A 72,089-nucleotide genomic window follows, 5' to 3' on the forward strand; every position below is an offset into this window, starting at 1 on the left:
TTGAAATAGTTTTTGGTGCTAATTCAAGAATTAGGTTTTAGTTTTTTTTTTATTTTCATTTTCTTTTTCTATTTTATTCTCTTTATTAGTTAACTTCTTTTCAAGATTTGTTTTGTAGTACCTAAAAAGTTGGAGAAGATACTGTAGATATTGAACTCTAAATGGTGTGAATATGGAGTACACCCAGCCCAAGAAAACGATTGATGAGTTAGCAGCTAAATATTATCAGCGGTCTGCTATGTGTTTTAAATGCGGTGGAAATCATCTATGGGTTGACTGTCAAACAGGTATGTATTCTTTCTATGGTTCATATTTTGAACAGTCTCACTCTGCTTCTAGTTCGTACAGGTATGAGAATTCATATGGGCACAATCTTGACTTTGGTTGGGATTAATACCCTTATTATAATAAAAGTAAAGTGAGATAACCACCTCAAGGGGAGAATGATAGTTTGGAAGAGAATGTATATAGTTCATAAATAAGCCGGTAGATAGGTTTTCACAAGATGATGAAGCCATTAACAACCTAACAACGCAAGTGAGTCAAATAATAAGTACACTTTCAGAAAAATTATTGCGTTGTAATGGGGAATATATAGAGGAGATACCCTGCGAGAATGAGCCTACTCAAGAGGATGAGCGTCTACAGAGGGAGATTTCCATGGTACAAGAAGACTTTGATTCAACTGAGATGATCGAGAATAAGGCTATGGTTGAGTGTGAAGCAACGGAATAAGAGTTCAAACCTCCATCCAATTTTTCACATTTGCAACCTTTAATAGAAGAGAATGAGAAACGAATGGTCTTGGACATACCAGAAGAATATTCACTTGAATTTTCTTCTTTGTTTTCTTATTCTAACCTTGATCATGTGGATTTTATTTTTGGAGATTTACAAGAATATGTATGGATTGATCCTGTGAAAGAATGCAGAAAAAAGTTAAGGATGATCCTGAACGAGCAATTCACCACTCAAGATGAGGACAAGAAAGAAATAAAAGAGTGGGTCTTGCAGGTATCCTTAGAAGAATTGGGTTTAATGAGCTCCATGAAGAATCCCAAGGCGCGAAAATGAGAAATGAACTCAGAATTAGGGGTGGAGTTCATAAGTTCTCGGAAAAGAAGAAAGTTCAGGAAAGTTTTCTTTACCTTATGCTTTTTAATTTTGTATCATTGGGACATGCCACAACTTAAAGTGTGGGGTGGGGGATATTTGTATGGTGTATGTATATGTGCTAGTTTTAGTTTTATGCTTTTAAGTAGTTAGAGTGAGAAAAAGTAAAAAAATAAAATAAAAATAAAAATTTTAAACTTTTTTATTTTTTCCGACGATGGATATCATTCGACGGGTTTCTTGAGGGAATTAAGTCGAAAGAAAAATGCAAAAAAGATTTTCTTTTGTAGTTAGTGTATTAATTACCCGTTGGTTTTTCTTTATGTCGCGGTTCTTTTCCAAAGGTTTTGTTTGAACCGTGTGTAGTTAGATTTTTATTTTTAGAAGTAGGAAAACCTTGTGCTATGATTTGAAATGGAAGCAATATCTCTTGACTTGATCATGCCTTGAGAATAGTAAGTGCTTTAATTGTGATGCTTAGACTCAGTTTTTGACTCTTGTACAAGTACCTTAAATTGTATGATCTTAACTTTGCTTAACTGCTTTGACTAGAGTGTCTTGATGAGTCCAACCTTGAGTGAATTATGTGCCATGTGTGTGAGAGGTTTATATGATTCTGTGCATTTGATTTGTTGTCTAGAACTTGCCCCGTGTGTTTGCAAAGCGAAATAGTAGTTTTATTCAGTCTTGGAAGTGATATAGGCATTTCTTTGTTGCGCCATTTATATTTTTTACCCACCTAATTGTTATATATCTTAGTTAACCCCTTTGAGCCTATAATCTTATTTCTTTGGTAACCACATTACAAGCCTTACCCTTTTGTTTGAATTGACCATCTATTTGAGCCATTTACCTCCCATGAGCACTTAAAATTGTTATGAACTTTGTAAAAGTTGAAGTGTGGGGTGGTTGGTTTGGATTTTGAGTGAAACTAATGAAATAAGGAGAAAGGTGCACTTTTTTGAAAACGTAAGAGCCACTTGAATTGAACAAGAAAAGAAAACAAATAGTCGTATTGTTGTGAACGAGATTTATTCATAAGTGGTAACTCTTGATACAATTGTGCTTAAAGAATAGGGAGTTAATGCATGTTGATGTTAAGGTGGAGTATGGTTTGACATAAGTATGGGGTTTGAACAATGAAATGTATGTATTAAAGTGCATAGAGAGGTGTAGTCACTCTTATATCTAAATGTATCCTACTCGTCCCGCAGCCTACATTACAACCATTTAAAGTCATATTTGATCCTTGACTAAATGAACTCAATTAGTTGAGGAGTACACTACGGGCAAGCCTATGGTTCATCTTTTGTGGCATATGAATGTTGTTTCTGAGAGTGAGTGAATTCTTTCTATCTTGAGTTCCTGATTGTTCTTAATTTTGATTGTGTATGGAACAACTCTCGTTTGTTGTGTGAGGGCACATGATTCATGAAGGAAAGGTAATATCATTGATCTGTATGTTAAAGTAAGTGAGTGAGTTGTGAATAATGCGTGGTACTTGTGAGTCAAATCTTGAGGTGAAGATGTTACATTATTGTGCTTAGTCTATTTTAAATATTCTTGGTGTGATAAGTTATGAGGGTTGCTTAGTAAGGTTGTGTCTATATAAAGTGTGGTTTGATTGCTCGAGGATGAGCAATGGTTTAAGTGTGGGGTGTCGATAGGAGGCTATAATCTCATATTTTAGTCGATTATTACATTCTAATTTACTGCAGTTTAGTTAAGTTTGAGCTTTAATCGCTAGTGTTTTGCACTAATTGTGTGTTCTATGCCTTGTAGGAGTGATTCCGAGCTATGTAGATGTTACGGAATGAATTCAAGTGATTTAAAGCTTTGAAGTCTGAGTAAAAGCCCAAGGAATTATGCCGGGATCGTATTCGGGGATCAACTGATGATAGTTAAACGAAACGAAGAATCGAGCAGGCATATTGCGCAGTGTCCAGTAAAATGCATATAAATTTTCGCTCGGAACTCCGTTTGGGCTCCACAATATATTGTTGGAAAACTAATTCAAAGGAATACAACTTTCATGTTTTATGTGTTTTCAATTACCAACAGAACAAGGTGAAAGGTGTGCGGCAAGTGTGCGGCCACGCACTGACCGCGTATATGGGGCAGAACAGTGTGAAAAGTTCGCGGGCACACTTCCAGGTGCGCGGCCGCGCACGTCCAACTCCGGAAAAGTGTCCTTTTTTGCGTAGGAGAAGGTGTATTTGTTTGGGATCGACCCTACTTGGTATATATAAATAGAAAAATGGTATTTTGAGGACTTTTGACATAATTTAGACCAAGAAAGCTAAGGAGGAGTGGGAGAAGTAAGAGCACAAGGATTTCACCATTCATCCTCACTCAAGACAAGGGTTTGGATGTTTTATGTTTTCCTTTGACTTAAACTTAATTGTGATAAATTTCTCCATATCTATGGAGTAATTCTTCCTTAGAGATTGATGGATTTGGTGTTTTGAGAACTGTTTGTGGATATTAACTCTAGTTTTATGTATTGAATCGTTTTGGATATTTTTATTCTTGCATATATATTCACTTGTTTATGTAATCGAAAAAGGCATAATTTGTGATGTTTTGAATTATCTTATTGGTTGAATTCATTGATTATTGTTAGTAATCGAAAGAGGCTAGTTGAATTAATGTTTAGACCTAGTTAGGAGGATGATCGAAATAGGTTCTCCTAAGGATCAATCCACTACGAATTCTTGCATATCTTCACCAAGCTTAACTTAGTTCATATCGTAAGGTTGAGACTTAATCGAGAGAGGAGTTTCTACTGATTGTTTGAACATAATACAGTGAATTCGAGAGACTTACTTGAAGCATATAAGTGAAGTAACTAGAGTTAATTCCCAAACAAGTATCTTACACATATCCAGTCAACCCCTATTTTCTCCCCTTGATATCTTCTTGCTTACTCTTGTTGCAATTTGCATTAGCCACTAGTTAGACTTTTAGCTAATGTTAGTTTTAATTCACACAAATCTAAATTATTGATCATCTTGAATAGCAATAAAACTGTAATCTACGAAAACACTGTTTAACTCCAATCCCTGTGGATACGATATTTTCTATATTATATTCGACTAGCAAGCATAATTTTATGTTGTGTTTTTAGCTCGTCAAGCATCAGAGGCCGGGTGGTCTGCTTCACAGGCTTGAGATTCTTGAGTAGAAATGGGAGCGTATCACCATGGACTTCGTAGTTGGGCTCCCACAGACTTTGAAGAGATTTGATGCTATTTGGGTGATTGTGGACCGGTTGACTAAGTCCGTGCATTTTATTCTAGTTGGACTACCTATTCTTCGGAGCGGTTGGGTGAGATCTATATCCACGAGATTGTTTGCCTTCAACCTATGCCGGTGTCCATTATTTCTAATCGGGGCACGCAGTTCACATTGCAGTTTTGGTGAGCAGTGCAGCGATAGTTAGGCACACGGGTTGGGTTGAGTATAGCATTCAACTCTCGGACAAATGGACAGTCCGAGCGCACATTCACATATTGGAGGATATGGTAAGCGCTTGTGTTATTAATTAAAGGGGTTCTTGGGATCAGTTTCTACCGTTGGCAAAGTTTGCCTATAATAACAGCTACCAATCGAGTATTAATATGACTTTGTATGAGGCCTTATATGGGAGGGGTGTCGATTTCCAGTTGGGTGATTTGAGTCGGGGGAGGCTAGACTGTTGGGTACTGATTTGTTCAGGATGCTTTGAAAAAAGTCAAGTTGATTCATGAGCGGCTTCGCACGACATTGTCTAGACAGAGGAGTTACGCCAATTGGAAGGTTTGTGATGTTGCCTACATGGTGAGGAAGAAGGTATTGCTCAGAGTTTCACCCATGAAGGGTGTTATGAGGTTCGTAAATAAGGGCAAGCCCTCGGTATATTGGCCCTTTTAAGGTGCTTGAGAGGATTGGGGAGGTGGCCTACAAGATTGCATTGCCACCTAGGCTATTGAGTGTTCCCCCAGTATTTCATGTTTCCATGCTCCATAAGTATTAAGGTGATCCGTCCCATGTTTTGGATTTCAACACGGTTCAGTTAGATGAAGATTTGACTTATGACGTGGAGCCGATGGCCATTTTAGATCAGCACGTTCGAAAGATGAGATAAAACAATATAGCTTTAGTGAAAGTACAATGGAGAGGTCATACACTCGAGGAGGCTACTTGGGAGACCGAGCGGAAGATGCGGAGCAGCTATCCACACCTATTTGAGACTCCAGGTATGATTCTAGACCCATTCGAGGATGAACGTTTGTTTAGTATTGTAGACATGTTTCCCTATTTATTGCTTATTCTATGTTTGTTTGTTGTTATGTTACTTATCGGGGTGGTAGGTTTGGTTCCAGGAATATTTCGGACTGAATTGGGTTACTTAGTCCCAGGGTTGGAAGCCAAAGTTGAAAGAGTTGACCAGATATTGACTTATGTGTAAATGACTCCGGAATGGAGTTTTGATGGTTCCGATAGCTCCGTATGGTAATTTTAGACTTAGGAGCGTGTTCGGATATTGATTTGGAGGTTCGTAGGTGATTTTGGCTTGAATTGGTGAAAGTTGGAAAATTGAAGGTTTAGAGAATTGAGAAGTTTGACCGAGAGTTGACTTTGTTGATACCGGACTCGAATTTTGGTCTCGGAAGTTGGAAAAGGTCCATTGTATCATTTATGACTTATATGCAAAATATGAGGTCAATCAGAGTTGGTTTGGTAGGTTTCGGCAACGATTGTAGAGGTTGAAATCCAGTAGTTTTAATAGGCTTGAATTGGGGTGCGATTCGTGTTTTTGATGCAATTTAAAGCCTCGACTAAGTTGGTATGATGTTTTAGGATGGGTTGGTGTGTTTGGATGGTGTCCCGGGGGCCTTGGGTGTGATTCGGATTGAAATCGGATTGAATTTTAGGCATGTAAAATTGCTGGTGTGATCAGTTTTGGGGCCACCGCGCTTGCGTGAATTTGGCAGCAGGTGCGGAGCCGCAGAAGTGGCCAAAGGATCGCATAAGCGGCTCTGAGAGAAGTTGGGGAGGTGCATAGGTTCGAGGAAGTCTCCTCACTAGCGGGCTCACAGATGCGGAACTATGGTCGTAGATGTTGCTAGGCGAAGAGCAGGAGCTTTCCGCAAAAGCAGAGTGTTGTGCGCAGGTCCGCTTCCGCAGGAGTGGGGTCTGGTCCGCAGAAGTGAAGTGGGGGACTTAAGGGAAACCGCAGAACATGAAATTGTGGCCGCACCTGCATGACCGCAGAAGTAGTTAAGTGAACCGCAGGTCCAAGATGCCTGCAAAAAGAGATAACTAAGGGTTTTGAGTCTCTTCTTCATTTTTGGACTTTCGAAGCTCGGATTGAGGGTTGATTTGTGGTTGGAGTTGGATGGTTTTGGTATGATAGGACTCGTTATTGAATGTGTGTTCGGATTTTGTGAATTTTGCGGGTTCCGAAGCATGACCCCAGGGTTGACTTTTTGAGTTTCGTTAAAAAATTTAGCATTATCGTATGGGATCGATTCCTATAGCTTGTATTGATTATATTAAGTTGTTTGTGGCTAGATTCGAGTCGTTCATAGGCCGATTCACGAGGCAAGGGTTTGTTGTTGCATTGATTTGCGTACTTTGAGGTAAGTAACACTTCTAAACTTTGTACTGAGAGTATGAATCTCTGGATTAGGTGTTATATGGTTGGTATTGAGGTGGCATAGATGCTAGGTGACGGGCGTGTGGGCGTGCACCGTGGAGTTTGTGACTCGGTTGATTCTGTGGTACTGTGTAGTTACCTAATCTTGTTTTTATTCATGTAACTTCTACGTGTAGAGTAATTGAGTTGTGATTCACGTTAAAAATTATGTGTAGGCTACGTGCTAATTCGGATGGGACCCATCGAGGTCATTTCTGCAGTTGAGTTGCTTGTTTAAATTGCAATTATGTACTTAGTCATATTCATTCATTTGCATGTCATATTCATTCATTTGCATATCATATTGTAGTCTCTGTTTCATTTAGTATTACATCATGTTATCATTGTTTGAGCTGAGTAGCCATAAAACTAGAATCCACTCGAATCCCAGATTTTCATATGCTATAGCCCACAACAACGGCGTGCGATCGGGCACCCGGATCCGGATCACCTAAAATTTTGCCGGCCCATCAAAAATAACCTAAGGAATATTAGTCATCGCCTAGCCATGACCGTTCCTCCTTTGTTTTTGCGTTTTAGGGCCATAAACCTGGAATTCCGCCCGATTCCCAGATTTTCGTATGCTAAAGCCCATGCCACTAGCGTGGGCTTGGTCGTTTAGATCAGAATCCCCTAAAATTTTGTCGGCCCATCAAAAATGAGTTAAGAAACATTAGTCATCGCCTTGCCATGATCGTTCAACCTTTTTGGTGTTTTAGGTCCATAAAACTAGAATTCCACCCGATTTCCAGATTTTTGTGTGCTATAGCCCACGCCACCGGAGTGGGCATGAGCACCCAAACCTGGATCGCATAAAAGTTTGCCGACCCATAAAAAATAACCAAAGGAACATTAGTCATCGCTTCGCCATGACCATTCCTCTTTTTTGTGTTTTTTGGGCCACAAAATTAGAATTCTTCCTGATTCTCAGATTTTCGAGTGTTATAGCCCACGCCACCGGCATGGGCCTGGGCGCCCGGCCCTGGATCGCCTAAAATTTCACCGACCCATCAAAAATTGACCTCAGGAACACTAGTCATCGCCTCGCATGATCATTCTTCCTTTTTTGGTATTTTAGGGCCATAAAACTAGAATTTTTTCCAATTCCTAGATTTTTATGTTTTATATAGCCCATGCCACCGGTGTGAAACCGGGTGCCCGAATTGCCTAGAATTTTGTCGGCGAATAGAAAATTACCTCAGGAACATTAGTCACCACATCGCCATGACCGTTCCTCCTTTTTTGGCATTTCAGGACTATAAAACTGTAATTTCGCTCGATTCCCTCATTTCCTTGTCCTATAAACCACGCCACTAGTGTGGGCTTACGCGTATGGACCTGGATCTTCTATAATTTTGTCGGGCCATTAAAAAAGACTTAAGGAACATTAGTCATCACCTCGCCATGACCTTTCCTACCTTTTTGAGGTATTTGGGCCATAAAATTAGAATTTTGTTCGATTCCCATATTCTAGTATGCTATAGCCCCCGCAACCGACGTGAACTCGGGCGGCCGGACCCATATCGCCTAATAATATTTTGGCCCATCAAAAATTATCTAAGGAACATTAATCGTCGCCTCGCCATCATTGTTCCTTATTTTTTGGCGTTTTAGGATCATAAAACTGGAATTCCGCCTGATTCCCAGATTTCGCCACTGGTGTGGACCCAAGCGCCGGACCTGGATCGCCTAAAATTTTGCACGCCCTTCAAAAATGACCTAAGGAACATTAGTCTTTGCCGCGCCACAACTATTCCTCCTTTTTGAAGTTTTAGGGCCACAAACTGGAATTCCGCCAAAATCCCAAATTTTCGTATGCTATAGAGCCCACGCCACCGGCGTGAGTCCGGGCGTCCGGACCAGGATCACCTAATATTTTGTCGTCCCATCAAAAATGACCTAAGGAACGTTAGTCATAAGCCTCGCCATGACTGTTCCTCCTTTTTGGAGATTTTGGGCCGTAAAACATGAATCTGCAGGATTCCCACCTACGTGGGCCCGGGTGCCCGTACTCGGATTGCCTAAATTTTGTTGGCACATCAAAAGCGACCTGAGGAATATTAGTCATCTCCTCGCCATGACCGTTCTCCCCCTCCCCTTTTTTGGCATTTTAGGGCCATAAAACTAAAATTGTGCATGATTCCCAAATTTTTCTGTGCTAGAGCCCACGCCACTGGAGTGGGACCAAGCGCCCGGACCCGGATCGCATAAAATTTTGCCGGCCCATCAAAAATTACCTAAGGAACATTAGTCATTGAATCGCCATGACCATTCCTCCTTTTTTGAGTTTTTTGGCTATAAAACTAGAATTACGCCCGATTCTCAGATTTTCGTGCTCTATAGCCCATGCCATTGGCCTGGGCTTTGGCGCCCAAACCCAGGTTGCCTAAAATTTTTCCTGTAATGACCGAAGGAACAGTAGTCATCGCCTCTCAATGACCGTTCCTCCTTTTTGGCGTTTTAGGGTCATAAAACTAGAGTTCCACCCGATTTCCAGATTTTCATGTGCTATAGCCCACGACAGTAGTGTTGGCTCGGACGCCCAAATTCGGATCGCCTAAAATATTTTCGGACCATAAAATACGACCTGAGGAAAATTAATAATCGCCTCGCCATAACCATTCCTCCTTTTTTGGAGTATTAGAGCCATAAAACTGGAATTCGGCCCGATTCCAAGATTTTCGTATGCTATAGTGCCCACACCGGACCTGGATCTCCTAAAATTTTTCGGCCCATCAAAAATTACCTAAGGAACATTAGTCATCGATACACCATGACCGTTCCTCCTTTTTTTGAGTTTTTGGGCCATAAAACTGGAATCCGCATGATTCCTAGATTTTCGTGTGCTATAGCTCACGCCACTGTCGTGAGCCTGGACGCTTGGACTCGGATCGCCTAAAATTTTGTTGGCCCATCAAATACGACATAAGGAACATTAGTCATCGCCTCGCGATAACCATTCCTCCTTTTTTGGTATTTCAGGGCCATAAAACTGGAATTTCACCTGATTTTCAGATTGTTTGTGCTAAAGCACACGCTACGGGGGTGGGCCCGAGCACCCTGACCCGGATCACCTAAAACATTTTCGGCCCATCAAAAATGACCTAAGGAACATTAGTCATCGCCTTGCCATGATTGTTCCTCCTGTTTTGGAGTTTTAGGACTGAAATGTTATCCGATCCTCAGATTTTCGTGTGTTATAGCCCATGCCACCAGCGTGGACTCGGTCTCCCAGACCTGGATCGCCTAAAACTATTTCGACTTATTAAAATGACCTAAGGAACATTAGTCATCCCCTTGCCATGACCGTTCCTCCGTTTCTGTGTTTTTGTGCCATAAAACTAGAATTCTACCTCATACCCAGATTTTCATATGTTGTAGCCCACGCCACCGGCGTGGGCCCGGGCGCCCAAACCAGGATAGCCTAAAATTTTGCATGTCCCTCAAAAATGAACTAAGGAACATTATTAATTGGCAGGCCATCACCGTTCCTCTATTTTTGGCATTTTAGGGCATAAAACTAGAATTTCGTCTGATTTCTAGATTTTTGTGTGCTATAGCCCACACCACCAGTGTGGGCCCGGGTGCCCGGACACGGATCACATAAAATTTTGCAAGCCCATCAAAAATGACCTAAGAAACAATAGTCATCGCCTCACCTTGACCATTCCTCCTTTTTGAATTTTAGAGCCATAAAACTGGAATTCCGCTCGATTCCTAAATTTTTGTGTGCTACATGCCACCAGCGTAAGCCCGGGCGCCCGGACCCGGATCGCCTAAAATTTGTTGGCCCATCAAAAATGACCTAAGAAATTTTTGGCATCGCCTCGCCAAGAACGTTCCTCCTTTTTGGCATTTTAGGCCTATAAAACTGAATGTCGCCAGATCGGTGGCGTGGGCTCGAGCTCCCGGACCCGGCTCGCCAAAACTTTTTTTGGCCTATAAAGTCGACCAAAGAAACATTAGTCATCGCCTCGCCATGACCGATCCTCCTATTTTGGCGATTTAGGGGAATAGAACTGGAACTCCGCCCGATTCCTAAATTTTCATTTCTTATAGCCCACGACACTAGCGTGGGTCGGGGTGCCCGGATAGCCTAGAATTTTGTCAGCCAATCAAAAATTACCTAGGGAACATTAGTCATTGCCTCACCATGAACATTCCTCCTTTTTTGGCATTTCAGGGGCCATAAAACTGGAATTCTGCCCGATTACCCGATTTTCATGTGCTACAGCCCACGCCGCCGGCATGGGCCTAGGCGTCCGGACCTGATTTGTCATCGCCTTGCCACGACCTATCGGCCCATCAAAAATGACCTATGGAATATTATTCATCACCTCACCATGACCGTTCCTCTCTTTTGGAGTATTTAGGACATAAAATTGGAATTTCACTTGATTCCTAGATTTTCGTATGCTATAGCCCTCGCCACTGGCGTGGGGCCAGGCGGCCGGACCTGGATAACCTAAAATTTTGCCGGCCTATCAAAAATGACCTAAGGAACATTAGTTGTCACCTCGTCATCATTCTTCCTCCTTTTTTGGCGTTTTAGGACTATAAAACTGGAATTTCGCCCGATTCCCATATTTTTTTGCGCTATAGCCCATGCATCCGGTGTGGCCCCAGGTGCCCAAATCACTTAAAATTTTTCGGCCCATCCAAAATGACCTAAGGAACATTAGTCATTGCCTCGCCAAGACCGTTTCTCTTATTTTAGCATTCTAGGGCTATAAAACTGGAATTCCGCCTGATCCCCAGATTTTTGTGTGCCACAGCCCACTCCACTAACATTAGTCATCACCTCGCCACAAGCGTGGGGCCGTGAACCCAGGCACCCGGACCCGGATCGCCTAAAAATATTTTGGCCCGTCAAAAATAACCTAAGGAATATTAGTCGTCGCCTCGCCATGATCGTTCCTCTTTTTTGGTATTTTAGGGCCATAAAACTTGAATTTCACCAGATTTCCAGATTTTATTGTGCTATAGCCCACGCCACTGGCATGGGTCCGGGCGTCCGGACCCAGATCGCCTAAGTCGGCCCATCAAAAATGATCTAAGAAACTTTAGTCATCGCATCGCAATGACCGTTCCTGCTTTTTTGGTGTTTTATGTCCACAAAACTGAACGTCTGGCCTATTCCCATATTTTGGTGTGCTATAGCCCACGCTACCGGCGTGGACCCGCGCGCCTGGACACGAATTGCCTAAAAAACATTTGGCCTATCAAAAACGACCTAAGTAACATTAGTCATCACCTCGTCATGACCGTTCCTTTTTTTTGGCATTTTAAGGCCACAATACTTGAATTCCGCCCGATTCCTAGATTTTGTTTATGCATGTGGCAGGGCGCTTGGACCCGGATACCTTAAAATTTTGTCGATCCATAAACAATGACCTAGGGAACATTAGTCGTTGCCTCGCCATGACCATTCCTCCTTTTTTGGTATTTTAGGGCCATAAAATTATTTTCTGCCCGATTCCTAGATTTTTGTTTGCTATTGCCCACGCCACCAGCCTAGGCCTAGGGGCCTAGACCCGGATCACCTAAATATTTCTCATCCCATCAAAAATTACCTAAGGAACTTTGGTCATCGCCTCACCATGATCGTTCCTCCTTTTTAGGCGTTTAAGGGCCATAAAACTAGAATTCCGCCTGATTCTCAAATTTTCGTGTGCCATAGACCACATATCGGACGCCCTGACCCGGATCACCTAAACTTATGTCCGCCAATCAAAATTGTCCTAAGAAACATTAGTCATCGTCTCACCATGACAGTTCCTCCTTTTTTAATGTTTTAGGGCCATAAAATTGAAATTCCACCCGATTCCTAGATTTTTGTGTGATATAGCCCACACCATCGGTGGTAGGACCCGGATCGCCTAAAATTTTACTGTCCCATCAAAAACGACCAAAGGAACATTAGTCATTCATGATTGTTCCTCTTTCTTTGGTGTTTTAGGGCCACAAAACTATAATTTGACTCGATTCTCATATTTTCGTATGACATAGCCCACGCCACCGGCCTAGGCCAGAGGCGCTCCAACCCGGATCGCCTAAAAATTATTTGGCCCATTAAAAATGATTTAAGTAACATTATTCATCGCCTGACCACCATCGTTCTTCCGTGTTTTGCATTTTAGGTCTATAAAACTTGAATTATCGCCCGATTCCCAAGTTTTCGTGTGCTATGCCCACACCACCGGACACCCGGACCTAGATCGCTTAAAATTATTCCGGTCCATAAAAAATGACCTAAGGAACATTAGTCATCACTTCTCCATGACCGATCCTCCTTTTTAGGCATTTTAGGGCTATAAAACTAGAATTTCGCCCTATTCCAAGATTTTCGTGTGCTATAACCCACGCGGCCAGCGTAGGACTAGGCGCCTGTATCGCCTATAATTTTGCCGGACCATCATAAATGACCTAAGGAACATTAGTCACCACCTTCCCATGATCGTTCCTCCTGTTTTGGATTTTTAGGGCCATAAAACTAGAATTTCGCCTGGTTCTCAGATTTTCGTGTGCTATAGCTCACGCCATAGGCGTGGGACATGGCGTCCGGACCCGAATCACTTAAAATTTAGCCGGCCCATCAATAACGACCTAATGAACATTAGTCATCAACTTTCCTTGATCGTTCCTCCTTTTTTGGCGTTTTAGGGCGATAAACTAGAATTCCACCCGATATTTAGATTTTCATGTGCTATAGCTCACGCCACTGGCGTGGACTCGGGCGTCCGGACCCTGATCGCCTAAAGTTTTGCCGGCACATAAAAAATAGCCTAAGGAACATTAATCGTCGACTCGCCATGATCGTTCCTCCTTTTTGGCATTTTAGGGCCATAAAACTTGAATTCCGCCCGATTTCTTGATTTTCATGTGTTATTGCCCACGCCACTGGTATAGGCCTTGGGACCAGGACCCGAAATACCTAAAACTTTTTCTGTCCTATCAAAAAAAGCCAAAGGAACATTACTTGTCGCATCGCCATGACCGTTTCTCCTTTTTCGAAATTTTAGGGACATAAAACTAGAATTCTGCCTCATTCTTAGACTTTCGTGTGCTATAGCCCATGCCAGGGCCTGGGCGTCCGGGCTCGGATCGCCTAATATTTTTTCGGCCCATTAAAAATGACCTTTGGAACATTAGTCATTGTCGCGCAATGATCGTTCCTTCTTTTTTAGTGTACCAGTGCCATAAAACTGGACGTCATTCCCATATTCTTATGTGTCAGAGTCGATGCCACGGGCATGGGCCCGAGCGCCGGCACCCGGATCGCCTTAAATTTTGCCGGCCATAGAAAACGGCCTAAGGAACATTAGTTTACGCCTCGCCATGATTGTTCCTTCTTTTTTGGCATTTTAGGGCCATAAAATTAGAATTTCGTCCGATTCTCAGATTTTCGTGTGTTAAAGCCCACGCCACAGCCGTGGGCCGAGGCGGCTGAACCCGGATCGCCTAAAAAGTTTTTGGCCCATCAAAAACGATCTAAGGAACATTAGTCATCGCTTCGCTATGACTGTTCCTCCTTTTTGGCATTTTAGGTCCATAAAACTAGAGTTCTGACCGATTCCTAGATTTTCGTGTGTCATAGCCCACGCCACCGGCAAGGGACCGGGCGTCGAAACCCGAATCGCCTAAAATTTTATTGGCCCATCAAAAACAACCCAATGAACATTAGTGATCGTCTCGCCATGACCGTTCTTCCGTTTTTTATGTTTAGGGCCATAAAACTGGAATTCCGTCTGATTCCCAGATTTTCGTGTGTGATAGCCCACGCCACTGGCATTAGCCCGGGCACACAGATTCGGATCGCCTAATATATTTTTGGCCCATAAATAATGACCTAAGGAACATTAGTTATCGCCTCGTCATGATTTTTCCTCTTTCTTTGGCGTTTTAGGGCCATAAAATAAGAATTTCGCCTAATTCCCCGATTTTCGTGTGCTTCAGGCGCCCGGACCTGGGTTGCCTTAAATTTTGTCGGCCCATAAAAAACAACCTAAGTAACATAATCCATCGCCTCGCCATGACCGTTCCACCGTTCTTTGCATTTTAGAGCCATAAAATTAGAATTTCGCCCGATTCCCAATTTTCGTGTGCTATATCCTACGCCACCGACCGCGATCGTCTAAAATTTTTCCGGCCCAGGAAAAAAGGGCTAAGTAACAGTAATTATTGCCTCGCTATGACCATTCCTCCTTTTTGGCATTTTAGGGCCATAAAACTGAAATTCTGCCCGATTCTCATATTTTCGTGTGCCATAACCTACGCCATCAGCGTCGGCCCGAACGCTCGAACCTAGATCGCCTAAAATTTTCGACCCATCAAAAATGACCTAAGGAACAGTATCATTGCCTCGTCATGACAGTTCCTCCTCTTTTGGCATTTTAGGGCCATAAAAATAGAATTCCGCCTGATTTCTATTTTACCGTGTGCCATAGCCCATGCCACCGGTGTGAGACCGGACTCCGATCTTCTAAAATCGGGCAGAATTTCAGTTTTCTAGCCCACGCCGTGGGGGTGGGCCTGGGCATCCGGATCGCCTAAAACTTTGTCGGCCCATCAAAACGACCTAAGGAACATTAGTCATTGTCTCGCCATGACCGTTCCTCATTTTAGGGCTTGAAAACTATAATTCCGCCCGATTTCCTAATTTTCTTGTGTTATAGCCCACGTCAACAGTGTGGGCCCAGGTTCCAGGACCCGGATAGCCTAAAATTTTGTCGGCGCATCAAAACTGACCTAAGAAACATTAGTCATCGCCATGACCGTTTTCTTCTTTTTTGGCTTTTTAGGGCCATAAAATTAAAATTCCACCCGATTTTCAAATTTGGTCGACGCATCTAAAATGACCTAAGGAACATTATTCGTCGCCTTGTCATGATCATTCCTCTTTTTTGACGTTTTAGGGCCATAAAACTTGAATTTTACCCGATTCTCAAATTTTTGTGTGGCGTGGGCCCTAAAGCTCAAACCCGGATCACCTATAATTTTACCGACCCGTCAAAAATAACATAAGGAACATTATTCATCGCATCATGATCGTTCCTTATTTTTTTGAATTTTAGGGCTATAAAATTAGAATTCCGCCCCATTCCCATGGCCCGGGTGCCCGGACCTCGATCGCCCAAAATTTTTTCGTCCCATCAAAAATGACCTAAGGAACATTATTCATCACCACTCCAAGATTGTTCCTCCTTATTTAGCGTTTTAGGGCCATAAAATAGGAAATTTACCCAATTCCTAAGTTTTCGTGTGTTATAGCCCATGCCACCGACGTGGGCCCGGGCACCGGACCTGCATCGCCTAAAATTTTATCAGCCCACCAAAAATTACCTAAGGAAGATTAGTCATCGCCTCGCCATGACCTTTCCTTCTTTCTTGGCGTTTTAGGGCCATAAAACTGGAATTCCGCCCGATTCTCAGATTTTCATGTGTTATAACCCACGCCATCGGCATTGGCTCAAGCACCCGAATCCGGATCGCCTAATATATTTCCGACCCATAAAAAAGACCTAAGGAACATTAGTCATCGCCTCTCCATGACCGTTCCTCCTTTTTGGCGTTTTAGGGTCATAAAACTTGAATTTCACTCGATTTCCAGATTTTCGAGTGTTGTAGCTTGGCCCGGGCGCCCAGATCTGGATCGCCTAATTTTTTTAGCCCATAAAAAATGACCTAAGGAACAGTAGACATCGCCTCTCCATGACCGTTTCTCCTTTTTTGAAGTTTTAGAGCCATAAAATTGGAATTCCACCTGATTCCCATATTTTTGTGTACTATAGCCCAACCCACCGACGTTGGCCCGGGCGCCCGGATCTGAATTGCCTAAATTTTTTCGGCCCATAAAAATGACCTAAGGAACATTAGTCATCGCCCTGCCATGACATTTCCTCTTTTTTGGCGTTTTATGGCAATAAAACTTGAATTCTGTCCGATTTCTATATTTTTGTGGCTACCATGCCACCGGCGTGGGTCAAGGCGCTTGGACCCGGATTACCTAAAATTTTATCGACCCATCAAAAACGACCTAAGGAACATTATTCATCGCCTCGCCTTGACAGTTTCTCCTTTTTGGCGTTTTAGGGGCATAAAACTTAAATTCCGTCCAATTTCCAGATTTTCATGTGCTATAGCCTACGCCATCGGCGTGGCCCGGGCATCCGAACTCGGATTGCCTAAAAAAATTTCAGCCCATCAAAAACGACCTAAGGAACAATAGTCGTCGCTTCGCCATGACCGTTCCTCTCTTTTTGGTGTGTTAGGGCCATAAATCTGGGATTTCGCCCGATTCTCACATATTCGCCTGGACCCGGATCGGCTAAAATTTTGTCGACGCATCAAAAAAGACCTAAGGAACGTTATTCATCGTCTCTCCATGCTCGTTCCTCCTTTTTTGGCGTTTTAGGGCCATAAAATTAAAATTACGCCAGATTTTGAGATTTTCTTGTGTTATAGCCCACGCCGGTGGCATGTGCCTTAAAACAGAAATTTAGGATGATTTCCAATTTTTCGTGTGCTAATGTCCACGCCATCGTCATTAATTCAGGCGACGAACTCCGAATCGCTTAAAATTTTATGGGTCCATCATAAACGACCTAATGAACAATAGTCATGGTTTCGCCGTGGCTGTTCCTCATATTTTATCGTTTATGGCCATAAAACAGGAACTCTGGACGATTTTTAGTTTTTTGTGTGCTAATGTCAACATCATCTCCATGAATTCGAACGACGGGCTCCAAGTGGCCTACAATTTTCTGGGCCCATCAGAAACGACCTAATGAACAATTGACATTGTTTCGCGATGATTGTTCCTCGTTTTTTAAAGTTTTAGGGCCAAAAAATAAAATTTTAGGAAGATATGCAATTTTTTGAGTGAAATTCAAAAATAGCCAGATTTACAAGTGGTAATTATAAAATAGCAATAGTTTCAAAAGTAATCAAAATTTAGCAACTTTTCATGTAAAGATAAATCTGAACAAAAATATTATTCAAAATCCGGAAAATATTCCAGCATAATATACTGGAGTTCCAGCATAATATACTGGAATTCCAGCATAATATACTGGTCCAGCATAATATGTTGGAATCTAATACACAGGTGCTCCAATCTCCAGCATAATATGCTGGAAATTCATACACAGGTGTGCCAATCTTCAGTATATTATGATGGAACTTTTCGTATTGCAGCAAAATAGTGGCTATTTTTCAATGACTTTGCAAACGCTGACTATTTTTCAATTACCAGCCCGAAAACTGGCTACCCCGTGTTATTTTCACCAGTTTTTTGCCTCTGCCTCTCATTGGAGCCACAATAGCCAACCTAAAATTATGTAAGGCCAAGTTCATATTCTAGAAATGTCAAAAAAAAAAACGATTTCTTTGTGGATGCATTGGCAATATTAACCTCCATGACAAACATTCATGAGGGAAAATACACCCAATCAGGATAGAATAAGGATTTGTTTAAAACGCGCATAAACCGACTCAAATACCACAATTGAAAAAAGAAAAAGAAAAATATCGCATTTTAGAGTTTCAAAAGAATATAATTATTAGGAAACCAAAAGAATATTGTTGCAGAGCCCTAATGGATTTGCCTTTGTCCTCATTGATCAAAACTAGTTTGTACTTATTCTGTTTTATTGCCAAATTTGAAAATGGACCAAACAAGACTGCAAAATTGAAAAAGGAAACAAGCTTAATGAGATGGACAAATAGTTTATCTGACATATTTTGTAGGTTACCATTTTTCATGTTTTTTTTAATTATTTATATTAATTCCAAACATGTTGCTATTATATATCACTTATATCCAATTAGTTATCGTTTAGGTCTCTTGAGACAATTTTCCTGTACACAATTTTAGGCTTTATAGTAATTATAATGTTGCTCCTATGTTCAAATCTGTGTGATTATGCTTTTCTTGAGCCCCTTGAGCCGATAGTCTATCAGAAAGAGCTTATTTACCTTCACTGTTAAGGTTTACGTACATTTTATCTTCCCCAAATTCCACTTATAAACTTACACTGAGTATGTTCTTGTTGAATAATGTTGCACCTACAAACATGAGCATTTGGAGATCTAAGTGAGATATAGCTAAATCATCATCAAAGGTGTCTCATCTTTATTTTGCATGACTAATATAAGTGCACCTTTTTATCTTGGTCTATAATCCAAGGCAACGGGGAGATTGACGAGAATGTTACTCGCCACATTGGAGTGGGTGGATAAGATGGAGGCCAGCTTCAGGGGTTTTATGCGATAAAAATGTGCCGCCTAGACTTAAGGGCAAATTCTACAGGGTGGTGGTTGACCAGCTATGTTGTATGGAGCTGAGTGTTGGCCCGTCAAGAAGTCCCATGTCCAAAAAATGAAAGTAGCTGAAATGAGGATATTGAGATTGATATGTGGACATACCATGAAAGACAAGATTAGGCATGAAGTTATTAGGGACAAGGTGGGAATGACATCCGTGGAAGACAAGTTGTGGGAATCGAGGTTGTGATAGTTTGGGCATGTGAAGAGGAGATACATAGATGCCCTAGTCATGAGACGTGAGAGGTTGACCGTGGCGGGCTTGAGGAATAGCAGGGGTAGGCCAAAGAAGTATTAGGGAGATGTGATTAGACAGGACATGTCGGTAATTCACCTAACTGAGGACATAACTAGCGATAGGAAGGTGTGGAGGTCAAGAATTAAGGTGGTGGGTTGACAAGTAGTTGTGAGTTTCTCTTAGGTTTACCAGTAGTACTAGTAATATTCTTGTATTCTTAGTTCTTTATTACTCGTTATGCCACTCGCTTTCATTACCTTATTATATTATTGTTGTTGTTGCTTGTTGCTTTATTTTTACCGTTCCTTAAGCCTATGGTCTATCGGAAACAACATCTCTACCTTTATATAGGGTAGGTGTAAGGCTGCATACACATTACCCTTCCTATACCTCACGTATGAGATTAAGCTAGGTTTGTTGTTGTTGGTATAGAATTAGCATATGTATTTCTATGCACTCTCTTATCGTCTTTATCGATATGTTGGACATTAGAGGTCCTGTATTCACTGACATTATGATATTATTGGTCTTAAAATTGTCCTAGAAAACTACCTTTCACTTTGTTAGGTAACATCAATAATACATTATTGTCTGCAAACAGCATGTATCATGAAATCTCATCCTCATCTTGCATGATATTAGTTAGCTCATCTATCACTAGAAAACACAAGTATCATGCTAGTAGTTATTTTATCCAGTAGAAATGACACCGGGTAGCCACTCTAAAGGATTGCTATTTAGATATTGGCTAGTGCGTCCTGAATTTCAGTTCAATTTTTTAGGACAAAAAAGTCCTGAATTGTCTTGGAGTTCAAATTTTTAGTTTAAAATTTCAGGACAAAATAAATACTGGCTAATCTCTAAATAACATCCCTGAAAATGACTATCTGTGCACTTGCCCCTTCTATCCATCACTAGAAAATGCAAGTACCTTAACAGATCATGAATTATTAACTTTCAAACAAAGCAAGTCCATAGTTATAACTGAACCTTTTTTTACCTTCAGCCCTCAACAATCTATCCATTGAAAAGATGTGAAGCACAAAGATTTAACACACAAGCATCATCACATTCCATTTTAGAACAGCATAATGAACAAAGACAAATATCCAGCAAGAATTAGTTTCTTCAAAATATGGACATAAATGCATCGAGACATAATGAAGTTTATTAGCCACCCAGTCATAAACATGATATGCAAAGAAATCAATTTCAGAGAAAACAATGATCGATACTCGTCCTTTTAGCAGCTTCTCGTGTGAATGGTGAAACGAACACCAGTAGCAGAATTAACAGTTTCCAATGTCAGCAACACGAAGTCATTTAGCATTATGTTATCTCTAATAACTTATCCAATAAATAACCATATGAACTCAACAGGCTTCAGCAATTCAGTTCACTAATCTCACTCAACATAGGGGAGGGGAGCTAGGGTGTAAAAGAATCACAGTCCACCATCTGTGTCATTACGCACTCAAGAAATATGCTGGTCACTTTGGGCCGGTGACCGCGCAATCTGCAGGTCCTTGGAACCAGTGATCATCCAACTAGAATGCAATATTTCATGTTTTTCTTCTTAGTAACATTAAGATTCAGAAACAGCATCAACATGCATATTCAGAATTCATTCAGGGGCTAACTGCAGCATATATATACAAGCAGATAAGCTCACTGTAGATTAGTCACGTGATATACTAGTAGGAATGCCAACGTAGGAAGTCTAGGCCCAGCATACAATCTACTGAAAATGGTATGCAGTTCTCTATTCTGAATTAACATTAGTGCAGTATGTATTCTTGCACAATTAGTCAATAATTTATGAGAATGATTTTGTAATAAGTCACGTGACATTCAAATTAGAGTTGCTGCTAAGTTACAAGTGACAGGCTATAAAAGTTTGACAATTATTAGCAAGTATGAGCTAGTTCATAGGAAAGATCATCAACAACCATTGCTTGTACCCCATATCCAAGCCAAATTTCTGGAAGCTTCCGGTGTCATGTAAAGAATTCTTCATGGTTGCCTTTTTCGTTTTCTTTCAGCACCAGAGTGACACATAATGATTGGAAAGCACATTTAATCCCTGTTACACACATATGTATATATGAAAAAATAAAATTCCTCGCCTTTCTCCCATTTTGTCAATATCCATCTTTTAGTGAAGATTTCAGAGCATTTTTATGCTTCTTGTATTTTGAGTTTTATATATTATAGGAAAGCGTCTAGAACTTGAATGAATAATTTGCATATCGCAAATTCAAATTGTTACATTTTGGCCTTCTTTATATTGATATATTCCTCAAGACAAGCAAAAGTCTAAACATTGAAGAGAGCAATTTTAGTTGAAAAAACACCATATAATTTTGTGTTTTAAAACTACAACCTACTCTAAACTTTGTGGGACCAGCAGATATACCTGGAACACGTCCATTTGAAAGATCAGAACAGAAATATAGAGATGTTCATAAATGGATCAAGGTGTCTTAACAGTTATGATCTTTCTGCAGGAAAAATTTTCTCGTGAACGCAATACTGTATGTCCTTGATAACATTAAAATTCAAAGCAGCATTTAAATATGAGTTTCAGAATTGGTTTCGGTATTGAACTGCGGTCTGCGCATATAAGCTCACTGCAGACCGGCTCATAGGAACCTTTGGCAGATTAATACCAAAAATAAAAAGTCTAGACCCCGCAACCAATATGCTGAAAGTGACACGCAATGTATGTTCTGATCTAACCTAAGCAGAATTTGCCTACCTGGCACAACTACCTAACGCTATATGACAACGATACTATAAGTACATGATATTTAGTTTATAGTTGCTTTTAAGGTACAGATGAAGTGATGAATAGGGTACAAAGTTTTGAGCTAATATTGCAGATATCAGCTCTCATAGGAAAGGTTGGTATCGGAATAGGAACTAATAGTATGACCTCACTTATGATGTTAGACTCGAGCAGATACCCCTACGGTCAATTTACAAGTATTTCTTGCACCCCCACATTCCAAGAGCTAAATTACTGGAAGTGGAAGCTTCCTGTGTCATGCCAAATAAATCTGTGTGGTCGCCCTTTATCACTTTCTTTCAGTACTAGAGTGATACAGAATGTTTGGAAGAGGACATTTTCTCTCTATAATGCACATGTGCGCCAACTACATGTTGAATTCCACAACTTACAAAGTCTAACAAAAGGAAGTACGTACACTCTTTCTAAATAAATGAACATCTGTTTGTAGATGCAAAAGATAAATTTCAATACCAAACAAAAAACTAATATCTTTACACCAAGATGGATTTCCCACAAATGGTTAAAAGAAACTCTTAGTGTGTAAAATAGTTATTTACATTCTCAACTAGTTTATCACCAACCAGAAGTAGAATTCAATACAAATTGCTCCGTGCTTTTAGACATTTCATAATGAACTATTCCAATATTCGACATGGATTATTGAGAGCAGCACATTCAATATAAATAGAGCTGCGGAAAAAATAATTAACATACATAGTAATCAAACCAATACAAAAGATAATCAATAATTCAACTAAGCTTCCATAAGCTTATCATAATAATCTTTGAGCAATGTAACAAACAAGAATAACAATCTCATATCTTGCAGTTAAAAAAATAACACAGGGAAACATTCAACAATCACCTGAACTACTGCTTGCCATAATTCTCCAAATACCATTTATAGGTATCAACAAGACCATCCCGAAGCGAAATCTTGGGTGTCCATCCCAATCCAACAAGCTTTGAAGTATCCATAAGCTTCCTTGGTGTCCCATCCGGCTTAGTCGAATCCCAAATCAATTCACCTTTAAACCCCACAACTTCCTTAACTAACTCAGCTAATTCCTTTATAGTAACTTCACTCCCACTCCCAACATTCACATGTTCTAAATCACTGTAATTTTCTAACAAAAATATCACTGCATCAGCTAAATCATCCACGTGTAAAAATTCCCTCAAGGGTGAACCTGTCCCCCACACAACAACCTTATCTAGGTTGTTAATTTTTGCTTCATGAAACCTACGTAATAATGCAGGTAAAACGTGTGAATTCTCAGGGTGAAAATTGTCATTTGTACCGTATAAATTTGTCGGCATTGCTGAAATAGCATCAAAATTATGTTGTAGCCTATAAGCCTGACACATTTTGATACCGGCAATTTTTGCAATAGCGTACCATTCGTTTGTAGGTTCTAAAGGAGCAGTTAAAAGGGCATTTTCGGGAATTGGCTGAGGTGCAAATTTAGGGTAAATACATGAGGAACCGAGGAACAGAAGCTTTTGGACTTTGTGATTGAATGACGAAACGATGACGTTTGTTTGGATTTGGAGATTTACAGTGATGAAATCTGCTGGATATGTGTTGTTTGCGTGTATGCCACCGACTTTAGCGGCGGCGAGGATGACGTATTGAGGTTTCTCGGCGGCGAAGAAGGATTCGACGGCGGATTGGTTTGTGAGGTCGAGATCGGAATGTGTGCGGAGGAGGAGATTTGTGTAGCCTAATTGGTGGAGTTTTCGGACTACGGCGGATCCGACGAGTCCGCGGTGGCCGGCGACGAAGATCTTGGCGGATGCGTCTATCGGCATTTTTTGTGTGTGGACTCAGATTTCGGTGTGTGTGTGTGTGTGAAATGAAATGGACTAAGCTCGAGAGGAAGGAGCTAAATAATGCAAAAAAATATTATAAAAATAAGAAATAATTAGATAAATAAGAAAATAAAATTAAGATACCAAGTTTGTTTAGTTTCTTTTATAATCATGTGATATTCAAAATTATTGGTTCGGCTAATTTGACTTTGCAATGCATACGATTTATTAAGGAGGAATTGCTTTATATTAAGAATCTTTTCATTGTCAAATCAAAACTTCAAATCGAGTTCGAAATCAGAGCGGAGAGATCTCATTCATCCCACATTTGAAAGAGTAATTTTGTTCCGTCAATACAACTTATCGAGTTATCAAGCTGAACTGAATCATAAATTTCTAGAATTGGGAATAATTTTTTTGAGGAACTAAAGTTTTAAATAATAAGTAAAAAGGGTAGCCCGGTGCATTAAGCTCCCGTTATACGTGGAATTCGGGGAAAGATCGAACCACAAGAGTCTATCGTACGCAGTCTTACCCTGTATTTCTGTAAGATGATATTTCCACATCTTGAACTCGTGACCTCCTAGTAACAACTTGTAAGAAATAATAGAGCATTATTTAGGAAATAAACCAAGAAAATATATCGATTCATTCAATGAAAAGCAATTGGGCAATAAAAAGATGCTTTTTTTATAATTATGTAGTAAAATTTTAAGATTAATTTAATTTTTATTTACTAAAATTTTGATGAGTGAAACATTTGACCTTACTACAAAAGATAGGACATGAAAAGTGTATTCTACGGTCAAACTTCTCTATAACAACCTCGTTTGTTCCAGATATTTTTGGATATTATAGCGAATTGCTGCTATAGAAAACGTATATTATAACAGAATATGAAATTTGATTCCGAAAAAACTTGTCTTTTATAGTGAAGTGGTATTATATATGGATGTTGTTATAGAGATGTATGACTGTATTATCTAAAGAAAGGTATTAAATTATCCAAAATATTTCCATTTTTTGCGTTTTAAGTGGGTCATGTACAGATAATATTTCGCCTTTAATATACTTGAAATTGTGGTACGCCTAATCCAATTTAGTTGGATTAAGCTAATTATTCATATTTAATTGATTAAATGTATCTTCCAAATAATTGAATGTATACTAATTGGGTAAGTAAGTGTAACATTTAAGATTGTGGAAACTATCATATCATATACTTTGGAAAAAAAAGAGTTAAACACTTTTTCACAATCCGAATCAAATAATTTTACTTTAGCAATTATCAATTTACGTGAGAGTACATAATTCAATCATCATTAAAAAATAAATAGGTCTATGAAAGACAAATATTTTGCATACGTTGGCTTTAGTAAAAATATCGAGTCCATTTAAATTTTCAGTATCAGAAAAAGAGTATCTAAATTATGAATATTTTTAACACTCTTTTCATAAATTCATGATACATTTTAGCCATGATATGTAAAGCATATTTAAAATTGCGATTGGATACTATAAATACAGTGATAAAGCCAATGTAGAGACACTAATTTCAAATGAATGTTCAGAATATATTCAATTGAAAAACAAATATTGACAGGTAAAAAAAAATTCCAACATTGTTATATTTGCTTTCTTTTACACATATTATTTGGCAATATGAGTCACTTATGCAATTGTTAATTTCCAAAAAATAATGGCTACTAGTATGCAATGGAATATGCTAAGAAAAAAGGAATCAGATGTATGTGGAATATATTCTCCTAATTTGGATTGAAAGGATTAAATATAAATATTGCCATTTATTTAATTTCCATTAATCGATAGCTCGCTCTTCTAGTTTTGAATGCCAATTCAATTACAACCTCTTATAATATTTATATTTGACGGGACGATAACCTCTTTTGAGATAACCTCGGATTGTTATTGAGTTTAAGTTATATATATTGACAGGTAAAAAAATTTCACCCCATAAATGTAATTTGACCTGCTAAATTAGGTTACTCATTATTAATTATAAGTTATCAATCAATACTAATGAATTACATGCACTTAACTTTTAAATGATCGAGACGAGCAACTGATATCACTATAGCAATGAATTTTACACTTTATAGGTCCGAATAAAATACTCCAAATACCGTTACAACACTCAAAAGAAATAACCCTCTTTTGATATTCTCACCTCACTACAATATCACTCTCTATTTTTCTCACAGACTATTTTCTTATACCCTATCTATGAAACCTCACTCTTTCTTTCTCTTTTTGTTGGTGTATAGAAATGAGAGCTGAAGCTCTTTTTTTATAGCCGAAGCCTCGCTCTCTAAAACCTACTATATTTGACAATTTACACACGTTTCCTTCTTTTTCTTCAATGTTGACAATTCAACAAAGTTGGTTACCAAACCAAAGAAATTCAACAAAGTTGACTACCAAACCAAAGAAATTTTCAGCCAAATATTTTCCTTAGGCACATCCCTGTTAATTTGTCTTTTCAATGAGATGGACCCCATCAATCTCCCCCTCCAGTCCCATACAGAAAAGAACCAGTGGATGAAAATCATGCAAGAAGAGATGGAATCTCTGTAGAAAAATGGCAGATTCCATCTCTTCTATGTTATTTGGTTTACAGCATAGTTATAGTGATTATTTAATTCACTATAACTATGATGTAAACCAAATAATCCCTTCTATATGTAAGATGTAGACCATTATACAACCTAAAATGGAATAGTCTCGAATCTCCCACAATAAACTAACACATGTTATTCAAATCATAGTTTTCCTGCTCATGACTCCCATAAATATTTTCAACTTCAACCATTTAAGATAAGCTGAAACTTCAACCATATGTTTGGGCAGCCCAGTGCACAAAGTATCCCTCATTCACGCAGGGTTCGGGGAAGAACCGCACCCCAAGGAGTGTGATATAGACAGTCTACCCTAATGCAAGTATTACTAGCTGCTTCTACTACTCGAACATGTAACTTATAAGTCACACGAAGACAACTTTACCATTCCTCCAAGGCTTCCCTTCTTCAACGTTATACTTATGCTATATTGAAATAAGGCAATGAAATGAAAAGATATACATCTTTTACAATGAGGATTCTATCACAATTCAGAAGAATGAGAATCAATGCTCATATAACTATGTTCAAAATGGGCACATGACAGTATAAATCAATGTATCTGTGGCCAAATGTAACAGCTTCATACAACAAAAAAATCATTGTTCCTTTTTTCCCTTTTTCCCCAGTGGCTAACTTTTCGATTATTGCATTTAGTGGAAATAGCAATATACAAAAACAAATGATCAAATAAAAGAATAGGCTAACATGTATTCAATTTAATGATCGTTAGGCAAGACGTAGATGTTCTCTTGCGTTTCGTACCCCAACGGATGTCCAGCGTCGTCACAATTTTCTTTTTGCTACCCAAATAGCCTTGACAATTCGAAGCTCCACAATTGCACTTCACTTCTGGTCCAAACTGCACAAATCTGCGTACAAGAACAAATCGGACCTCTTATTCGGATTGAAAAGCAGAATGTATGTTGCAGATTGAGCTAATGCACATGTTGTAATTCTTAAAATTAATACTATATACTACTTGGAAACATGAACATAACATTGTCTGCCTCATGTTGTACGTTAGGACTACAAGAAAATACTACCACAACTTTGGTGAAATAAAACGATATATCAAACAAAATCACATATGACATAACCGGAAGCTTCCTCTATGAAACTTACAAACACGCCACATATCACAGAAAATGATATGGCCAAATAGTCTTGGATAAACAGGAGATTTCTTCATTGCCATTTGGCTCATACCAATCAAATCAACATATATTATTATGTATAACGACAAAAGGTTAAAAGATAACTTGGAGGTATCGCCAAACATAAGATAGACAAGAAGAATACAAGGAGACTGGGATGCAACTCCTTCCTATTTTAAATTTGAGAACATGTGGCTACAAGAAGAAGGATTCCTAGACAAGCTGAAAAACTGGCGGCAAAGTTACACTTTCACAGGTAGTGCAGACTTCATTCTCCTACAAAAGCTGAAAAACTTGAAGAAGGACATCACTACTTGGAACAAGGAAGAGTTTGGGAAGATAGAAACCAGAAAAACCAAGGCACTAGATGAACTCATGGCATTGGAGCAGGCGGCAGAAAGAAGGCAGCTGACTTTATCCGAATCCACCCAAATATTGAGTCTGAGAATTGAAATACAACAGATAGCCAAATCAGAAGAGATATCATGGAGGCAGAAATCCAGGTGCCTGTGGTTAAGAGAAGGAGACATGAACACGAAATACTTTCAAAAGATGGCCAATTCACAAAGAAGAAAGAACCACATAGACAAACTTTTGGTTGATGATGAAATCATAGAGGACAAAGAGGTGATAAAGAAGGAAACACTGAAATTCTATGAAAAGCTATACACTGAGCAAGAAAGTTGGAGACCTTCTGCCAATTTTGAAGGTATAGCATCCATCACAGATAAAGAGAGGAGCGATCTGGAAGCTCCCTTCGCTGAATACGAGGTGTTAGTAGCTATACAGTCAAGTGCTCCAGACAAAGCACCTGGACCTAATGGATATACAATGGCCTTCTACCAGAAGTTCCTTGCAGCTATGAGTCATTACCATCAGCAATGTCGGATGGTTAGATCATGCAATGCTTCCTTCATTGCATTGATCCCCAAGAAAATTGGAGCACTGGAGCTTAGAGATTACAGACCAATTAGCCTCATTGGCAGTGTATAAAAGATCATAGCTAAGGTATTGGGAGAAAGATTGAAGAAAGTTGTGGAAAAATTGGTCTCAAATCAACAGAATGCATTCATTAAGGGAAGGCAGATTACAGATGCTTCACTGATAGCAAATCACTCTCTCAAGTCAAAATGCCTACTTGAACTTTTTTGCTGGACAAAACTGTCCCCTATACTTAGTACTGGTCATTTTTGAACTTTCTTAGTACTCTTGTCCTAGATTGACACTTTGTACAGGGCCTAGCTTCTCCTTTTTGTTTTTGCCTTTGTAACTAGGCCTCCTGTAACTATGTAACTATGCATCTTCTTGACGTTTTTTTTAATGAAACACCTTACTTCATAAAAAAAAAAAACTGATAGCAAATGAGGTTCTTGACTGGCAACTGAAGCAAGGGGGAACAAGCATCTTATGCAAACTGGACATAGAGAAAGCTTTTGACCAACTTAATCGGTCTTATCTCATCTCCATTCTTAGGCAGATGGGATTTGGAGAAAGGTGGATAAAATGGATTAAATTTAACATGTCCGTTGTGAAATACTCTATCTTGATCAATAGAAGTCCAGTTGGTTTCTTCTCTCCACAAAGGGGCTTGAGGCAGGGAGACCCCTTGTCTCCATTCTTATTCATCCTAGCAATGGAAGGATTAAGTAGAATACTGGATAAAGCTAAGCAGATGCAGTGGATTAGTGGCTTTGATGTGGGGAGAAGCAATGTAGTAAACATCTCACATTTGCTCTATGCAGATGGCACTCTGATTTTCTGTGGGGCAGACAGAAATCAGGTGCTCTATTTGAACCTAACTCTACTTATTTTTGAAGCTCTTTCAGGTCTGCATATCAACATGCTCAAGAGTGTGATTTACCCCGTAAATGAGGAGCATAACCTGGAGGAATTGGCAGGAATACTGGGATGTAGCATAGGGACTTACCCAACTACCTATATGGGGCTTCCACTAGGGGCCAAATTTAAATCAGAAGCTATATGGAATGGGGTAACTGAAAAGTTTGAAAAAAGGCTAGCATCATGGCAGTTGCAGTATATATCAATGGGTGGAAGATTGACCCTGATCAATAGTGTCCTTGATAGCATCCCCACTTACTATATGTCACTATATCCGATGAGTAGTAGGGTCCTGAAACAACTTGACAAGATCAGAAAGAAGTTTCTGTGGGGAAGGGAACAACAAGGATCACAAATTTCATCTGGTCAAGTGGTCTAAGGTTCAATTACCAAAGCACCAAGGCGGATTAGGCATAAAAAACTTAGTCCTTCATAACAAATGCTTGTTAATGAAATGGCTATGGAGGTACACACAGGAGGAGCAATGTCTTTGGAAGGAAGTTGTCAACGCCAAACATGGAGTCCTGAATCATTAGTGCACTAAATTATCAAGAGCACCCCATGGAATTGGAGTCTAGAAGAACATTTGTAAGCAGAGGCGGAGTTAGGGATTTAAGTGTGTGGGTTCTAAATTTTAAAATAAAACATTGCTTTCAGCGGGAATCGAACCCCCATCTTTCCCAGCGAACCCACAACCCTTACCGTTGAACCAAAACCACTTTTGTTACTGGGTTCGGCAGTATATATTTATATAGATTTAGTAAATATTTCAATACAAATACTGGGTTCCGGAAAAAGTCACTGAGTTCGCCCGAACCCGCACCCACTACTGTAGCACCGCCACTGTTTGTAAGCTATGGGAAGAATTCTCAGTGAACAAACACTTTGTAGTAAGGAATGGTCAACATATCAAGTTTTGGAAGGACAAGTGGTTAGGAAGCACTGCTTTGATGAATGATTACCCTGCAATATTTCAGATAGCCAGAGATCCAGATTCAACAATCTTGCAGTGTAGGGAGGGCGACACCTGGAACATACTATGCAAAAGGAACTTGCAAGATTGAAAATTTGAAGAGCTAGTCAGACTACTAGCCACACTGAATGGCTACTCCAGTAACAACCTAGTACCAGACCAGTTCAGATGGGGGAATGCACATGCAGGAAGGTACTCCGTGAAAGCAGCCTACAAGTTATCAGAAGCTCAAAATGCAATCACCGACCACTGGCTTTGGAAGCTAATATGGAAAGTTAAACTGCCACCTAAAGTTGCGTGTTTCAACTGGACTGCTCTCCATGGATCATGTCTAACACAGGACAACTTAGTCAGAAGAAATTTTCAGATTGTCAATAGATGTTACATGTGCCAGAGGGAGGCAGAATCACATAACCATCTATTCCTACACTGCCCAGTTGCAGCAGATCTCTGGAATATGTTTATTTCTCTTTTTGGACTCAGATGGGGCATGCCACATAACATCAGGGAGGCTTTTGAGAGATGGAGCTTTTGGAAAGTTGACAGCACTATCAAGAAAGTCTGAAAGATGGTTCCTGCTGCTATCTTTTGGAGTATCTGGAAGGAAAGGAATAGTCGATGTTTTGACGGACTATCAACAACTACTTTCCAATCTCTCAAAGCTAATTGTATTATGTTTTTATTCACTTGGGTTTATTTATCCCCCATAGATTCCCCTGATAGTTATTTGAATTTTGTTAGCTCCTTAGTATTAGCCTGAACATCTGTATTGGAGCTGACATTATTCCTTTTTGCTATAACTCTTTTGTAACTATTATGCATCTTCTTGATGCCAGCAATGAAATTAATTACTTCATCCAAAAAAAAGAATACAAGAACCTAAAAATAGCTTTACCACAAACAAAAAGAAGCATACCTGTAATCATAGGTCAGAGGTTCTCCTACTTCAATGGATTGAGCAGCAAAGACACCAACTCGAGTCTCACCTTCAACCTGCCTTTAATAGGCAATAAAAGTAAAACCGTTATAATGTTGAATTGTTGATCAAGGCACACAATGAGCATAAAGGAAGAATCAAATATGTCGGACTGTAACACTTGCAACCTAAGAAATGATAAATATGTGACTATCAAAAGAAGGGGGAAAAGTATATATATGTGGGAATTACTATATAGGAAAAATAAAATCCATGCCATTTTATCCATATGTCTATTCATTAACCAATTCCTAAACAAGATTGGATGTTAGATATGGCAAGACGACTTGGTAGAAATTAAACACTAACAGATGAGGGCATCTCAAACAATCTTCACTAACCAACAGAGCTCAGATGCCTGTAGAAGGAAGCCATCATGTCATCTGAAAAATGCCATAGTTCAGCATTCGATGTGTCGTAAGAACCTAGATTGGCAACATGCTCATAAATTGAATGACTGTTATTCCTGGGATTTCGGCTGGTCTAATATGAACTTCTCCTCTAGTTGGAAGTAAGCGTAACAGTGTAGAATGAATAACTTCGATAATTTTCTCTAGCATTCAATTATAAAGGAATAAATCGTAAAACCGGACAAAAATTAGAAGAGCCTATATTACTTTGAAAGCATGACATCACAAATGACATCCATGCACCTATTCTTTAGCGTGGTTTAAGGGCTACGTTCATCTAACTTCAAAAAAAAAAAGTGGAAGTCTGGAATGTTAGTATTTGATTATATCCTTTGCAAAATTCACGTTGATGTTTCGTTTCAAAATTCACAGCTCTAGTCTGATCCAGGAAGATGTCACTGGAGTATGTTAACTCATGCCAAAGATCACTAGCATCAGATCTCAAAGAATAATAAAAATAACTGAAAAAGGGATATGCTATTAGAAGAAGTTAACTAACCATTTTTCCAGTTTGCAATTAGGATCACAGCTATGGTTGAGAAAGCGAGACAAGTTTCCCTTGAATGTTGCATCAATTGTGAAATCTTTCCGTAATTCACACATGTAGAAATTTTTCACTCCTTTATATTTCATATCCCACAGCCTTTTCTCGCACAATGCATCATCAATAACTGAAAAAAAAAAAATAGACTAACCAATTTAGAAGCATAACATGCTTGCTAAAAACAAAAACAAAATGTTTCAACATTTGATGAAATACATAAAGAATGCACATAAATGGGTCACAAAAGGAAATTTACATGCAAAAGAGTTTGACATTTCTGTATTCAAAATTAACTAGCAGAAAGTCCTCCTCTTTGCATCGTACATTTCTGGTAAAGGAGCCTCTGAGCAGCACAAGGAATGATGGATGACACAATAGTAAGAAAACGAATGGATTTTAAAATGTCAAATAGACCCTCAGGATTCCAGAAAGGGATTTACATTTAATACCTTTTATATGGTATATTCTATTTATTTTATGTATAAAGGTAAATTTAATTATTATAATTGAGAATTCCCGGCATACGAGATGTATAAAAAAGTAGGGAATCCTAAAGCACAATATGATTCTCTTCGAAGAGCATCTAGACATCTATAGTGGTTGGAGTATGTTGAATGCATACAAATATTTGGTATAGGCTCTTGATATTTGGAGTAAACTCAAACGTTGGCAGGAGGAGGTGGACTTCTGCTCCAAAATTTGGTTTGTCAAATGCTATGGAGTATATGAGTTTCGATTTGAGTGTGAGCAATCCAAAATTGTATACCCTCTTTTCAACATAACACTGAGATGCTGAAAACCATCTAAGAATCCCAATGCTTTAGTCAAAAGTGTACCTCGTAATAATTTCAGTTATGCCCTGAAGATCAGATCCTAATAAACATTTGAAACAAAAGTAGGTTTCCCAAAAAGAAAATGCTGGGGGTTTTGACATCACCTACGGTTGTTAGGATCACACGAACCATTTCATCTTAAATTTATCTTTTAATACTCATAATTTTATACAAAACATTTTATGTTCTCAATAGGTGTTGACAACATATAATCAGACAAGGAGAGATGAAGAGGCTATTTTGATGAATTGTTCAACTCAAACCACGAGAATAACTTTATAAATCTCCATACATTTGTGTACGATAGATACTTTAGCTACACTTAGAGAATCAGGCTGACAGAAGTAAAGAATGCCATGAAAAATATGAGGATAAGGAAAGGCTGTGGTGCATATGGTATCCCTATAGAGGTGTGGAAGTGTTTTGGGAGGCTGGAGTAGGATGGATTACCAAATTCTTCAATGTTACACTGAAAAGTGGTAGGATGTCTGGCGAGTGGAGAAAGAGTACCCCGATTCCTATATATAAAGCAAAAGAGATATTCAAAGTTGTACAAACTATCGTGACATTTATGAGACATAAGATGAAACTTCGGGAAGAGTCATAGAGCTTAGACTTAAGAGATATTACATGAGTAACAGAGAAGCAGTTTAGATTTATGCCTGATGGATCTACAACAGAGTCTATATTCTAGCTAAGAAGATTGATGAAAATTATTCGTGAGAGAAGAAAGAACTATATATGGTGTTTATTGACTTAGAGAAAGTATAAGATAGAGTACCAAGAATGGCCATTTGGTGGGTACTGGAGAAGAAAGGAAATCATATTATATATATATATTACCATAAAGGATATGCATAAAGGAATTCTCACTATTGTGAGAACAGTAGTAAGAGATACACAAGAGCTAAGGATCGACATTGATCCCGTACTAGTTTATCCTAGTTATGAACGAGCAAATTAACACTATATGGGATGAAGTATCAATGATGTATGCTATTTGGTCACAATATCATGCTAATGGTCGAAACAAGCGATGGCATCAACCAAAAGGTTGAACTATGGAAAAGCACTGTAGAGATCAAGAACTTATATAAGGGAAGTAGAACCGGATATATGTACTGCAAGGTTTTTCAGCAAAAGAAAAGTGAAGTTGAGGTGAGATTAGAGAGGATTGCTGCACGTAAATACAAACAATTCAAACATCTAGACTTTATGCTCCAGGAAAATGGTATGATAGATGAAGATATTACACAGAAACTCAAAATAGGATGGTTGAAATAGAGAAGTGTTATATGATAGAAGGATACCTACCTAAGTGAAAGGCAGCTCTACTAAAAAGTTATAAGACCAACAATATTATATGGAAGTGAATATTCCGCCGCTAAAATTCACATATGCACAAGAATAAGTGCCTTGCGGGTGGAGGCACTAAAATGGATGACTGTTCATACAAAATTAGGACAAGATTTAAAAAGCACACTTGAAAGGAGCAACTAGCCTATGTTGAGGATAAAGAGGTCGCTTGAGATTTGGGCATGTCCTGCGTTGATTTCCAAATGCATTAATCCATATGTGTAAAACTATAGCAAGTAAAGGTGCTAAAAGAGAACAAGGTACACCTAAAATCACATGAAAGGAAGTAGTATCAAAGGATTTACAATCTCTTGGAATCCATGCAAACCTAGCGAAAAATAAAGTAGAATAGAACAAAACAATCAATATATGCTATATCAATTAGTTGGGATTATATTTTGGTCATCTTTTTACGTGTACTTTAGGTTCTATGTTTTTTAGAGTCTTTTAGTCCTGTCGGAGATTTATATGTTAGAGATTTTTACGTATATATTTGTAAAATATACAAATATATTACCTTCTCAAAAAACATGTAGATCACTTTTAGTACTTCTATTTTTATTTTTATTTTAGTCCGAGATGAGCTCAAACAAAGTGACATGATGAATGAGGTTTCATGTGATCAATCCCAACTTGCTTTAGATTGAGGCATAGTTGTTGTAGAACATAACATTTTATGGTTAGGGGTTAAGTGTAAATGGTTGAATGATGTTATAATCACAAAATTCAGTTACATAAATAGTGACATGTGAATACATGAAATGTAGCTAAGAAAAGAATTTAAGAGTTGACAGCTTCACTTGTAAAATAATCACCTTCACCGATGTACTCGATTATGAAGTCACCTTTCTTTATGGATTCAGCTGCTACTACCCCCCAACCACAAAGTTCAGTCTGTAACATAGAAAAGAATCAGCCAAAGTAATGCATGAAGAAATTCTACCACTTTCAGCAGACATGATAATCGAAACCATAAGCTGGATTATAAAGAAACTTGAGTGTCAAAACATGCGTCACCTTGACAACTTTTATCCTTTTCTCTCTCCGAAATGGTCTGTTTGAGCACATATCAGAGCAACGGCATGCCTTCGAACAACTTATGCATTGAACCCTATTAAGTCACAGTTTAACTATCAAGAAAGCTCCTTGTACATATATAGCATAACGATTTATGTTGACAAAATAGTTATTGATCTTCAAATGGAAGACTAATATACTTCATTCAGATTGGCAAACGTTTTTAGACAAACCTACTTTGCGGCTACTGGAACCCCATTCCCACTAAATGGATCCAACATGCTGGACAAGGAAAGACTGTATATAAAGAACGGACCACAATGTAGAAAATGCAGGGGTAAACTGAAGAATTACTTCCTTCAACTGTTGAATAAATTAGCTTGACTTGCCTATTAACGTTGCAAACGCAAAAGATATTACACCCAGAATGCAAAAATGTTAATATCCAGAACATAAGATTCAGAAAAAAAACATTATTTCGGGGTTAAATATTTCATCATTAGAACTCTTTCCGATACAGGACCTTATCCTGCAACTGAGATACTTATGCACAAACAATAATAGGCTTAACTTTCTCTAAGTTGCATCAGAAAATAAATCTTCAGACTCCCTAGGATTCACATCAGGAATCATAGCACCAATACTTGCATTTTGACATATAATAAGAGAAAAATCCAGTCTGGCAAGAAAAGATTAGAAAACCATGCAACGAATGGCATTACCTGCAAACACAATTGTCCGAGCATTCTGTAGATCTGCAGTTTGTGCACCCAATATCAGCATTAACGCCATCACGTTTTTTCTTAATGAGGTAGACATCTAATTCAGTTAAGGTTCGGCTGCATAGTATTACTTTACCCGCTGACAAACTAACTTGGTGAATAGTACTACTTTTTCTTAATGAGGTACACATTATTCAAAGGATACTTCTCTTGATATGCACGTATGGAGGTGGTTCAAATCTGTTTTCAATCATGTCTTTCCAATTTATGTCAATCTTGAACTCCTCATCCACATATGGTAAAGGCAAACGATTGAATATCTCCTGTAATTTAAGGTTAAAATAAGTAAATCTGACAAGGATTCCAAACTGAAGAAAAGAAAACGCTATTCAGAATCTTCTCAAAGCAACTAAATCCCAGGGTTCTTAAAACTGTGAGATCTTTAACATTTATGAGAAATAAATAAGAAAGTGACAATCTATCTGTCAATAATTAGAGAACTCTATATTCTCTGAGTATCTAAAAGAACTAACTGAACTAATGCCTACAAAAGTTCATAGTTTTTGCTTCAAACATTGAATGATATAGCTATATCAAGAAAGTCAAATATGGTAGTGAACTAATGGGAAAGAGGAAATAGTATGATTTTATTACCAATTATATATCAACAAATAAAGGGGTGGACTGGAGTTAGATGGAGGTGCTGTAAAACGATGCATTGCATAGGGGGCAAGGCACAGAGACCCTATGTTGCTCGAACTCTCCAAAAATGCTGCCGCACCCGTGTATGATCCTCCAAAAATGCACTACTTTTGGAGGATTCGACAAGCACCCATCAGCATTTTGGAAGAGTCCGTCAAAATAGCAGAGACCATATGGATTCACGCTTTGACATTGTTTGATTCACTACTAAGAGAGTATGAGTTATGATGTGATGGATTGCCTAAAGTATTTCTACCATGTGGGCTCCATCAAGGAGGAGTTATAACTCTTCATTTATTGTGTTTACCTAAAAGAAGAGTGGTGCTGAAGGACATAGGACTTAGGCCTACTGGTTTGGCAGATAATTTAATAATGCAAGTGCTCATAAAGAGTAAAATAGGTAATGGATAAGCTTACCTTCACATTTCATAATTTATTTATGGATAAAAGCAAATACTTGATGCAACTATAATAGCAAATGAGTTGGTGGATGTAAAGTCAAGTGGAAGAAACAGGCGTTTTACAGAATATAGAGGCTATATTAAATTGATACTCTATAAAAATTATCTGGATAATGGGAGAATAGTGAGATATGGAAGAATATCTGATATATCACTGCACTGACAAAAGTAACTATCGGATGCCACCTTAACAGGGATAACTTAAGGAAGATAAGGAAAATCGCTGTGAGATGGTGTTGTTTGTTTAAAGAGTATGAAGAACGATTGGTCCGATGACATGTATGGACCATTGTACTTTTGATGTTCAATATTTCATTAAATGTTGCAATGGAAAATGGAGGAAGTAGTGCCGAGTCGGGGCTATAGAAGACTGTTAGCCGGAAAAAGAAAAACAACTTGGAGAACAACGGTTGTGTAAATGTGTGTGTATATTTTTTTCCTTTGACTTATTTGGTATGAAATAGATAATAAAGTGTTCTGGGATATTAGACAGATCTAAGAAGTATAAAACCATCTCTTTATTTAATATTTCCTTTTTAGTATAAAGAGAAACTCCCTGTTGTATAGATAATTGGGTTAACTTGGTAAACGACTGGGGTTAAGCCACATTTTCATGGTTACATACTATTAGTTAAGGGCTTTTTTGTCAATGAATGAAAGGCTTTACATCTAATAATCACAAGCAAAAAACATGGTTTAATAAATGTCTAACCTCAAAATTAATCATTGGGGCTTCATGCTGCTTATCAAACAAGATACATCAGTCCTGTCAAGTCATCCAGCCTAATCAATCAAAAATAAAGATCCAGCGGCAGAAACTACTATATATTGAATTATTTTGCTTCTTGTTCATAGTTTTCTTCAAATACTAATAGCATCACAGAGAAATCAAATCATGGATAACATCACAATAACTTAACTAGAAAAGAACGTGGAATCATCTATGTTTTGTTATTGCTCAATGGGGGATAATGGATCCCAAGAATAATGCAAAACATAGCAAACTTTGTCAAACATTGCAGGCTCAAAAAGAACAAACATATACAGCAAAATGTCTTAGAGAGTGGTTCCTCAGATGTGTATTTTGCATTACGAATTAAGATCACTTCATTATTGCCTCTTGGAGAACATATCCAAAAATAAAACTGTGCTGATGAACAAAAGAAGAGATTGACCTTCTCCAAATGCCAATCGGCAGGATGCTTCCAACAAATAACTCGCCCTGGCTGATCATTTAAATGAACCACGTGCTCCGGAAATGCTGCACACTTATCGTGTGATGCCAGTGGACATCTGATGCACCGCCAGAGATGTATCTTTTTACTACAAACATAACATACCTATTCACAAAAATATTATATAGACACTAGTTATACTGGTCATCTCAGGACAACGGCATGGTATTTAACTAATCTAATCTTGTGCAGCCTTTTCCTACATGGCAATGGAGTCTTGTAGATGGTAAAATGTATAAGTAAGAGAAACAATATTAATCTTTTCCGTTCCTCTACCAGATAGATCATAACTTAGCTCAGAATTAAAAGTTCCATAGAGGGATCCCCCCCCCAAACTTTACAATTAGAGCTTCAGTTCTACTGCCCAAATTGAAGCAGCATATAGAAGTGGTATACTACATTGGTGAAGCTAAGATCCCATCATGTTATTAAAGGTGAGGCAGGAAATTGGAAAGGCTTAAAACACAAAATGTGCAAAGCTAAAACAGTTGTACAAATCAAAGTGAGTGAGAGTAAGCTGTACTAATCAAATCTCAAATCAAACATATTAAGTAAGAAATGTGTTTTATGATCATTCAGCCAAGATGTATACAAAATCCAACTTACATGCTGAGGGCACTTAAATGTTTTGGGAGAAGATAACCCAAGTCTTTCTTTCGCACATTTTAAGTGGAAAACTCCCATACAATCTCGAACAGAGCATCCTAGCTCCTCACCGGGAAAAATTAATCTTTGGCAAACAGAGCACTCAACCTGACAAAACATTACGAACCATTGGAAAACAATTGATCAAACATAACATCTAAACAAATGTATGCACTCCTAAAACTTTTAACAGAAAAGAGTCAAAGGGATACCATTACTTCTCAATCCCACTCATTCAATAGTATACCATACTAATTGCAATAATATCATGCATTAAAGAGCACAAGATTAATTATTTTGCAATTCTCGATCGCCAATGGGATAAAGATTCTCAAATTCCCTGTGTTACTTTGATGGAGACAAGGTGTAGTCGAGCCATGTTGAGATAAGGTCATGACGGTTGACTCTAGCGTTATGAAATGCTAAAAACCAAAAATAGAATAGAGTTCTCTTGGTGCTTTAAGCGGAAAAATAATAATGTGTGGGCTTCCATAAAAAATGCACAAATGAAGAATAAATCAAAGTATACATACATTTATAATTCAAGAATAATTACCAAAATTGGGTTTGGGGCCTAACTCAACCCCAAAAACTAGCTCATGATTTGACGTTGTTCAACACCATGTAAGGAGATAAACAGTTCATCCTCCCGCATGCCCAGGTTTTGTCATCTGGAGCATGGACAACATAACATGGAGGCCAACAATGGGTAACTAAGAATTAGAATGGGTTTGGCTATGATACCATGTTAAGAAAATAGACCTTGGACCTAACTCAAATCAAGAAGCTAGTACATGAGGCGAGGATTACTCAAAACCATGTATGGGGAAAACAACTCATTTCATCAACAAAGTGGGATACTAAATAACTACAAACACACCACAATTATATGGACGAAGGAATTGCAACAAACTAGGATTAAGTGAAATCATTACATATTACTGTTGCCCCTTCAAGATAGAGCTTACGAGTAGCGACATTGCACACCTTATTGCCCTGGTCCTAAACTAAACCTCTCTCTAAGCGACGTGAAACGCTCTACCTATTTCAAACCTAACTTCAAGGAATAAGCATGCTTTAGCAATTTATGATTACTACATTTTCTCCTGACATACATTAAATTCAATAACAAGTATCATTAGGAAGAAGATAGAAGAAGAAATTTGCCAATTCCGGAGCATAAATAAGGGGCTTTTTTTATGACGTGCCAGCTTGCAGACACCTCAACTATTCCACCGGATACCTGCTACCTCCCACCAACACAGGTACCAGGTAACACTGTACACCAAGGCTTAAGCTTGGAAGAAATCACCTAGTTTTTTGGTTTTTCTACATTTTTATAAGGACAAAATACAAGATAATAAGAAGAATGTATATATCATGGACAATCCCATTTTCAGCTAACAAACTTTAAATTCATCAATAATATCGTTGAACCTGAGACCTCGTAGCTCTAACTCATTTCATTGACCACTAGGTAACGCTGCCAACCTAGGCTTAGACAAATGATAAGAAATCACCTAATGTTTTTGTTTTTCTACATCTTTTTAATAAGTAAAAATACAAGATAACAAGAAGAATGTACTATCTCATGCCAATCCCAATGGTAATAGTAGAAACCAAATAACTACATTTTATAGTGACATACTTTAAATTCAATAACAAGAATCATAAAAAGGAGGAAAATATAAAAAGAAAATTTACCAACTTAGGAGCATGAACAAGGAATGGCAAGAAACAATTGTTTTTATCAGCACCAGCATTGACTTTCCTCTGAACCCAATCTTTAACAAAATCATCCAAGCTCTTTTTCGCCACTGATCCACCACCACACTGCCTCAAACCCCTATTTTCAAGTTTCAATTCATCTTCTTTATGCAAAAGAGAGAGCCCCATTTGGGTATTTGGTCCGGAAACAACAAGGGCCTGGATTTGGGTATCTGATTCACTTGAAATTTCAATATTTGGGTCCAAAAGATTGCCAAAATCAGGCATTTTTAAAACCATAAAGATTGATAATTAAGAGGGTTTCGGTTTGTAGTATTTGGAGAGAATTGTTTGCATCAGTTATGTGTGTGTCACTGTGTGACTGTGTGTGTGAGAAAGAAGGGGGAATGGATTTGGGTGGAAATTTCAGTGGGCGGGAAAAGCTAAATGTTTTTATAAGATTTGGTGAGGGGTAAAAGTGTTAAATTCAAGATTTTTGTGGGGAATAAAAGAAGTTAATTGAAGAGGAATAATTTAAAAGATATAATTTGTCAAGTAATTGTTTGGGTATACAAGTTAAAATTTCTTAGTTAAGTTTTTCAAATTAAGTACATGTTCGTAACTCAAAAATTGTGCGTGTCTCAACTAATTTATTTGACTGTTTATCCCCTATTTAAATACTAGTAGTCAAAATAATGTTATCAACCAAGAGGAGAGCAAATGATTTCGCAGTAGTTAGGTTCCAAATTTAGGACTGTTCCGGCATATTTGGGCTGATATAGTAAAGTATTGTTATAAAAAAATATATACTATAACATAATATGAAAAATCCGTTTCAAAAAAGTATTGTTTCAGCTATGATATTTTTGTTCAGATTTTATTACCGCTTAAAATAGTGGCTATTTTTTAATAATTTTGCAAATGGTGGCTATTTTTTCATTATCAGTCTGAAAACTGACTAACATATGCTATTTTGACCAATATTTAAGGCACTAATAATTGTAAAAATAGTACTGGCTAGCTAGTTTTCGGACTGATAATTGAAAAATAGCCAGCGTTTGTAAAATTATTGAAAAATAGCCACTATTTCAATGCAACGCGAAAAGTTCCAGCATAATATACCGGATATTGGAGCACATATGTATGAACTTCCGACATATTATGCTGGACCAGTATATTATGCTGGAAGTTCACATGTAAAAAATTCGAACTCCAGTATATTATACTGGAATATTTTTCGGATATTGAACAGTATTTTCGTTCAGATTTATCTTTACATGAGTGGCTAAATTTCGATTATTTTTAAAATTGTGACTATTTTTCAATTACTACTTATAAATTTGACTATTTTTGAATTTCACCCTTAATAATTGGGTTATTCTGCAATTCCTTAATCAACTTGAACAAGAAAAAAGCGTGAAACACCCCACACCCCCCCCCCCCCAAAAAAAAAAGATACAATATATGTATATGTATATATACTCTCTTTAACCCTAAGGAATACCCTCGTGAATTCTTGATCATCAACTTTTAAGTTTATTTTGTTCTTTGAATGAAGATGGCACCAAAAATACCATGCCCTCTTTGTTCAATACAACGCCTATGGAATAGGGATCCTGAGCTTTTTATGGTGCTATTTACTATTCTCTCTATCTTTTCCTTGTTGGGTTTTGGTATTTGGATGGGATTCATTGACGCTTCTGAGAAATCTTTTCCCAAATTTTCAATTGAAGCAATTACAGCTTCTAATATTAATATTTTACTATGGCCTGAATCATCCCTTTCTGCTCAAGACTTGACTATAAATTTCGTCGTCGAAAACCGTTATAATGATGAAATCGAGTACAAAAATATGGAGGCTTCAATTTCCTACCACGGACATATTTTTTAGTTGAATATATTATGACTTTATCATCAACGGAAAGGAGAGCGTACGTCAGTACAAGAACTTTTGGTAATTTTTCCGTCAAAATAATGGATGATTATGTCGAGTTTGGCATCACTAAGGAAAATAGAACAAGTGCATTTGGAACTTTTACAGTGGAGGTAAAGGGAAATTATAAATCTGGATATATGAAAGTTTCTTGTGGAGAAGTGAAGTTACAATTTTCGTCCCTTATACAAGAGATTGGATTGTTACAAAATTGCTCCACTTCTATGTGTACCGTTTTAATCCTATTAATTTTCCTTGAAGGAATTTTAAGATTTTAGTTTTAATTTATATGCAATTAGTGTCTGGACATTATATGTATTTTCTTATATGAGTTGTTGTTATTGTCTATAACCAACTATAAGTTCAAGTTACACAAAAATACTTCATCAGCTCTACATATTTGAAGTGAAATTGCAACAGTTTTTTGTCCCAAAATAGAACTTTAACGAATTGCATTAAACGATATGAGTGATTAACAAAGCGGATGAAAATCATGAGATATCAAGATAATTTCATTATATTAAACACAAAGAAAGAGTTATTAATCTCAAGCTGATGAAGAATAGTAAGTATATAATGAAATGCGAAAATTTAACTCACCCAACCACTTAAAGTATATAATATATGTATAATCATATTTAATAATTTATGTATATATATTAACTAAAAAGAGGTAAACAGTAAATCTAGGAGAATGCAATGACGAATTAGATCCCATGAAACAATCTAGGAGAATGCAATGACGAATAAGAGCTTAAAGATAAAATCTAACCTTTCAATGGTTTTTTCAATTCATCAAAATTTACCTAAAAATGAAAATAAGAGCTTATTTATACCAGGGCCTGTATAATAATGACGCAAATATTCCTAAGCTAATGAAAGAAATTCATGAATAACCAATTTTACAACTCCTAATTGAAGACAAGCCACATATTTAAAATTTACTCAATTTTCCATGCGAAAGTAATACATGGACAAAAATATCTCTAGAAAACCTACGCTTCCTCGTCACTTCTTCTTCACTTCGCAACTATGATGAAGCTAGTACACAAAAACTCCAACATAATATGTTGCATTTCGAACTTTCACAAATAAAATCTCAGCAAAAATATTGGAGTTTGAACTGTGTAATGCTGGAATTGAATTATGTAATGCTCTCTTTATATTTTTTGTAAACTCCAGCATAACATGATAGATTTTAATTAGTAAAAGTGTTAAGCTCGAGCACGTTATGTTGGGTTTCAGTTTAATTTTCGAAATTTTTTCATTAAATCTTATTTGACTTCTTATGCTAAAATTTAGATACACGCTGAACAAATTAAATTATTGACAATTTAATTCATTGATTACTTTCTTTAGACTTTCGCTTAACTTCTTTTATGTAACGGATATAAAGTCACATGCATGATTTCATCAACTAACTACTACTACGCTAATGTATGTTGTTATTATCCAATTTATAAAGGATACTGACCCACAAAAGAATTTCGCGATATAATAATTTAAAACAATAAACAATATACACAACTAATATAATTATATCAAGATTAAGAGTATAAGTACATTTATTAGACTAAAGAATTTATTTTATTAAGACAGCATGAAATGCATACTCTACTTGGGTTGTTATATGTACTAGCACACAAAGTTGAAATTATATCATTCCCATAGTCAAGATAGCTTATATTTAATATTATGCTATAATTATTTCGATGGCTTGTCCCATTCCATCGTTAAATTGTAAACATAATATTTATAACTTATAACAACCGATGATTTTATCTTATATAAGTGAAACTTTATATGCTAAATCATCTACTACTTAGCAAAAATACAGACGAATACATGATCTATTTAAATTTTTATTAAATTTGATTAAATAATTATTCTATAATAAATACTATATCTAAACGCATGGTTACTAGTGGAATTGGGGCACTCCGAGAGTCATCGAGACTCTAGGTACCGTAGGAGCATTAAGGTTGAGGAGGTCATGAGGATTATACGTAAGATGAGTATGGGTAAAGCAACCAGACTAGATGAAATTCCGGTAGAATTTTGGAGGTGTATGGACATAGCAGGAGTGGCTAACTGGGTTGTTTAATGTTATTTTCAAGACGAAGAGGATGCCAGATGAGTGGAGGTGGAGCACGTTAGTACCGTTGTACAAGAACAAAGGTGATATCCAGAGTTGTAACAACTATAGGGGTATCAAGTTGCTAATTCATACCATGAAAGTTTGGAAGAGGGTAGTAGAAGCGAGGGTGAGGAGGACGGTGTCTATATCCGACAACCAGTTCGGGTTCATGTCGGGTCGATCGACTACGAAAGCTATCCACCTTATTAGAAGATTGGTGGAACAGTACAGGGATAGGGACATGCACATGGTGTTTATTGATATGGAGAAAGCGTATGACAAGGTCCCTAAAGAGGTTCTTTGGAGATGTATGGAGGTTAAAGGTGTGTCGGTTGCCTACATAAGAGCGATTAAGGACATGTATGATGGAGCAAAGACTCGAGTTAGGAAAGTGGGGGGGAGACTCGGAGAATTTTTCGGTTATTATGGGATTACACCAAGGATCTGCTCTCAATCCGTTCTTATTTGCCTTGGTGATGGACGGACTGGCACGCCATATTCAGAGGGGGTGCCTTGGTGTATGTTATTCGTTGATGACATAGCGCTGATAGATGAGACGTGAGGCGGCGTTAATTAGAGGCTAGAGGATTGGAGACATGCCCTTGAGTCTAAGGGTTTCAAGTTGAGCAGGACTAAGACCGAATACCTGGAGTGCAAGTTCAGCGCAGAGCCGAGGGAAGTAGGCATGGAAGTGAGGCTTGAATCACAGGTCATCCCCAAGAGAGACAATTTCAAGCACCTTGGGTCAGTTATCCAGGGGGAGGAGGAGATCGGCGAGGATGTCATACACCGTATAGGGGTGGGATGGATGAAATGGAGATTAGCATCTGGAGTCTGCGTGACAGGAAAGTGCCACCAATACTCAAAGGTAAATTTTATAGAGCGATGGTTAGACCAGTCATGTTATATGGGGCTGAGTGTTGGCCAATTTAGAACTCACATATTCAGAGGATGAAAGTAGCAGAAATGAGGATGTTGAGGTGGATGTGCAGGTACACTAGGATAGATAAGATTCGGAATGAATATATTTGGGAGGTGGGGCTCCTATGGATGCCAAGACGCAGGAAGCGAGGCTTAGATGGTTCGTACACGTATGGAGAAGAAGACCGGATGCCCCGGTAAGGAGGTGTGAGCGGTTAGTTTTGGCAGGTACAAGAAGAGGTAGAGGGTGGCCTAAGAAGTATTGGGGGGAGGTGATTAGACAGGACATGGTATGGCATCAGATTTCGGAGGACGTGGCGCTTGATAGGAAGGTGTGGAGATTGCACATTAGGGTTGTGAATACCTAATGTTTGCTCTTTATTTTCTCCTACATTACATTTTTTTTAGGTTTATTGCGTGTGTTTGTAGATTTTTAGAATTAGATTTTTAAATAGTTAATAATGGGGTTAAAGGATTGGTTTTGTTATTTTAAGGCCAAAATGGACCAAAGTCAGCGGCCCAATTGCATTTGACCCGCCCAGCTCAAGGCCCCCACCAGACACGTCAAAACGACGTAGTTTCGTATTTGTGGTTGAGATTCAATCTCATACACCCATCTTGACTTGATCTAACGGTCATAATCTGATATTCATTCCTAGTATTTAAAACCTAAAGGAGCCAAAATTTGCCCTTATTTTGCCCATTTTCTATTCTCCCCCTCTCACTTCGCCCTCTCTCCTCTCTCTTTCTAACCCCTGCTGCCGCCACCTTCCCTACGGTGGCTCCGCCGGCCAGAATTCTCCACCATCGGCCAACCACCTCCAATCACTACCAAGTTTTTACTCAATAATCTAATCAACCTCCTCTTTAGAATCTCCAAACCAAACTTTCCAAAAGCCATCCAATCTCCACGATTTGTGGATCTAGAAACCCTAGCCGCCGCCTATTTTTCCAAAATCAAAGAACATCGGGCACTACCACCCCACGATACATACATGAATGGATAGAGCTCCACCATGCCAACCCTTTCCCCTAGGTCTCCACCCGAAACCCCGGCTGAATTCCGATGACCACCTCCCGCTGCCGCCATCGCCACTGCTCACTCTTCTTTTTCTTCTTATTTTTCTTTTTTCCTTCTTCCCCCCTTGCCTAGATATGAATCAAGCGAGCTTTTCACACCGGCACGATACCAATATCGAAATTGGTTCACCGAACCTTTGGTATTGGTATCTGCCAACGTGAAAAGTTCGCTTCGTGGTCGATTCGCCGCTGGCTGATATCCTTGGCATCTCGTCACTACTCGAATTAGCATAAAATCCCTTGCTATGGTAAGATCATAGTTCTTCTTCACTTTTTCTGATTTGCTTCTGTAATTGGGTTTAAGTTTAGTTTAAGTGTATATTTCTTATCGATAGTTAATTGCTCGTTCTGATCGTTGTCGATTCAATGGATCACGTTCATTTTGCATAGTGGCTTAATTGTCTGTTTGATTTAGCCATGTCATTTATGTGATCGTAAGATGAATCAATTTTTTTCCATTCGAATAGGTTCTGATTAGCTGCTAGTAATAGTCGCTTAGTTAGTGATAGTGATGTTGATACCCAATTTTACCCTCATACTTTTTCAAATAATATATATACTTTCAAATATCATTTTGCATCATTACTTAATTTACAAAAGTTCTATAATTTTTCATAATTTTTTAAAGCTTTCAAATTTATTTTTCTTGCATCTAAATTACTTGAACATGTATTAATTACCCCTTTTAAACTATTTTGTGATAACTTAATCGTCCAAATTTATTATTTGTATCCATATATATATATATATGAGAATAATTTATGAGAATGATTTTGTAATAAGTCACGTGACATTCAAATTAGAGTTGCTGCTAAGTTACAAGTGACAGGCTATAAAAGTTTGACAATTATTAGCAAGTATGAGCTAGTTCATAGGAAAGATCATCAACAACCATTGCTTGTACCCCATATCCAAGCCAAATTTCTGGAAGCTTCCGGTGTCATGTAAAGAATTCTTCATGGTTGCCTTTTTCGTTTTCTTTCAGCACCAGAGTGACACATAATGATTGGAAAGCACATTTAATCCCTGTTACACACATATGTATATATGAAAAAATAAAATTCCTCGCCTTTCTCCCATTTTGTCAATATCCATCTTTTAGTGAAGATTTCAGAGCATTTTTATGCTTCTTGTATTTTGAGTTTTATATATTATAGGAAAGCGTCTAGAACTTGAATGAATAATTTGCATATCGCAAATTCAAATTGTTACATTTTGGCCTTCTTTATATTGATATATTCCTCAAGACAAGCAAAAGTCTAAACATTGAAGAGAGCAATTTTAGTTGAAAAAACACCATATAATTTTGTGTTTTAAAACTACAACCTACTCTAAACTTTGTGGGACCAGCAGATATACCTGGAACACGTCCATTTGAAAGATCAGAACAGAAATATAGAGATGTTCATAAATGGATCAAGGTGTCTTAACAGTTATGATCTTTCTGCAGGAAAAATTTTCTCGTGAACGCAATACTGTATGTCCTTGATAACATTAAAATTCAAAGCAGCATTTAAATATGAGTTTCAGAATTGGTTTCGGTATTGAACTGCGGTCTGCGCATATAAGCTCACTGCAGACCGGCTCATAGGAACCTTTGGCAGATTAATACCAAAAATAAAAAGTCTAGACCCCGCAACCAATATGCTGAAAGTGACACGCAATGTATGTTCTGATCTAACCTAAGCAGAATTTGCCTACCTGGCACAACTACCTAACGCTATATGACAACGATACTATAAGTACATGATATTTAGTTTATAGTTGCTTTTAAGGTACAGATGAAGTGATGAATAGGGTACAAAGTTTTGAGCTAATATTGCAGATATCAGCTCTCATAGGAAAGGTTGGTATCGGAATAGGAACTAATAGTATGACCTCACTTATGATGTTAGACTCGAGCAGATACCCCTACGGTCAATTTACAAGTATTTCTTGCACCCCCACATTCCAAGAGCTAAATTACTGGAAGTGGAAGCTTCCTGTGTCATGCCAAATAAATCTGTGTGGTCGCCCTTTATCACTTTCTTTCAGTACTAGAGTGATACAGAATGTTTGGAAGAGGACATTTTCTCTCTATAATGCACATGTGCGCCAACTACATGTTGAATTCCACAACTTACAAAGTCTAACAAAAGGAAGTACGTACACTCTTTCTAAATAAATGAACATCTGTTTGTAGATGCAAAAGATAAATTTCAATACCAAACAAAAAACTAATATCTTTACACCAAGATGGATTTCCCACAAATGGTTAAAAGAAACTCTTAGTGTGTAAAATAGTTATTTACATTCTCAACTAGTTTATCACCAACCAGAAGTAGAATTCAATACAAATTGCTCCGTGCTTTTAGACATTTCATAATGAACTATTCCAATATTCGACATGGATTATTGAGAGCAGCACATTCAATATAAATAGAGCTGCGGAAAAAATAATTAACATACATAGTAATCAAACCAATACAAAAGATAATCAATAATTCAACTAAGCTTCCATAAGCTTATCATAATAATCTTTGAGCAATGTAACAAACAAGAATAACAATCTCATATCTTGCAGTTAAAAAAATAACACAGGGAAACATTCAACAATCACCTGAACTACTGCTTGCCATAATTCTCCAAATACCATTTATAGGTATCAACAAGACCATCCCGAAGCGAAATCTTGGGTGTCCATCCCAATCCAACAAGCTTTGAAGTATCCATAAGCTTCCTTGGTGTCCCATCCGGCTTAGTCGAATCCCAAATCAATTCACCTTTAAACCCCACAACTTCCTTAACTAACTCAGCTAATTCCTTTATAGTAACTTCACTCCCACTCCCAACATTCACATGTTCTAAATCACTGTAATTTTCTAACAAAAATATCACTGCATCAGCTAAATCATCCACGTGTAAAAATTCCCTCAAGGGTGAACCTGTCCCCCACACAACAACCTTATCTAGGTTGTTAATTTTTGCTTCATGAAACCTACGTAATAATGCAGGTAAAACGTGTGAATTCTCAGGGTGAAAATTGTCATTTGTACCGTATAAATTTGTCGGCATTGCTGAAATAGCATCAAAATTATGTTGTAGCCTATAAGCCTGACACATTTTGATACCGGCAATTTTTGCAATAGCGTACCATTCGTTTGTAGGTTCTAAAGGAGCAGTTAAAAGGGCATTTTCGGGAATTGGCTGAGGTGCAAATTTAGGGTAAATACATGAGGAACCGAGGAACAGAAGCTTTTGGACTTTGTGATTGAATGACGAAACGATGACGTTTGTTTGGATTTGGAGATTTACAGTGATGAAATCTGCTGGATATGTGTTGTTTGCGTGTATGCCACCGACTTTAGCGGCGGCGAGGATGACGTATTGAGGTTTCTCGGCGGCGAAGAAGGATTCGACGGCGGATTGGTTTGTGAGGTCGAGATCGGAATGTGTGCGGAGGAGGAGATTTGTGTAGCCTAATTGGTGGAGTTTTCGGACTACGGCGGATCCGACGAGTCCGCGGTGGCCGGCGACGAAGATCTTGGCGGATGCGTCTATCGGCATTTTTTGTGTGTGGACTCAGATTTCGGTGTGTGTGTGTGTGTGAAATGAAATGGACTAAGCTCGAGAGGAAGGAGCTAAATAATGCAAAAAAATATTATAAAAATAAGAAATAATTAGATAAATAAGAAAATAAAATTAAGATACCAAGTTTGTTTAGTTTCTTTTATAATCATGTGATATTCAAAATTATTGGTTCGGCTAATTTGACTTTGCAATGCATACGATTTATTAAGGAGGAATTGCTTTATATTAAGAATCTTTTCATTGTCAAATCAAAACTTCAAATCGAGTTCGAAATCAGAGCGGAGAGATCTCATTCATCCCACATTTGAAAGAGTAATTTTGTTCCGTCAATACAACTTATCGAGTTATCAAGCTGAACTGAATCATAAATTTCTAGAATTGGGAATAATTTTTTTGAGGAACTAAAGTTTTAAATAATAAGTAAAAAGGGTAGCCCGGTGCATTAAGCTCCCGTTATACGTGGAATTCGGGAAAAGATCGAACCACAAGAGTCTATCGTACGCAGTCTTACCCTGTATTTCTGTAAGATGATATTTCCACATCTTGAACTCGTGACCTCCTAGTAACAACTTGTAAGAAATAATAGAGCATTATTTAGGAAATAAACCAAGAAAATATATCGATTCATTCAATGAAAAGCAATTGGGCAATAAAAAGATGCTTTTTTTATAATTATGTAGTAAAATTTTAAGATTAATTTAATTTTTATTTACTAAAATTTTGATGAGTGAAACATTTGACCTTACTACAAAAGATAGGACATGAAAAGTGTATTCTACGGTCAAACTTCTCTATAACAACCTCGTTTGTTCCAGATATTTTTGGATATTATAGCGAATTGCTGCTATAGAAAACGTATATTATAACAGAATATGAAATTTGATTCCGAAAAAACTTGTCTTTTATAGTGAAGTGGTATTATATATGGATGTTGTTATAGAGATGTATGACTGTATTATCTAAAGAAAGGTATTAAATTATCCAAAATATTTCCATTTTTTGCGTTTTAAGTGGGTCATGTACAGATAATATTTCGCCTTTAATATACTTGAAATTGTGGTACGCCTAATCCAATTTAGTTGGATTAAGCTAATTATTCATATTTAATTGATTAAATGTATCTTCCAAATAATTGAATGTATACTAATTGGGTAAGTAAGTGTAACATTTAAGATTGTGGAAACTATCATATCATATACTTTGGAAAAAAAAGAGTTAAACACTTTTTCACAATCCGAATCAAATAATTTTACTTTAGCAATTATCAATTTACGTGAGAGTACATAATTCAATCATCATTAAAAAATAAATAGGTCTATGAAAGACAAATATTTTGCATACGTTGGCTTTAGTAAAAATATCGAGTCCATTTAAATTTTCAGTATCAGAAAAAGAGTATCTAAATTATGAATATTTTTAACACTCTTTTCATAAATTCATGATACATTTTAGCCATGATATGTAAAGCATATTTAAAATTGCGATTGGATACTATAAATACAGTGATAAAGCCAATGTAGAGACACTAATTTCAAATGAATGTTCAGAATATATTCAATTGAAAAACAAATATTGACAGGTAAAAAAAAATTCCAACATTGTTATATTTGCTTTCTTTTACACATATTATTTGGCAATATGAGTCACTTATGCAATTGTTAATTTCCAAAAAATAATGGCTACTAGTATGCAATGGAATATGCTAAGAAAAAAGGAATCAGATGTATGTGGAATATATTCTCCTAATTTGGATTGAAAGGATTAAATATAAATATTGCCATTTATTTAATTTCCATTAATCGATAGCTCGCTCTTCTAGTTTTGAATGCCAATTCAATTACAACCTCTTATAATATTTATATTTGACGGGACGATAACCTCTTTTGAGATAACCTCGGATTGTTATTGAGTTTAAGTTATATATATTGACAGGTAAAAAAATTTCACCCCATAAATGTAATTTGACCTGCTAAATTAGGTTACTCATTATTAATTATAAGTTATCAATCAATACTAATGAATTACATGCACTTAACTTTTAAATGATCGAGACGAGCAACTGATATCACTATAGCAATGAATTTTACACTTTATAGGTATCTGCCAACGTGAAAAGTTCGCTTCGTGGTCGATTCGCCGCTGGCTGATATCCTTGGCATCTCGTCACTACTCGAATTAGCATAAAATCCCTTGCTATGGTAAGATCATAGTTCTTCTTCACTTTTTCTGATTTGCTTCTGTAATTGGGTTTAAGTTTAGTTTAAGTGTATATTTCTTATCGATAGTTAATTGCTCGTTCTGATCGTTGTCGATTCAATGGATCACGTTCATTTTGCATAGTGGCTTAATTGTCTGTTTGATTTAGCCATGTCATTTATGTGATCGTAAGATGAATCAATTTTTTTCCATTCGAATAGGTTCTGATTAGCTGCTAGTAATAGTCGCTTAGTTAGTGATAGTGATGTTGATACCCAATTTTACCCTCATACTTTTTCAAATAATATATATACTTTCAAATATCATTTTGCATCATTACTTAATTTACAAAAGTTCTATAATTTTTCATAATTTTTTAAAGCTTTCAAATTTATTTTTCTTGCATCTAAATTACTTGAACATGTATTAATTACCCCTTTTAAACTATTTTGTGATAACTTAATCGTCCAAATTTATTATTTGTATCCATATATATATATATATGAGAATAATTTATGAGATGTTCCATAATATTTTACCTTACTTTATATAATTATATTTGTGTTCAAAAGCTATTTTGCACAATTTTGCAATAATAGCCTATATTCTATACATAACTATATTTATTATATTATTCACACTAAAATAGCATTTCTCATATTTTTATAATATTAAGCTATTACTTCCAAATATTTTACTACACAAACAATATTTTTATTTTGACTTATTAGTCATTTTTATAATTTATTTTTAATGAATTTCGCGTATTTAAATTCCAGCTCAACACAAGGCTGATTTTCGGACCAAAAACCTTAGCCCAATACCCTTTCACGGGGGTATTTATGTGGAGGGGGTGGGGTACTGTCACGACCCAAAATCCACTAAAGGTCGTGATGGTGCCTAACACCGCCATTATGAAAGCCAATAATGGATAATTAACTTAATTACTCATTTTAGTATTTTTGAAATCATAATTTTCATTAATCTAATGGTATAAGATAGAATTTATAGGGAAAAATGATAGTAAATATGTAATTACAATAATGAACAACCCGTAAGCACCTCCAAAACCCGGTGTCATAAGTGCATAAGCATCAACTAGGAAATATAATACAATACAACATTTGTCTGGGGTACAAATTAGACAGGAGAATATAAATAACTTTGATGGAGACTCTGCAGGCTGTGGATCATAACATGAAATGCAGCTCATGGTAAGTCCCCGCAACATTCTTGCTTCTGCCCCGAGAAGACCACCAGACATATATGTACCTGCAAAACAATATGTAGCAAGTGTAGTGTGAGTACATAAATCAACGCATACCTAGTAAGTATCTAGCCTTAACCCAAAGAAGTAGTGACGAGGGGTCGATATCGACACTTACTAGTGGTCCAATAAGACAAATACAATAAGAAGTAAACAGATATAAGGCAGAATAAATAAACGAAATGAACAAGTATAAATATGTGGTACAATCCTTCTCTCAACAATAAGCGCAGCTCTCGATTAGCAGTCACCACCTCCACCGGAGTATATATATATATATAGTCCTCACCAGATGGGTCGTCATAATTCAAATCAGGAAAACTCCCAGATACACCGGCCTTTTGACAAATAATACGCACGATTCCATAGAAGTATTTCACACAAATGCCGAGGAGTACGTCCCGATCCCATCATAATCTGGTATATAACCATAAATACATCTATTATATATTGCTGAGGCGAACGGCCCGCTCCCATGAGAGTGTGGTACATAATCCTGCCGAGGTGAATGACCCGATCCCATAAGGTGTGCGCACTACCGAGAGTCGAACGACACGAACCATAGATGTATCTATCATGCCGAGGAGAACGTCCCGATCCCATTAGAATAAGAAGCTTTGACGGGTCCTTGACCCTACTCACGGAGGGACAAGTGAGTTTTAGGAAAGCTTTAGGGAAAGCCCTTCGATAAGAACGCATAACGCGAGGGAAATTCGTAAGAGGAGTATAATTATTCTGTGGCAAATCATGAAGTTCGTCTGATCTCTACAATAACGAGTCTACCGCTCTACACAAGTCTAGTCTCAATTGTATCATGTAGTAAATGAATCTAATAGGCAAGAGACAACTCAAATAGTACAGTTATAGCATGGCGCGGACCTGAGTCTACCCGGACAATAACATGAATATAGCTACGTATAGATTCTCGTAACCCAGTGCGTACGCAGCCCCCACAACAAGTAACAAATATCAATTACAACAACTAGGGTAGTTTCCCCCTCACAGAGTTAGACAAGAGACTTATCTCGCTCCGAAGTTCTATAATCCGGCTCCAACGCTACTCTAACACCCCAAACCGATGCTTGTCGCTCCAAAACTAGTCAATCAATGTGCAAATTCATAAATATATACTCTAATACTCATAATAAATCAGTTTATCACAAATTTCCAACTCCGCTCGAAAGGTTGATAAAATCACCCTAGGGGAGGCCTGCGAGCCCAAATTCCGAAAATTTTGAAGGAAACTATCACAACCCAAAACTAACCCCTGTCGTGATGGCACCTATCGTGGAACTAGGCAAGCCGACTCATTTCCAAAACAAATTGACATTTTCATTTTAAAGAAAATTTCAAGGTTATTTGACATAAAACTTTCATTAAAAGAGTCCAAATCAAAGAAAAACAAAAGTGCGGAAAAGAAAAGCCCGACATCGGGGTGTTACTAGTCATGAGCATCTGCTACAATCTGTCTAACAATATCAAGGCTAACTCAGCCTGGAAAATAGCTAAATACAACTAGAGGAGGATAAGAGGGAGAAGAGCAGGGGCTGCGATCGCCAAACAGCTACCTTGCTATCTCCAAGAAAATCTGCATCCAGAACACTCAATAACCGCTACCGTGTCCAGCTACACCTGAATCTGCACACAAGGTGCAGGGAGTAACGTGAGTACGCAAACTCAGTAAGTAACAACAATAAATAAAGACTGAGTAGTAGTGACGAGCAATAAAGCATATAACGTTCATATCAGGAAATCTCAGTAAAATACCACATGCTTTTAAAAATCAGGATTTGAATCAAACATCTCGTTTAAACCCAGTTCCAGTAAAAATCATTTAAAGACATTTTCCCAATAATTTTTCAAACAAAGGCTCAATGCAAAGGTGAGCAAAAATGGTGAAATCATAAATAGCCCCTCGGGCAAAACATCACTCATATACAGCCCCTCGGGCAAACCTCAAAGTCACTCGTGCCACTCGGGCATACCTCACAATCACTCTTGCCACTCGGGCATACCTCACATTCACTCTTGCCTCCCAGTCACTCAGCACTCGACACTCGGCACTTTCCACTCAGACATACCCAAGCGCTATAATCTGCACGGATAACTCACGTGCTATAATAATAAAGTATGCTGCAGGCGGGCTGCCCCGATCCACACCCATCCTCACAATCAGGCCCTCGGCCTCACTCAGTCATAAATATGCTGCATACGGGCAACCCCGATCCACACTCATCCTCATAAATCAGGCCCTCGGCCTCACTCAGTCATAAACCTCTCAAGCCACTCGGGCATTTTAGTAAAACAGGGCATTCGACCCAAAACATTTATATGCATCAAAATAGAGTCATAAAATTGAGTTATGCGGTAAACAAGTATAAACATGACTGAGTATAGATTTTCAATCAAAAATAATGAGAGGATGGTAAGAAACAGCCCCTAAGGGTCCAAACAGCATTGGCGCAAGGCCCAAACATGGCATTCAGCCCAATTTACAGAAATTCTTTCTAAAACATATAAGTATCAAATGGTTTCAATAAAGTATGAAACTTTACAGTTGCTACAGGATGGACCAAGTCACAAATCCCCAATAGTGCACGCCCACACGCTCGTCACCTAGCATGTGCATCACTTCAAAATAATAGAATGATACGAAATCCGGGGTTTCATACCCTTAGGACTAGATTTACAATCATTACTTACCTCAAACCGGTCAAATCTCTAACCCGCAATGATCTTTCCTCTGGACTCGGCCTCCAAATGCTCCGAATCTATTCACAATCAGTACAATACCATCAATACACGCTAATGGGATGAATTCCACAAGAAAAACTACAAAATTAGACCAAAACCCGAAATTGGCTCAAACCCGGCCCCCGGGCCCACATCTAGAAATCCAACAAAATTTACAAAACTAGAAAGCTCATTCACTCACGAGTCTAACCATACCAAATTCATCAAAATCCAACATCGTTTGGTCCTTCAAATTCTTAAATTACTTTCCAAAAATTCCAAGCCCTAACCCCTCATTTTCACTAATTACCAAGATTAACAACGGAAAATCACCATATATATAAGTATTAGGGCTCAAATAACTTACCTCAATGAAACCCCCTTGATTCCCTCTTCAAATCTCTCCCAAAAGCTCCAAAAACCGAGTTGAAATTGTGAAGAATGACCAAAATTCGCGAAGGGTTCTATTTATGATTTCTGCCCAGGTTTTTCGCACCCGCGTGACCGCACCTGCGGTCCAAGAAGCCGCACCTGCGCAACTCACTTAATCACCCAGATTCCGCACCTGCGGACCCCTTCCTCGCACCTGCAGACTCGCATCTACGGTCCAGGTGCGCATATGCGAAACCAGACCAAAGTTCTCATCTCCGCATCTGCGCTCAAGGCCTCGCACCTGCGAGCTCACAGATGCAGCCAATTCTTCGCATCTACGTTCCCAGCCTTATCCCAGCATCTCCCGCACCTGCGCACTCCCCACGCGCACCAGCGGCCTCGCACCTGCTACCCTTTCTTCCGCAGGTGCTGAAATAACAGAAGCAGCAGCTCCAGCTGCAATTTCCAACTTCAACAAATCCGTTAACCACCCGAAATCACCCCGAGGCCCTCGGGACCTCAACCAAAAATAACAACAAGTCATATATCAACATACAAACTTAGTCGAATCTTCGAGTCACTCAAAACAACATCCAAACACCAAATTACCCTCGGATTCAAGCCTAAGAACTTCTAAATTTCCAAATTCGACAACCGATGCCGAAACCAACCAAACCATATCCGAATAACCTCAAATTTTGCACACATGTCACAAATGATACTACGAACCTACTCCAATTTTCGGAATTCCATTCCGACCCCGATATCAAATTTTCACTGCCGACCGAAATCGCTAAATTTCCAATTTAGCCAATTCAAGCCTAATTCTACCACGGACCCCCAAATAATATTCCGAACATGCTCCTAAGCCTAAAATCATCATACAGAGCTAGTGGAATTATCAGAATTCGAATCCGAGGTCGTTTACATATAGGTCCATATCTGGTCCACTTTTCTAACTTAATATTTTTCACTTATGAGACTAAGTGTCTCATTTCACTCCGAGTTCCTTCCGGACCCGAACCAACTAACCCGATACAACATAATATAGCTGAATGACACAAAAAGAAGTAGAAATGGGGAAAATAGGGCTATAACTCTCGAAATGACCGGTCGGGTCGTTACATCCTCCCCTTCTTAAACATCCGTTCGTCCTCGAACGGGTCTAGAAACATACATGGAGTCTCAAATAGGCATGGATATCTGCTCCGCATCTCCCGCTCGGTTTCCCAGGTGGCCTCCTCTACAGGCTAACCTCTCCATTGCACCTTCACTGAAGCTATATCCTTTGACCTCAATCTTCGAACCTGCCGATCCAAAATAGCCACCGGCTCCACTTCATAAGTCATATCACCCTCCAACTGAACCGTGCTGAAATCCACAACATGGGATGGATCTCCAATATACTTCCGGAGCATGAAAACATGAAACACTGGATGCACACTCGACAAGCTGGGTGGCAAGGCAAGCTTATAAGCCACCACCCCTATTCTCTGAAGCACCTCAAAAGGCCCAATGAACCGGGGGCTCAACTTGCCCCTCTTCCCAAACCTCATAACACCCTTTATGGGTGATACCTTCAGCAAAACCTTCTTCCCAACTGCGCCGTGTGAAGCCGCTCCTGAATCAATTTCACCTTATCTAATACGTCCTGAAAAAAGTCTGTACCTAAGAGCCTAGCCTCACCCGGCTCAAACTATCCAACCGGAGATCTACACCTCCTCCCATATAAAGCCTCGTACAGAGCCATCTGAATACTCGATTGATAACTGTTGTTATATGCAAACTCCGCGAGTGGTAGAAACTGGTCCCATGAACCCCCAAAGTCAATGACACAAGCACGCAACATGTCCTCCAATATCTGAATAGTGCGCTCGGACTGCCCGTCCGTTTGAGGGTGAAAAGCTATGCTTAGCTCAACCTGATTACCCAACTCTCGCTGCACATCCCTCCAAAATTGCGATGTGAACTGAGTACCCCTATCTGAAATGATGGAAACTGGGACACCATGAAGGCGAACGATCTCTCGGATGTAAATCTCAGCCAACCGCTCTGAAGAGTAAGTAGTACCAACTGGAATGAAGTGCGCGGACTTGGTCAGCCGATCCACAATAACCCAAATAGAGTCAAACTTCCTCGAAGTCCGTGGGATCCCGACTACAAAGTTCATAGTGATCCGCTCCCACTTCCACTCTGGGATCTATAATCTCTGAAGCAAGCCACCCGGTCTCTGATGCTCATACATTACCTGCTGATAGTTTAGACACCGAGCCACAAACCCAACTATATCCTTCTTCATCTGCCTCCACCAATAGTGCTGCCTTAAATCCTAGTACATCTTTACGGCACCCGGATGGATGGAATACCGCGAGCTGTGGGCCTCCTCAAGAATCAACTCTCGAAGCCCATATACATTAGGTACACATATCCGGCCCTGCATTCTCAGCACACCGTCATCATCAATAGTCACATCCCTAGTATCACCTCTCTGAACCCTGTCCTGAAGAACGAGCAAGTGGGGGTCATCATACTGACGCTCCCTGATACGGTCATAAAGAGAAGACCTGGAGACCATACAAGCCAATACCCGACTAGGCTCCGAAATATCTAATCTGACATGCTAGCCTGCTAAGGTCTGAACATCCAATGCCAAAGGTCTCTCTGTTGCTAGAAGATATGCTAAACTCCCCAAACTCTCTGCCCGGTGACTCAAAGCATCGGCCACCACATTGGCCTTCCCCAGATGGTACAAAATAGTGATATCATAGTCCTTAAGAAGCTCCAACAATCTCCGCTGATGCAAATTAAGATCCATCTGCTTTAACAGATACTGCAGACTCCGGTGATCAGTATAGATCTCACAATGAACCCCATACAAATAATGATGTCAAATCTTCAAGGCGTGAACAATGGCTGCTAACTCAAGATCATGGACAGGATAGTTCTTCTCATGGGTCTTCAACTGGTGCAAGGCATAGGCAATCACCCTACCCTCCTGCATCAAAACACAACCAATGCCTATCCTCGAGGCATCACAATACATGGTGTAAGAACCTGAAGCTGATGGCAGAACTAACATTGGAGCTGTGGTCAAAGCAGTCTTGAGCTTCTGAAAGCTCTCCTCACATTCATCCGACCACCTGAATAGAGCACCCTTTTGGGTCAATTTGGTTAAGGGTGATGCAATAGATGAAAATCCCTCCACAAAGCGACGGTAGTAACCCGCCAAACCAAGAAAACTCCTAATCTATGTGGCTGAGGACGGTCTGGGCCAACTCTGCACCGCCTCTATCTTCTTCGGGGTCCACCTGAATACCCTCACTGGACACTACGTGCCCCAAGAATGCTACTGAACTAAGCCAAAACTCACATTTGGAGAACTACGCATAAAGCTTCTCCTTCCTCAATCTCTGTAATACAATCTTCAAATGCTGAGTGTGCTCCTCCTGGCTACGAGAGTACATTAGGATGTCATCAATGAATACAATGATGAATGAGTCCAAATAGGGCTGGAATACACTGTTCATCAAATGCATGAACGCTGCTGGGGCATTGGTCAGCCCAAAAGACATCACCAAGAACTCATAATGGCCATATCGGCTCCTGAAAGCTGTTTTAAGAATATCTGAATCTCGAATCTTCAGCTGGTGATAACCGGACCTCAAATCGATCTTCGAGAACACCCTCACTCCCTGAAGCTGGTCGAATAAATCATCAATACGAGTCAAAGGATACTTGTTCTTGACTGTGACCTTGTTCAACTGCCTGTAATCAATACATATTCTCATGGAACCATCCTTCTTCTTCACAAATAGAACCGGTGCACCCCAATGTGACACACTAGGCCGAATAACCCCTTATCGAGGAGTTCCTGAAGTTGTTCTTTCAATTCCTTCAACTCCGCCGGTGCCATACGGTATAGTGAAATAGAAATGGGCTGAGTGCCCGGCACCAAATCAATACCAAAGTCAATATTCGTATCAGGCGGCATGCCCGGTAGGTCTGCAGGAAACACATCCGAAAAATCACGTACCACCGGAACAAAATAAATGACAGGAGTCTCTGCACTAACATCCCTCACAAAAGCCAAATAAGATAGGCAACCCTTCTCAACAATGCGCTGAGCCTTCAAATATGAAATCACCCTACTTGGTACATAATCAACAGAACCGCTCCACTCAACCCTCGGAATTCCCGGCATAACCAACGTCACCGTCTTAGCGTGACAATCTAGAACAACATGACATGGAGATAACCAATCCATACCCAATATCACATCAAATTCAACCATACTGAGCAACAATAGATCCACTAGGGTCTCCAGACCCCCCAATAGTCACCACACATGACCGATATACGCGGTCCACAATAATAGTATCGCGCACAGGAGTAGATACATGTACATATGAAACTAAGGACTCACGGGGCATATCCAGAAAATGGGCGAAATACGAGGAAACATATGAATACGTGGAACCGGGGTCAAATAATACTGAGGCATCTCTGTGGCAAACTGAGACAATACCTATAATCACAGCTTCTGAAGCAATAGTATCTGGTCTGGCAGGGAGGGCATAGAAACGGGCCTGACCACCCCCTGATCTACCTCCCCCTCTAGGGCGACCCCTAGCTGACTGACCTCCACCCCGAGCTGACTGGGCGGGTGGTGAGGCAACTGGTGCTGTAGTCGGAGGCTGACTCCTCTGCTGAGATAGACCTCCATGACAAGGACACTGCCTTCACATATGCCCTAGCTCCCCACACTCAAAACAACTTCCTGGTGCTGGCGGTGGAAATTAAAGGGAACCCCTAGCACTGGGATGACTGGTAGAAGAACCTGGCATGGAAGAGCCCTGAATAGGTAGAGCACGGGACGAACTCTGAACTGGAAGGGCACTAAGTGATGAGTGGCCCTGATGAGAACTGTGAGAACCATGGCCAGATGATGCACCCCGATGAAATGGCCGAGCTGGCTAAGCCTGTTTGAAATGACGACCTCTATTGTGCTGGAACTGCCCCCCAAAAGGAGCACCGCTGAATCCACCCTGACTACGAGGCCTCTTGGTCTCCCTCTCAACCCTATCCTAACCACGAACCATCTCAATCTGCCGAGCAATGTTGACAACCTCATCAAAGGTAGCACCCAAAACCCGCTCCCTGGTCATGAGCAACTATAGCTGATAAGTGAGGCCATCAATAAACCTCATGATCCTCTCTCTGTCAGTGGGAACCAACCAGATAGCATGATGAGCCAACTCGGAGAACCGCATCTCATACTGCGTCATAGACATATCACCCTGGCAGAGCTGCTCAAACTGTCTACGCAACTCCTCTCTGCGGGATCGAGGCAGAAACTTCTCCAAAAAGACCACGGAGAACTGCTGCCAAGTAAGGGGTGCTGCGCCAACAGGCCTGCGCATCTCGTAAGTCTTCCACCATCTGAGTGCAGCCCCAGAAAACTGGAAGGTAGTGAATGAGACCCCACAAGTCTCCAAAATACCAGCAGTACGGAGTATCCTCTGACACCTGTCCAAAAAGTCCTGAGCATCCTCTCTCTCTGTACCACTGAAAGGTGGTGGCTGAAGTCTCCCAAACCTCTCCAACCTACGCTGATCATCCTCAGGCATAGCATGAACCATATAATTCTGAGCAACAGCAACCGACTGGGCTGGTGGTGCCTCCGGTGTTTGAAGTCCCTGAATAACCTGCTCGGGTGTGCGAGCGACGGGAGTCTGAGTGCCTCCCCTGGCCTGAGAAGTGGATGTGGCCGTCGAAATAGAGACCGCCTGAGCAAGGCCAGTACACGATGTTGGAATCCGAGCTAGGTCCTCCTGAAGGCCTGGAATCACGATAGGCACAGGTGGTGCCTGAGCTGGTGCATCAATAACTGGAACTTGGTCCTGATCTGGGACAACCGGTGGATCTGTAAGTACTGCTCCAACTACTGTACGGGCTGCACCTCTGCCCCTACCATGGCCTCTACCACAGCCTCGGCCTCTCGCGGCCTAGCTGGTGGTACTGGTGGCTGGCCTTCCTGACCGGTAGTACGAGTCCTCACCATCTATGAGAGAATGAAACAACAGGTGTTTAGTTACTAGAATTAACAGATTCGCACGACAAGAATTCAAGAATATAGAGTTTCCTAAAGGTTCTGCAGCCTCTCGAAGATAAGTACAGACGTCTCCGTACCGATCCGCAAGACTCTACTAAACCCGCTCATGACTCGTGAGACCTATGTTACCTAGGCTCTGATATTAATCTATCATAACCCAAAACTAACCCCTGTCGTGATGGCGCCTATCGTGGAACTAGGCAAGCCGACTCATTTCCAAAACAAATCGATATTTTTATTTTAAAGATAATTTTAAGGTTATTTGACATAAAAACTCCATTAAAAGAGTTTAAATCAAAGAAAAACAGAAGTGCAGAAAAGAAAAGCCCGACATCGGGGTGTCACTAGTCATGAGCATCTGCTACAATCTGTCTAACAATATCAAGGCTAACTCAGCCTGGAAAATAGCTAAATACAACTAGAGGAAGATAAGAGGGAGAAGAGCAGGGGCTGCGATCGCCAAACAGCTACCTTGCTATCTCCAAGAAAATCTGCAATAAGAACACTCAATAACCATTACCGTGTCCAGCTACACCTGAATCTGCACACAAGGTGCAGGGAGTAACGTGAGTACGCTAACTCAGTAAGTAACAACAATAAATAAAGACTGAGCAATAGTGACGAGCAATAAAGCATATAACGTTCATATCAGGAAATCTCAGTAAAATACCATATGCTTTTAAAAATCAGGATTTGAATCAAATATCTCGTTTAAACCCAGTTCCAGTAAAAATCATTTAAAGACATTTTTCCAACAATTTTTCAAACAAAGGCTCAATACAAAGGTGAGCAAAAATGGTGAAATCATAAATAGCCCCTCGGGAAAAACATCACTCATATACAACCCCTCGGGCAAACCTCACAGTCACTCATGCCACTCGGGAATACCTCACAATCACTCTTGCCACTCGGGCATACCTCACAATCACTCTTGCCTCCCAGTCACTCAGCACTCGGCACTCGAAACTAACACTCAGTAGGTACCTGCGCTCACTGGGGGTGTGTACAGACTCTGGAGGGGTTCCTTTAGCCCAAGCGCTATAATCTACACGGACAACTCACATGCTGCATGGACAACTCACGTGCTATAATAATAAAGTATGCTGCAGGCGGGCAGCCCCGATCCACACTCATCCTCACATCAGGCCCTCGGCCTCACTCAGTCATAAATATGTTGCAGGCGGGCAGCCCCGATCCACACTCATCCTCACAAATCAGGCCCTCGACCTCACTCAGTCATAAACCTCTCAAGCCACTCGGGCATTTTAGTAAAACATGGCATTTGGCCCAAAACATTTATATGCATCAAAATAGAGTCATAAAACTGAGTTATGCGGTAAACAAGTATAAACATGACTGAGTATAGATTTTCAATCGAAAACAATGAGAGGATGGTAAGAAACAGCCCCTAAGGGTCCAAACAGCATTGGCGCAAGGCCCAAACATGGCATTCAACCCAATTTACAGAAATTCTTTCTAAAACATATAAGTATCAAATAGTTTCAACAAAGTATGCAACTTTACAGTTGCTACGGGACGGACCAAGTCACAAATCCCTGACAGTGCACGCCCACACGCCCGTCACTTAGCATGTGCGTCACTTCAAAACAATAGAATGATACGAAATCCGGGGTTTCATACCCTCAGGACTAGATTTACAATCGTTATTTATCTCATACCGGTCCGATCTCTAACCTGCAATGATCTTGCCTCTGGACTCGGCCTCCAAATTCTCCGAATCTATTCACAATCAGTACAATACCATCAATACGCGTTAATGTGATGAATTCCACAAGAAAAACTACAAAATTAAACCAAAACCCGAAATTGGCTCAAATCCGGCCCCCGAGCCCACATCTCAAAATCCGACAAAATTTACAAAACTAAAAATCTCATTCACTCACGAGTCTAACCATACCAAATTCTTCAAAATCCGACATCGTTTGGTCCTTCAAATTCTTAAATTACTTTCCAAAAATTCCAAGCCCTAACCCCTCATTTTCACTAATTACCATGATTAACAATGGAAAATTACCATATATACAAGTATTAGGGCTCAATTAACTTATCTCAATGAAATCCCCTTGATTACCTCTTCAAATCTCTCCCAAAAGCTCCAAAAACCGAGTTGAAATTGAGAAGAATGACCAAAATTCGCGAAGGGTTCTATTTATGGTTCTGCCCAGGCTTTTCGCACCTGCGTCCATTTTCTCGCACCCGCGCGACCACACCTGTGGTCCAAGAAGCCGCACCTGTGCAACTCACTTAATCACCCAGATTCTGCACCTGTGGACCCATTCCTCGCACCTGCGGACTCGCATCTGCAGTCCCAGGTTCGCATCTGCGAAACCAGCCCAAACTTCTCATCTCCGTATATGCGCTCAAGGCCTCGCACCTGCGAGCTCGCAGATGCGGCCAATTCTTCGCACCTGCGTTCCCAGCCTTGGCCCAGCTTCTCCCGCACCTGCGCACTCCCCACGCGCACCAGCAGCCTCGCACCTGCGACCCTTTCTTTCGCAGGTGCGAAAATAGCAGAAGCAGTAGCTCGAGCTGCAATTTCCAACTTCAACAAATCCGTTAACCACCCGAATCACCCCGAGGCCCTCGGGACCTCAACCAAAAATACCAACAAGTCATATATCAACATACAAACTCAGTCGAATCTTCGAGTCACTCAAAACAACATCCAAACACCAAATTACCCTCGGATTCAAGCCTAAGAACTTCTAAATTTTCAAATTCGGCAACCGATGCCGAAACCAACCAAACCATGTTCGAATAACCTCAACTTTTGCACACACGTCACAAATGACCCTACAAACCTACTCCAACTTCCAGAATTTTATTCTGACCCCGATATCAAATTTTTCACTGCCGACCGAAATCGCCAAATTTCTAATTTCGCCAATTCAAGCCTATTTCTACCACAAACCACTAAATAATATTCCGGACACATTCCTAAGCCAAAAATCACCATACGGGGCTATTGGAATTATCAGAATTCGAATCCGAGGTCGTTTACACATAGGTCCATATCCGGTCCACTTTTCTAACTTAATGTTTTTCAATTATGAGACTAAGTGTCTCATTTCACTTTGAGTTCCTTCCGGACCCGAACCAACTAACCCGATACAACATAATATAGCTGAATGACACAAAAAGAAGTAGAAATGGGGAAAACGGGGCTATAACTCTCGAAATGACCGGCCGGGTCGTTACAGAAACCTTTACCCATAACACTACGAACTCAAATATATGATTTATTCCCTATTCCATGCCCAGTTTCGTGGTAAAATCCAAGAATACAAATTTGTAGGTTTTTCTTCAAAATCCCAAATTTTACTAATTTTCATTTTTAAATCCATACATATACCATGTATTTAACTTGAAATAGGCGGAATCACTTACCTTGTGATTGATGCTGGAAATGGTGCTCCAAAATCGCTCCAGGATCGGCTCCCATGGAGGAAATGAAATGAAAATAGCCAAATTCCCGTTTTAAAACTTCACTGCCCAGGTCCTCCCTTCTTCGCGATTGCGGAAAGACCATCGCGATCGCGAAGGCCAAAAAAAATGCAATACCTCCAATTTCCTCTTCGCGTTCGCGTCAGCTTGGCCGCGTTCGCGAATACTTATGACCACCACCCTTCGCGTTCGCGGTCCACTAGCCGCATTCGCGAAGGCCAAACTATTCTAGGCCAAACTACTCCAGGCCCCGCTCCCTTTTCCTTCTACGCGTTCGCGACAGCACTCTCGCGTTTGCGTAGGGTGTTCTAGACCCTCTTCCGAGTTCGCAGCCCCTGTGCAGCGTTCGCGATGAACAAACATCAGCAGCCCAAAAATCCTTTTTCGCGAACACTGGACTCCTTTCGCGTTCGCGAAGGACAAAACCAGAACTAGCAACAGCAGCTCCAAAACGGCTCAACTTGATCCGAAACCACCCCGAAACGCACCCAAGGCCCCTGGGACCCCGTCCAATTACACCAAACAGTCCCATAACATAACACGAACCTGCTCAAGGTCTCAAATCACATCAAACAATATTGAAATCATGAATCGCACCCCAATTCGAGCTTAATGAACTTTAGAACTTCAAACTTCCACATTCGATGCCGAAACCTATTAAATCACGTCCGATTGACCTCAAATTTTGCACACAAGTGACATTTGACATTACGGACCTATTCTAACTCACGGAATTGGAATCCGAACCCGATATCAAAAAGTCCACTCCCGGTCAAACTTTCCAAAACCTTCAAATTTCTGACATTCGCCAAATGGCCCTGAAATGACCTACGGACCTCCAATTTCACATTCGGATGCGCTCCTAAAACCAGAATCACCATACAGAGCTATTCCCATTCTCGGAATCCTAAACGAACATCGATAACATTAAAATACACTTCAACCCAAACTTATGAAATCCTTCTAAAATACCAATTTTCCATAATAGGCGCCGAAATGCTCCCGGGTCATCCAAAACCCGATCCGGACATACGCCCAAGTCCAAAATGATCATACGAACCTGTTGGAACCTTCAAATCCCAATTCCGAGGTCGTTTACTCAAAAGTCAAACCTTAGTCAATTCTTCCAACTTAAAACTTCTGAAATGAGAATTTTCTTGTCAAATCAACTCTGAACTTCCCGAAATTCAATTCCGACCACGCGTACAAGTCATAATACCTGAAGTGAAGCTACTTAAGGCCTCAAACTGCCGAGTGACGCGCTAGAGCTCAAAACGACCGGTCAGGTCGTTACATTCTCTCCCATTTAAACATACGTCTGTCCTCGAACATGCTAAGAACTGCTCCAGAGTTGTCCGAAATTACTGTTTAACACCTCGTGCACCTACCCGTGCCACCATAATCCAGTTAAGCACATTAGCTCGAGCGAGACTGAAGATCCTTCTTGGTACCTTAACTATCAAGCTTTAGAACCAAATTCCAACATCCGAAATTCTCCACGATACCAGATTCTCACACACGAACACCGTATCAATCACCAGACACTGAACCCAACGGGACCATGCTCTTTCGCTGAAATCACACCATGTACCACATAACTCATTTGCCCAAGGTAATCTCCCCAAGCACAACCGTTGAGATTTCCACTGACCCAAAGCCAGTAGTATACCTCATAACATATATAAGCCCTGTTCCAACACTCGCAATACTGCCACGACAGAAGAGATGTGTAGAAACTCATAACCACCTGTCGAATCACAAATTACGGAGTTTCTCCTCCTGACAAGAACCGTTACCCCATTGTGAACTGAATAACGATATTTGTTCTTTAATATGCCTTATATAAATCCGATCGCATTGATCATAGGTCCAATAATCTTATCTCACCCAGTACAAGCTGCTCAAGCAATAAGCCACCTCAGACACTGCCAAAAGTCTCATGTGATGCCACAATGTGCCAACAAGCTACAAACTAGAATGTGATACATAAGGAAAACGAACTCTGGAAAGAACTACTCAACCCACGTAACTAATTAAACAACCAAAAAGATATTATGAATCTTCCTCAGAAAATGAGAAACAAAACACATAAGAATAGATATGGGGAACTGTACTCAACATCCCACTGTTGCGACGTGCAACTCGATCCACACAGGATACCGTTGCTACGTGCAACCCGATCCAACCATGATACCCGTGGCGATGTGCCACCCGATCCAACCAATGTACATGTGGCGGCGTGCCACCCGATCCACACATAATAATCTATAAGGAAATACTTACCAAGCTAGAATGCTCATACCTACGAAATACCCGGATGCCGACCACGCACATGCCAAGTGTATAATATCGGCCCTGGGGAGACAAATAGTGCCATACGCTACAAAACTCAAGCACGACCAAGGTGCAATAAATGACCTGTATCTGGAGAGCCATCCTATTCTCACAACACCACAAACTACATGGGGTCTCAATACGAGTGCGAATAGTCATACCGTCTCACAATTCACATGGCACAATAGAGATTACATGGAGTAACTGACGACAGAAATAACATCCAAGGCCCGAAGACTCCTCTGTAAACAACGTTATGCTTAAATGAACACATCCGACCTGATATAGAGCACACACTCACATTTAGATCCATCCACGGACCTCAAGTCGGTTTTGATTGTACCGTACTAGGCCAATAACCTTTCAAGGATCCACAATAACCTTTTTCCCATGACACACAAGAATAACCGTCAAATCCGAAACAAACTTCCACAGATCACAATCAAATGAATAGAGCGTCTTCCGGGCCTAAACTCTTACATTAGCAATAGTACTATAATCTCCATACTTGGTTTCAATATTTAATCAATCAAGTGACTACATGTCACACTTATACAATCTTTCTATGGGATACGCCCCCACGACTTCCCGTACCAGGTAGCAAAGTCTGCACATCCATACCACCGGCCATATAGTGCTGCAAAACGAATCGAGAATCTGCAAATCAGTACACAAGGCCTCTTACACAGGACACCGTTCTCAGATGACGCTAAATACAATACCAGTTTACTCTAAATATCTGAATTCTTTCCTGCTCATCAGAGCTCATGACATTCTTGTCAACACCGAACCGCAACCTTGATCTTCAACTTTCAATTCCCATGCCGCTCACTGCACCTAACATGCCAATACGCGAGAGTACATAATTCCATAATAACTCCTAAACCACTAATAAAATAAACACTCTATCATATAGAAACCTTTCACTTAACTCATTTCAGGAGAACCATTGCAACACGCAACTGAATTCCCATAACCGCAGAAAATACAATCCTCAAGTAGTGGTCTAAACAACCATAACTCTTACGGGATCCATTTATACATAATAGGCCATTCGAATCAAGTATCTCCAAAATCTCCCAAGTGGTGGTGGCGCTCAAGCCCAAGTGTACAACCACAAACTACATGTATAACTTCACGCTGAAGAAACGGATCACTGCCACAATCATGTTGATCCAACCATTACTAACTGGCTCAACTTCTTCCAATTTACTCTGGAGTTGCCTTAGAAATAATAATAGCTCCATTCAAAATATAACTAACTCAATCCGCACTCATCCTGAATGACCCCATTTCACGAGACCACGTTGTCTCAAAACCCACGAACCATCTCATGCCCTCCTTGTGCGCACATTCGCATCTTCAACTAGTACACCCATTCTGATAAATCTTTTATGAATCCGAAGTTATTTTCTCCCATTCCTCTAATGCTACACCGCATACCGATGATAATATAGAACACTCCAAGCCCCTTTTTATAATCCACTACAAAAGCTCGATACTTATCCATACCACGGACTCAAAATCCTTAGGCACCACACTTAAATTTTGAACCTATTAGGACCATTGTTGAGAGTCACCCACTCTGACTTGTTCCCAAGTATGATCAAACTCCAAGGCCCTGCTAGCACATGAACACCCTCTCAAAGGAGTAACCGACTGAATTCCTTTCCTTGTACATCACATCCACACAATGTATAAACTCCGAGTCTTCCCAAAACCTGAACATTAATCGATAAGGCCAAATATAGCACACATTCCTCAAATCCTTTGCTCAAATTATCACTGATGGTTTCTTTCCCTAGTCATAATAACCCACCAATGCCGATAACCAGAAACCTCACAAGTAGACAACCACGCAATCCAACCGTAGACGGTGGGGCTCCCCCACTTAGCTTGAAGTTGAAATTAAATAACCCTGGAACCCACCAATTCTAAGCCTCCTAGAAGATCATCCGTCTCGAGCCATCAACATTAGAAATACCACTTCGATTCCGAAATCGCTACATTCCATTATCTCTGACAACCGCTTCTCAGGCACTATTTCATAATACCCTGTCCCGAAGGTAAATTGAAGAAGACCATAACACCGGCGAACCTTAACGCATTCCAAAATGACAATGACACCACATCACAGTTGATAATTCTACCACGCTCGAAAATACCGAGTCTCGTCACCCCATTAACCCAGACCTGAACATGCATAGTCTGATTGCCTTTCCTCCGCTGAAAATGAAATGTTGAACCTCTGAATCATGCACTGAGAACACCTCCTCTCAAGCCGTTCACTGCCCCGACACATAGACAAGACCCTAACACTATACAAACACTGTGCGTAAATAACATTTGAACATCATAACAACCTGCGCGTAGCCTTAAAACCATCGAAAATACAGTTACTGAGCTGAAATTACAGAACCTCCTTCCACAAGAAGACATTAATAACCTGCTCGAATGTGCAGGGAGAAATACCCTGCCCCCCGTCTGTAGTACCACTGCAACTCCTTGATGCCCAATTGACACGAGCGTTGAACATCGTATAACAATGATTAGGAAGGGTATAAAGGCATAAGCCTCAAAGGAATCAAATCGCATGATGAGGAATCAAGAAGGGAAGTGCTCCTAACAGCCCTGTAGCCTCTCGAAGATAAATACAGACGTCTCTGTACCGATCCACAATACTCTACTAGACTTTCTCATGACTCATGAGACCTATGTGAACCTAATGCTCTGATACTAAGTTGTCACGACCCAAAATCTACTAAAGGTCATGATGGCGCCTAACACCGCTGTCAGGC

General features: G+C 39.4%; 3 protein-coding genes across 5 annotated transcripts; all 3 read right to left on the minus strand.

Annotated features, from left to right (window-relative positions):
• Positions 1–20,831: 20,831 nt before the first annotated feature.
• LOC104110540 (putative GDP-L-fucose synthase 2) lies at positions 20,832–24,032 on the minus strand. Of its 2 annotated transcripts, none has more exons than XM_018775713.3 (2): positions 23,012–24,032; positions 20,832–20,994 (listed from the first exon to the last, which is right to left on the minus strand). In XM_018775713.3, exon 1 carries the CDS (start codon positions 23,956–23,958, stop codon positions 23,017–23,019), a length of 942 nt encoding a protein of 313 aa, XP_018631229.1. In that variant the 5' UTR covers positions 23,959–24,032; the 3' UTR covers positions 20,832–20,994; positions 23,012–23,016. The 2 variants fall into 2 exon arrangements, with proteins under 2 accessions (XP_018631229.1, XP_009618357.1); XM_009620062.4 differs by lacking the exon at positions 20,832–20,994 and adding an exon at positions 21,095–21,438.
• Positions 24,033–27,084: 3,052 nt separating this feature from the next.
• LOC104110539 (histone-lysine N-methyltransferase ASHR3) lies at positions 27,085–41,622 on the minus strand. Of its 2 annotated transcripts, XM_009620060.4 has the most exons (11): positions 41,169–41,622; positions 39,426–39,572; positions 38,760–38,924; positions 38,297–38,323; positions 36,627–36,744; positions 36,422–36,518; positions 35,700–35,793; positions 35,498–35,576; positions 32,449–32,620; positions 31,480–31,560; positions 27,085–27,466 (listed from the first exon to the last, which is right to left on the minus strand). In XM_009620060.4, the coding sequence occupies exons 1-11, from the start codon at positions 41,469–41,471 to the stop codon at positions 27,298–27,300; spliced, it is 1,452 nt and encodes a 483-aa protein (XP_009618355.1). In that variant the 5' UTR covers positions 41,472–41,622; the 3' UTR covers positions 27,085–27,297. The 2 variants fall into 2 exon arrangements, with proteins under 2 accessions (XP_009618355.1, XP_009618356.1); XM_009620061.4 differs by lacking the exon at positions 38,297–38,323.
• Positions 41,623–48,000: 6,378 nt separating this feature from the next.
• On the minus strand, positions 48,001–50,861 carry LOC138900732 (putative GDP-L-fucose synthase 2). The gene is made up of 2 exons (XM_070188212.1): positions 49,842–50,861; positions 48,001–48,268 (listed from the first exon to the last, which is right to left on the minus strand). Exon 1 carries the CDS (start codon positions 50,786–50,788, stop codon positions 49,847–49,849), a length of 942 nt encoding a protein of 313 aa, XP_070044313.1. The 5' UTR covers positions 50,789–50,861; the 3' UTR covers positions 48,001–48,268; positions 49,842–49,846.
• Between the last annotated feature and the right edge of the window lie 21,228 nt (positions 50,862–72,089).

This window comes from Nicotiana tomentosiformis, chromosome 11 (genome assembly GCF_000390325.3).
Source record: "Nicotiana tomentosiformis chromosome 11, ASM39032v3, whole genome shotgun sequence".
NCBI classification, from domain to species: Eukaryota; Viridiplantae; Streptophyta; class Magnoliopsida; order Solanales; family Solanaceae; genus Nicotiana; species Nicotiana tomentosiformis.

Excerpts from the sequence above, each read along its gene's own strand:
- LOC104110540 (XM_018775713.3), bottom strand. The coding sequence starts at position 23,958 with ATGCCGATAGACGCATCCGCCAAGATCTTCGTCGCCGGCCACCGCGGA.
- LOC104110539 (XM_009620060.4), bottom strand. The coding sequence starts at position 41,471 with ATGGTTTTAAAAATGCCTGATTTTGGCAATCTTTTGGACCCAAATATT. Across the intron at positions 36,745-38,296 it reads CCCCAATGATTAATTTTGAG|GAGATATTCAATCGTTTGCC; the intron begins GTTAGACATTTA and ends CTTAAATTACAG. Across the intron at positions 32,621-35,497 it reads AATCGAGTACATCGGTGAAG|TTATTGATGATGCATTGTGC; the intron begins GTGATTATTTTA and ends TTTTTTTTTCAG.
- LOC138900732 (XM_070188212.1), bottom strand. The coding sequence starts at position 50,788 with ATGCCGATAGACGCATCCGCCAAGATCTTCGTCGCCGGCCACCGCGGA.